The 72,089-nt window shown below is 37.9% G+C and overlaps 1 pseudogene; it reads left to right on the top strand.

The window, feature by feature from the left end:
- The first annotated feature begins 15,888 nt into the window (after positions 1–15,888).
- LOC108407804 (kelch-like protein 4) lies at positions 15,889–52,829 on the top strand (annotated as a pseudogene).
- The last annotated feature ends 19,260 nt before the right edge of the window (positions 52,830–72,089 follow it).

The raw sequence follows: 72,089 nt of genomic DNA, 5'->3' as shown, positions 1-72,089 counted from the left end.
ATATGGAGATGAACTCCTCCACCCCTGAGGAAAGATGCAAATTCACTAAAGCCATACTTCTTTCCACCTCTGAATGCCTATTGATATGTAGATATACTAAAGCCAGGAGAGATATTCTGGAAATGTTTCAATTTTACCCACAATATTATTTTGTCTTTATTTGACGATATGTAAAGTTTAATTTTGTATTTCCCAATATATATATCATTTTTACAGTCTCTAATTTTCATTTGAGGCATAAATGAGAATGTATGTTTTTCTTTCTAATCTTTAGATATACATCTAGGTCTCGGACTTGATCCTGATATTGACTTAAAATACAGGGTAGCATGCTTACAGTAAGATGAGCAGAACCTCATCTTAGTTTTTTTTAATACAAGATTAAGGATATACCAAGTAAGCTTGAGAAAGGGGGATGCTAATGAGTCATTTTACACATAACAAATAGACTTCTGTGATACCAAAAAGGAAAAAAAAATGCATGCATTCCTGGGTGATTTACAAACATATTGGAAACAAGTATAGCTCTCTTCACATTTGAAACACTTCAATTGTAAAGGAGTGCAGAGAGCATTAAGAGTCAGGAAAAAGAACTAATAAAACTTAGCTAAACCTTAACAGCAGACCATTCGGAATAGTAAGAGATTCAATGTCTAAACTTAGAGAGAGGCCAGATCAAAGGAAGAGAGAGCGAGAGGCCAGCCAAGGGCTATTTGAATCCTAGTTTACTAAATCCCCATGGTTTACAACCCTGATATCCACCCTGGCAGGGCCCTTGCTTATTTTTATACTGCTTCTCACTTTAGGTCCCTGTATCTTAAACAGGCTAATAGCCTTTGTTAGGGAAAGAGTGAGTGCTGTTCAGGTGCTAATGCTGAGACCGCAGTATCATTCACTCACACAGCAGGCAGAAACAAACATTCCATGATTGGAATGGTCAAAGGAAAGTGGGGAAATGTAGAATCTAAGCATTAGTAAGATTAGTAAATTAGCATAAGCATAGCCATCTTAGAAACCTAGAAACCATTTTCTGAGAGTGTGAGTCAGAGAAAAAAAAAAAACCCTGGGCCTGGGTAAGGCCTTGAAAAACAAGTTAATCATGAGCCCTGGGTGGTGGGCAGCTGTGACCCTTGGTCAGCTAACCTTGGTCAGTTAATCTTACATACCAAGCTTATCGTGCAGAACCTCCCTAACCATTGAGGAGTAGTCTTACCCTGCCCTTGCTTAACCCCAGGATATATGTCTTGCAAGAATAATGTATAGTTATAGAAAATTACTATGAGTTAAGTGCTTTGAAAATGCTATATAAACCCTTGGCTCTGAGTGCTCGGGGTCCTTGTTGAGACTCGCTGCGTCGGGCTGACTTGGACCCCAGCTAGCTGGCTGAATAAAGACTGCTTGAATTTACATCTCTATGCCTGTGTAGTTTGTTCTCTGGAGAAGCCTCGGAAGCCTGGACCCTAACACAATGTGTTTTATTTTAAGCCTTAATAACTTTTCTGCTTATGTTAAAGGAAACACTTGACATCGCAGATTCGGTATATTATGGGAAACGTGGAAAGTGCACCTTAATCATGATAATCTGTCCTGAAGGAATCTTGTAGCGGCATGTACCAATTCTCAAGGAGTGTTACTTTACCCACTGAAAACTGCAAAGCCTTAGCGGTCACTGCCTAATAACGTTTTCACCAGCTTCAAACCAACTTAGCATAATCAATCTTCACATCTTCCTGTCTCATTATTAAGTATTTATTAACCTCTTTTCAGATACTTTTTGCCTAGCATGATGTAACAAAAACAACAAAGCATGAGGTTCCCTTTAGTTAAATAACTTCCCCCAAATAAACACAACAAACAAAAAAGATCACCAAATTCTTTTGATCCTGCTTGTGTTCAAAACACAATTCTGTATTTCTCTTTCTAGTCTTTACTGTATCTCACTAAATCTCACATGCGGTTGCTACTTGTTGCTTTCACTCTTGTTTCCTGTGTAATCTCTATATGCCATTTCAAGCTAGTCAAATAGTGGCACTGAACAAGCTGTGCACTTTTCTGCTGCCAGGCCTCTGACTCAGAATTGCCATTCTTTTACCCAGGCAAGACCTTCATAAGGGGCCTCTCTGCAGCCAGATGCTAACTACTTTCACTCTCCCTGTTTCTTTGTCAAGTCACTGTGAGCTATAATGTAGAACCGACCTTGAAACTAACACACTATGAGCAGCTTCTTCCTATTGACTCAGTTCCTGACCTCAGATTTCCCTTTTCTCGGTTTTCATTGCACATATGAAGTTTGGTAAATGGCCTGTGCTTTTCCTAGTGTTTAACCTCCGTTCATAGTCTACTTTTCACTTGGCTCTTCCTGTGTTCCTTCTAACATCTGAGGGAAACCTAGCTGGGGCAAGTAAAAGCAGCTAAAACATTTATAAGCTTTTTTTCACCTTGTTCTCTGTTCCTTAAATGCCTTTCTCACTCTTTTCTACTCATCCAGCTCATGTCTATACTTCAAGGTTAATAAGCTCACCTATATTCGTTCTGTATCCTTCTAAGGCTACCTTGGTTTTTGTTTTTTGCCCCTGTTGCTTTCACTGTGACTATGACAGTGATGTTCACAGTGGTCGTGGAGCTGCTTCTGATGGTGGTGATTATGACATCTAATCTTTAATTAGTATTTCCTATTGCATTCTAAAAAACCTATCTGGAGTTGGCACTATTTTACAGATGGAAGGAGTTCAGCAGTAGGGCAGTTTAAGTGCCTTTTAAGAAGTTTAAGTGTTTTGAATGAAATTAAGCATTGATCTGAGCAAAAAAGCTTAAGTTATTAATGACTACACCATGCTGACACCTCTCAAATTTTATTTTTACAATACAATTAATGTGATATGTAATGAGAGTTTTTTGACATCTCATAATTATTTTCATTTATTATTTAATACATACAGTTTCTTTCAGCAAATTTTTATAAGGTCATGCAAAAAATTATCTGACCTTAACATAGTTGATTTTTTTTCCTCTGGGCTTTCACAATTGTTGATTTTTATTTATAATCTCTTTTTCAGTACAATTTACAACTTCAACCCTATTTGCAGACTGCAAAAAAAGAGGCAAAGCTGTGAAACTATTTTGCATGCAACAGATCTATGAGGGTGGAGGAAAGTGGGAAATTGAAAACAGAGTAGGACAAAGTAACAGAAGGTTTTAGCTGAAGTTCTTTCAGTTTTTTTTTTAACATATTTGATTTTATGTTTAGCTTGCATTAGTTTGCTTGGACTGCCACAAGAAAATACCACAGACTTGATGACTTAAACATAAATTTATTTTCTAAGAATTCTGGAAGCTAGAAACCCAAGATCAAATACATTTTTGAGGCTTAAATGTATAATGTATAGAGTATAAATGTATAATGTATAGAGTCCAAAAAGTGTATTATCCTAAACATTAGTAACAAATATGCCTTCAAAAGTGGCCATAAGCTTAGGATTTAATTGAAACATTACACTCTTGCCTTATCTTACCCATATATAATATTTCCTTTCAAATAACAATTTCAGTCATTTACAGCAGCATAGCTTAAAATATGATAACCTGTGATTTATTAAAATATTTATTTTACACAAAAGGATAGAAACATCATTTCTTAAGAGAAAATTCTCTATCTACTTTAGTTTAGAATGTTGGCTTAATCTATGCCACCCAGAATCAAAATATCTACATGATGGCAAGCCTCTCAATATGTACCATAGTTATGTTAACAAGAGAAAACTTAAGTTTGTGATTTGTTTCTGAGGTTCAGTTCATCCATTTCTATGACACCACATGTAGTAAAGTTCAAGCTGCAGTAGCATTAAAATGTACATAAATTAATACATTCATCAGTCATTTACTGGGTGCCTTCTATTTTCCAGGTAAAGCACATAGATAAATCTTTAATAGCTCTCCAAGAAAGAGTCAGTACAAAAATTTTATTTAAGCAATAAGGTTGTCCCTGGATTTCAGAAAGCAATGTTTCTGTGATGGTCAAGTATCACTAAGTACCAAAAACAAAATAAATTAATTTTTGGGGTGCAGCTTTGTATTCCCTCAGTAAGAACATCATCCTTTCTATAATGAGTTTTGAAAACTTATGTAATACCATTAGAAGGCTGAGTTTCCATTTAACCTCCATGGTTCACTTGAAAAATAGAATGAATTTTTGACAAAAAAAAATTGAAGAGGGTTATGAAGCTGTTGAAGAACAGAAATGCCTAAATATTAAGTTATACACTCTCTGCTAGCATTACATTGCTCTGTACTTTTACAACATTTGAACTATGGTAAAAGGCACACTCTCTAATATAATTGCATGCAGATTTTCAGCTGTGAACTAGGAAGCTTCTCTGAGGTGCCCCAAGAATTTTTTACAGAATATATATGTTTTAAGAGGTGAGGCTGAGATCCTCACCCCCCTGTTTTGAGAGAAATCTTCTGCATCCGTGAATGTTTTATTGCCCTTGTCTAGCTTGGATTAACACATAGTCTATAGGCACACAACTGATCATCTACATTTGCTCTTTTACAACACTAAACTATGTTTTCTACCTTTATCTTGCATCTACCTACCACTTCAGCATTTTATTTTAAAAAAATAATAATAGTAAAGGGAGAAATGTGGGATCCACATATAAATCAAGTATAAGAATCAAGCAAATATTCATATTTGACCTAATTGTTTATAGTTCATAATGCGTGATCAAAACCGAAAGTTTCTGTGATGACTGCCCTTGTACTGTTCACCATGTAAGAACTTAGTCACTATGTAAGAATTTGTTCACCATTTAAGAACTTGTTCGTTGTGCTTCAGAAGATTGGAGACTGTTGAAAATTAGGCTTGGGGTGGATTAATGATTGTGCATTGAGCATTGACTCCCCTATACAGAATTTTATTGTTGTTAACAACCATTTGATCAATAAATAAGAGAGGTGCCCTCTCAAAAAAAAAGAATATGTGTGTTTTAATTTTTTAAATTTATATTGACAAGTAGCCTTCTAAATAGGCTGACAAAATCAACACTCACACCAATTTCTTGAAGAAAAAGCCTTCCATTCTTTCTCAAAATAAAATAGTTGCAAAATAGTTTTACAGCAAATGGAATCTCAAAGATTTATTTTTTCCAATGTTTACTTTAAAAACTGCTACTCAGAAAAAAACAGGAGCCTCAAATATTTTACAATTAAATAAAATCAGAAAAGAGCAGCTTCTGTTATGTCAGCACGATGGTTGAATAAGGAGCTCCAGACACTTGTTCCACACTGGAAACATCAAGTAAATAATTATAGACTGATTAAAATAGCTTTATGGGAGCTCTGGAAACAAGGCAACGATATGCAGCAAACAAATGCCCAATCAAGAAAAACTCACTTTCAAATCAGTAGGAATTTTCATGGCCTTGATGCTTGCTCTGTACCCCCACCCTTCCCAGGGTGGCATGGCATAGTTTTAAGAATGCAACTTTTTTTTTTGATTTCCCCCTCAGGATACAAGGACAAGAATTCAACTTGTTTGAAATATTCTGGCCTGTCTCTAGGCTACCTAAGAAACTGATTTCAGAATTGCCTAATTCAGAACTCAGATGAGAATGGCAGCATAGTTTGGATCTGATGTTGGTAAACACAGAAGGGAGTGGCAGACACCATAGCACATGAAAACTGCAGGGGGACTGGAGCCCTACAGACACCTGGGGTTAACAGATTATGAAGAAAGGAATAAATAGAATATTTAATGCCTCAAGAAGCAGGGGTGAGACTTAGATAAATTAAGACATGTATAAGCAGCCATGTTCATGACAGATGGGGGTAAAAAACACACGTGCAAGCCCACAAAAATTGCATACCCAGAAAAGGCCTGAGAAGTCCTTAAACCTTCATGTTGGGCTGATTAGTGAAAGACATCTCTCACACAAAGCCATTATGCAAAGATTAGGAAAGGTACCTGTTTTCCAAATCCCAATTTTAACAAGACATCACCAGGCAGACAAAGAAATGTGGAAACAGGGCTCATTAAGAAGGAGCAAAATAAACATCCAGAAATTGACTCTAAAGAACCACAGGTTTCAGACTTTTTAGATGAAGAACTTAAACAACTGTCTTAAATAATCCTCAAAGAGCTGAAGGAAAACATAGCAAAAGAACTAAAGGAAATCAGGGAAACAATATAAAAACAAAATAAGAATATCAACAGAGGTAGAAATTATAAAAAGGCCAAACAAAATTCTGGAGCTGAACAATGTAATTCTGAATTGAAAAGTTCACTAGAAGGCTTCAACAACAGACTTGAACCAGCAAAATAAAGAATCTGTGAACAGATTATATAAAATTATCAAATCTGGGAAATACAAAGAAAAAGTAATAAAAAATGATGAATATATCCTTAGAGGTTTATGGGGCATCATCAAGCAGAACAATATATGTATCACTGAAATCCCAGAAGGAGAAGAGAGAGTACAAGGATCAGAGAGCTTCTCTGAAGAAATAATGGAAAAGAAGTACCCAAAGTTGAGGAAAGATATAGATTTAAAATACAAGTAGCTAAATGACTCCAAGTAAGATAAACCCAGAGACTCAGATAAGACACATTGTAATGAAACCATCAAAAGTAGAAGACAGCACCTTGACAGCAGCAAAAAAGAAGTAACTCATCAATACAAGGAATCATCAATCAGTGGTTCCCTCAGCAGAAACTTTGCAGGGCAGAAAGCACTGGGATGATAACATATTTTTTCTTTCAGAAGTTTAAATATATCAGCTAAAAATTCTGTATCTGGCAAAACTTTCCTTCAAAAGTGGGGGATAAATTAAGATATTTCCAGATAAACAAATACTGAGACACTTTATTACCACTAATTTGTCCAACAAGAAATTTTAAAGGAAGTCCTTCAAGTTGAAATGAAAGGAAGCTGCACAGTATCTCAAAGCCAAACAAAAATACAATGTCCTCAGATAAAGGAAGATGCATGACAAATATAAAAACCAGTATTATTGTAATATTGCTTCATAACTCTACCTTTTATTTTTCTACAGTATTTGAAAGTCAAAACCATAAAACGATTATGAATTTATGGGTATGCAATACATTAAAATGTAATTTGTGCTGTCTATAACAAAAAGGGAGGAGCATAACAGAGTTTTTCTATGTGACTGAAGTTACGTTGGTATCAGATTCCAAGACTGTTATGACTTTACAGTGTTACATGCAATCTCCATGGGAACCACAAAGAAAACACCTATAAAATACCACAAATTGAAATGAGGAAAGAATCAAAACATTTTACTACAAAAAATCAAATAAACAAGAAAGAAAGACAGTGATGGAGTAAACGAGGGACAAAAGTTATAACACATATAGAAAACAAAGAACATAATGGCAATTTTAAGAACTTCACTATTGGTAATTACCTTTAATATAAATAGATTAAGCTTCCCAATCAAAGGACATGGATTGGCAGAACAGATATTTTTAAAGAACATTCAGTAGATTCTTTTATGTTATCTAAAATAAATTTACTTCAGATTAAGAACAGTCAAGGATGCAATATGTATTTCATGTAAATAGCAACCAAAAAAGAGCAGGAGTAGCTACATTATATAAAAAAAAATAGAATGTCAAAAACTATTACAAAAGACAAAGGAGCTTATACTCATAAAAAGGTTATTAATAAGATATAATAATTATAAAGATAGAAGCAACAAACACCAGATCTCCTAAATGTATGAAAAAAACACTGATGGAATTAAAGGGAGAATTAGATGCAGCTACAATGATATTAGATGGAACTGCAATAATATTGATACCCCAATATAAAAAATCCAAAGAACAGTCAGATATAACTTCAATAAGGAAACAGAAGACTTCAGCAATACTATAGATTAATTGACCTAACAGACATAGAGAGAACAATCCACCAAATAATGGAAAAATATAGATTTTTCTCAAGTGCATGTGGGTTGTTCTCAAGATTAGATCATACTTAGACTGTAGAACTTAATACATTAAAGATTTAAATGATGCAAAGTATCTTTTCTGATAGCAATGCATGAAAACATAAATTAATAGAAGGAAAATTAGAAAATCCCTAAATATGTGGAAATTACAATACATGCTTAAACCATCAGTAGGACAAAGATGAAATCGCAGGTGTAATTAGAAAATAACTTGAGTCAATGAAAATGAAGTCTCAGCATACCAAAAACATACAGGATACAGCAAAAGCAGCACTAAGGAGATAATTTGTAGTTATAAATGCTTACATTAAGAAAGAAAATGGATGTCAAATAAAAATATATCTTCATTCCTTATGTAACAAGATTAAATTGAAGATACTTTTGTGTCCTTAACCAAATTAGCCGAAGAACATTCAGAGAATAAAATTATTTCCTGGCAAGAACTTCCCAAAACATATTCTTCCTTTAGAGTATTCCCATTCCAATCCATGGTGGAGTATATGTGAGGATATCTAAGATAATTAGACATTCGATGTTTGATTCAGTGTAATCAAACCATTACCTGAGCAGAGTAAAGATTAGGATAAGTGCGTTAACTGAAACCTGAATGCTTTCTAGTCTGTGGTGCCAAGGGATTGTTCCTTTCCAAAACAGATGGAAACAAGCTCATTTTGTAGCAGACAACTTTAAGGACATTCATATCATGCTACCCTGATGATCCATGTAGTAGAGTAACTTAAAGTCCCAAAGAAGATTCAGAGATGAATCATTTATTTGAACTAAATGAAGAGTAATGTCACCCTTGGACCAATTGTATTAAAAAAAAAAAACAGGCTGGAGGAGCCAAGATGGTGGCGTGAGTAGAGCAGTGGAAATCTCCTCCCAAAACCATATATATTTTTGAAAATACAACAAATACAACTACCCCTAAAAGAGAGACCAGAAGATACAGGACAACAACCAGGCTACATCTATACCTGTGAGAACCCACTGCCTCATGAAGGAGGTAAGATACAAGTCATGGCCTGGTGGAACCCGAGCTCCCCTCACCCCAGTTCTGGGTAGGAGGAGAGGAGTTTGAGTGGGGAGGGAGAGGGAGTCCAGGATTGCTAAATACCCAGCCCAAGCCATCCGCACTGGGAGCACTGACACACAGTGTGTGGTGTGCTGGACACTAGGGAAACAGGAGAGTAAAACCTGTGAGCGGGTCCTCACAGCCGGCACCCCTGGGACAAAACAAAAGTGAGTGTTTTTTGAAAGTCTTAAAGGGACAGGGACTGCACAGCTGGACTGAAGCATCCCGGGACACAAAGCCCAGCAGCTGGGAATCCCGGGTAACTCCGGGTGCCCTAACCACCTGGGAAGCAGTGCAGCTCAGAGGGCACTCATGGTGATAAATAGCCTCCCACACATTCCCCCATCTGACGTGGCTCAGCAATAACAGGGCAGCAGCCTGAGAACGGCCATGCGCACAGCAACTGCAGAGCTTAACTCCACAGTGCCCAGCACAAGCCGCTAAGGGTCGCAGTTCTCCCAGGAGAGGAAAGCTACAAACTAGCAAAAAGGGACATTCTACCAGCTGACACACACAGCAGCTCCCCACAACTACCTCTATTGTTATTAAAAGGCAGAAGAATTTGATCCAGACCAAAATCACAGAGACAACCCCTGAGAAGGAGCTTGGAGAGATAGGCCTAACCAATCTCCCTGTAAAATAATTCAAAATAAAGGTCAGGTCATAACCATGCTGATGGAGCTGCAGAGAAAAATGCAAGAGCCAACAGACAAAGTAGGGAGGGAGACCACAGAAATAAAACAATTTCTGGAAGGATTTAAAAGCAGAATGGATGAGATGCAAGAGGCCATTGATGGATTAGAAACGAGAGAACAGGAAGGCATAGAAGCTGACACAGGGTGAGATAAAAGTACCTCCAGAAATGAAACAATTTTAAGAGAACTGTGTGACTAATCCAAAAGGAACAATATCTGCATTATAGGGATACCAGAAGAAGAAGAAGAGAGAAAAAGGGATAGAAAGTGTATTTGAAGAAATAATTGCTGAAAACTTCCACAACTTGGGGAAGTACAAAGGACTCCCAACAGAAGGGACCCAAGGAGGACAACACCAAGAGACATAATAATTAAAATGGCAAAGATCAAGGACAAGTTTTAAAGGCAGCTAGAGAGAAGAGAAAGGCCACGTACAAAGGAAAACCCATCAGGCTACCAGCAGACTTCTCAACAGAAACCTTACAGGCCAGAAGAGAATGGCATGATATATTTAATGCAATGAAACAGAAGGGCCTTGTACCAAGAATACTATATCCTGCACGATTATCATTTAAATATGAAGGAGGGATTAAACAATACCCACACAAGCAAAAACTGAGGAAATTTTCCTCCCACAAACCACATCTACAGGGTGTTTTAGCAGGGCGGCTCTAGATGGGAGCACTCCTAAGGCTAAATAGATGTCACCAGAGAAAATAAAATCACAGCAAAGAAAGCAGACCAACAAAAAAAATACTATTTAAAGCAAAAAATAAAATCAACTACCCACAAAAGCAGTCAAAGGAAACACAAAAGAGCACAGAATAAAACACCAAACATATAAAGAAAGGAGGAGGAGGAATAAGAAGGGAGAGAAATAAAGAATCATTAGTGTTTATAATAGTGCAATAGGCACGTTAAGTTAGACAGTAAGATAGTAAAGAAGCTAACCTTGAACCTCTGGTAACCACAAATCTAAAGCCTGCAATGACAATAAGTACATATCTTTCAATAATCACCCTAAATGTAAATGGACTGAATGCACCAATCAAAAGACACAGAGTAATAGAATGAATAAAAAAGCAAGATCCATGTATATGCTGCTTACAAGAGACTAGCCTCAAACCCAAAGACATGCACAGACTAAAGTCAAGGATGGTAAAAGATAGATATTTCATGCAAACAACAAGGAGAAAAAAGCAGGTGTTGCTGTACTAGTATCAGACAAAATAGACTTCAAAACCAAGAAAGTAGCAAGAGATAAAAAAGGACATTACATAATGACAAAGGGCTCAGTCCAACAGGAGGGTATAACCATTATAAATATATATATGCACCCAGCACAGGAGCACCAGCATATGTGATACAAATACTAGCAGAATTAAAGGAGGAAATAGAATGCAATGCATTCATTTTAGGAGACTTCAACACACCACACAGTCCAAAGGATAGATCCACCAGACAAAAAATGAGGACACAGAGGCACTGAACAGTACACTAGAACAGATGGATCTAATAGACATCTATAGAACTCTAAATCCAAAAGCAACAGGATACACATTCTTCTCAAGTGCTCATGGAACATTCTCTAGAATAGACCACATACTAGGCCACAAAAAGAGCCTCAGAAAAATAAAAAAGATTGAAATTCTACCAACCAACTTTTCAGACCACAGAAGTATAAAACTAGAAATAAATTGTACAAAGAAAGCAAAAAGACTCACAAACACATGGAGGCTTAATAACATTCTCCTAAATAGTTTATGGATCAGTGACCAAATTAAAATAGAGATCAAGCAATATATGGAAACAAATGACAAAAACAACACAAAGCCCCAATTTCTGTGGGATGCAGCAAAAGCAGTCTTAAGAGGAAAGTATATAGCAATACAGGCAATATTTATAGAAGCAACAACAATCGCAAGTGAATAATCAAACGTCACAATTATCAAAATTGGAAAAAGAACAAATGAGGCCTAAAGTCAGCAGAAGGGGGAATATAATAAACATCAGAGAAGAAATAAATAAAATTGAGAAGAATAAAACAATAGAAAAAATCAATGAAAACAAGAGCTGGTTCTTTGAGAAAATAAACAAAATAGATAAGCCTCTAGCCAGACTTATAAAGAGAAAAAGAGAATCAACAAACATCAACAGAATCAGAAACGAGAAAGGAAAAATCATGACAGACCCCACAGAAATACAAAGAATCATTAGAGAATACTATGAAAACCTATATGCTAACAGGCTGGAAAACCTAGAAGAATTGGACAACTTCCTAGAAAAATACAATCTTCTAAGACTGACCAAGGAAGAAACAGAAAATCTAAACAAACCAATTACCAGCAAAGAAATTGAATCAGTAATCAAAAAGCTACTGAAGACCAAATCCCCCATGCCAGAGGGATTTACCTTGGAATTTTATCAGACATACAAAGAAGATATAATTCCCATTCTTGTTAAAGCTTTCCAAAAAATAGAAGAGGAGGGAATACTTCCAAACTCCTTCTATAAAGCCAATGTCACCCTAATACCAAAACCAGGCAAAGACCACAGAAAAAGAAAGTTACAGACCAATATCCCTGATGAACGTAGATGCAAAAATACTCAACAAAATATTACCAAACCGAATTCAAAAATACATCAGAAGGATCATAAACCATGACCAAGTGGGATTCATCCCAGGGATGCAAGGATGGTACAACGTTCGAAAATCCATCAATATCAGCCACCACATAAATAAAAAGAAGGACAAAAGTCGCATGATCATCTCCATAGATGCTGAAAAAGCATTTGAAAAAATTCAACATACATTCAGGATAAAAACTCTCAAAAAAACAGGCATAGAGGGCAAGTGCCTCAACATAATAAAGGCCATATATGAAAAAACCACAGCCAACATCATACTTAACAGCAAGAAGCTGAAAGCTTTTCTTCTGAGATCAGGTACAAGACAGGGATGCCCCCTCCTCCCATTGTTATTCAACATAGTACTGGAGGTCCTAGCCATGGCAATTAAACAAAACAAAGAAATACAAGGAATCCAGATTGGTAAAGAAGTTAACCTGTCACTATTTGCAGATGACATGATATTGTACATAAAAAACCCTAAAGACTCCACTCCGAAACTGCTAGAGCTAATATCTGAATTCAGCAAAGTTGCACAATACAAAATTAATACACAGAAGTTCGTTGCTTTCCTATACACTAATGACAAATTAACAGAAAGAGAAATTAGGAAAACAATTCCATTCAAAATTGCATCAAAAACAATAAAACACCTAGGAGTAAACCTAACCAAGGAAGTGAAAGATCTATACCCTGAAAACTATAAGACACTCTTAAGAGAAATTAAAGGGGACACTAAAAAATGGAAACTTATCCCATGCTCTTGGCTAGGAAGAATTAATATTGTCAAAATGGCCACCCTGCCCAAAGCAATATACAGATTCAATGCAATCCCTATCAAATTACCAACAGCATTCTTCAACGAACTGGAACAAATAGTTCAAAAATTCATATGGAAATACCAAAGACCCCAAATAGCAAAAGCATTGCTGAGAAGGAAGAATAAAGTGGGGGAATCTCGCTCCCCAACTTCAAGCTCTACTACAAAGCCACAGTCATCCAGACAATTTGGTACTGGCACAAGAACAGAGCCACAGACCAATGGAACAGAAATGAGAGTCCAGACATTAACCCAAACATATATGGTCAATTAATATATGATAAAGGAGCCATGGACATACAATTGGGAAAGGACAGTCTCTTCAACAGATGGTGCTGGCAAAACTGGACAGCTACAGGTAAGGGAATGAAACTGGATCACTGTCTAAACCCATACACACAAGTAAATTCAAAATGAATCAAAGACCTGAATGTAAGTCATGAAACCATAAAACTCTTAAAAAAAAACATAGGCAAAAATCTCTTGGACATAAACATGAGCGACCTCTTCATGAACATATCTCCCCAGGCAAGGGAAACAAAAGCAAAAATCAACAAGTGGAACTATATCAAGCTGAAAAGCTTCTGTACAGCAAAGGATACCATCAATAGCACAAAAAGGTACCGTACAATATGGGAGACTATATTCATAAATGACAGATCTTATAAAGAGTTGACATCCAAAATATGTAAGCAGTACACGCACCTCAACAAACAAAAAGGAAGTATTCCAATAAAAAAAAATGGGCAGAGGAGCTGCACAGACAGTTCTCCAAAGGAGAAATTCAGATGGCTAACAGAAACATGAAAAGATGCTCCACATCACTAGTCATCAGAGAAATGCAAATTAAAACCACAATGAGATATCACCTCACACCGGTAAGGATCGCCCCCATCCAAAAGACAAACAGCAAGAAATGTTGGCAAGGTTGTGGAGAAAGAGGAATCCTCCTACACTACTGGTGGGAATGTAAATTAGTTCAACCATTGTGGAAAGCAGTATGGAGGTTCCTCAAAAAGCTCAAAATAGAGATACCATTTGATCCAGGAATTCCACTTCTAGGAATTTACCCTAAGAATGCAGTAGCCCAGTTTGAAAAAGGAAGATGCACCCCTATGTTTATTGCAGCACTATTTACAATAGCCAAGAAATGGAAGCAACCTAAGTGTCCATCAGTAGATGAATGGATAAAGAAGATGTGGTACATATACACAATGGAATATTATTCAGCCATAAGAAGAAAATAATCCTACTATCTGCAGCAACATGGACGGAGCTAGAGGGTATTATGTTCAGTGAAATATGCCAGGCGGAGAAAGACAATTACCAAATGGTTTCACTCATATATGTGGTATAAGAACAAAGAAAAACTGAAGGAACAAAACAGCAGCAGAATCACAGACCCCAAGAATGGTCTAACAGTTACCAAAGCTAAAGGGACTGGGGAGGATGGCTGGGAAGGGATGGATAAGGGCAGGGAAGAAGAAAGGGGGCTATTACAATTAGCGTGTATAATGTGGGGGGGGGGCATAGGGAGGGATGTGCAACATAGAAGACAAGTAGTGACTCTATAGCATCTTACTACACTGATGGACAGTGACTGTAGTGGGGTTTGTGGGGGTACTTGGTGAAGGGGAGAGCCTAGTAAACATAATGTTCTTCATGTAATTGTAGATTAATGATAACCAAAAAAAGGCAAAAAGCAATGAGAAAAACATAATAAACAAACAAACAAACAAATAAATAAACAAAAATATCACTTGTAAGGGAGGGGGAGAAGGAAGGCCTGCGTAAAGGTTGCCGCTCCATCCCTTCTCTCCTGCGATCCTTGGGAAAACAAAAAAACAAAAAAAACATAGACTGAATTGGGGGTGGGGGAACTTAAAATTAATCTTAACTGGGTGGTTGGAAAATGATGCCTGGAAGCAAGAAATGTAACAAAGTTTCAGTGTGTTCATCCAATCACCAAATTTTTAACTTTCTACTGATTATAAGCCTCTATGTGCTTGTATTAGTATTTAAATTCTGCTGTTCTGTGATGTTGAAAGGTCATATAAACACCTTTCATTATTGTAATTCAACAGTTACTATATTTGCCTAAATAGTCAAAGGGTACAACTTCCAGGTAGAAGATGAGCATGTTTTGGGAATCTAATGTACAGCATGGTAACTATACTTAACAGTACTGTACTGGCCACTTGAAAATTGCTGAGAGTATATCTTAAATGTTCCTACCACACACACAAAGATGGTAACTATATGAAGTAATGGGTGTTTTAACTAACCTTATTATAATCATTTAAAATATATACATTTTTAAGTCACCATATTGTACACCTTAAATTATTCAATGTTGTATGTGAATTATATCCCATTAAAGCTGAGAAAAGATATAAAAGGTGGAAGCTGTATATTTTCTTAATGGGATTGACATGTAGAGTGTAACCAAACTCTCAGGCTTGAGATGCCTCAAGAAACAGTTCTCATACATTATGAGTACTTGAATACCTTTCAAATTTGAAAAATATTTTAAGTCATACCCACAATTTGATGTCTACTGGCATAACTGTGATACCGATATAAAACAAAGAAAGGCTGTTATATTGAAGTTTATGATTGTTCATATGACAGTGACCAGGATCCCTGCTGCTAATCCATACCTCCTTATGGTTCCACTCCACGTATGAATACTAACCATGACATATCACTTTGATGGAAGGTTAGGTAGTAATCACAGTGAAATATTTAAAATTGTAGGGCAAATTTCAATTTTACTTTATTTTTCTTGTAGTTGATGTGTCTAAATTTCATGGGATATTTGCACTCACATATTCTCACTCTCACCCCCTTTTAGATTAGACACACAACACCCTGAAGAAATGGATGTCAGCAGAGCTGAGGAGAAGCTCTGTGCTGTAAACCATGCAGAGAAAACTCTCCATAAAATAGGGAACTACCTGAAAGAGAAACAACTGTGTAATGTGATACTCATTGCTGGAAACATGCAAATCCCAGCCCATCGGTAAGTATCCGTATGCAGACAAAACATTTGTTGAGTATAGCCAAGTATGAATAAACAAAAATCAGTCCATTGATTACAAACTGGAACACTAAGGAAAACAAATGTTTATCTTCCTGTATTGAAAAAGCAGTAGCATATTTGCTTCACTGCCCTGTGTGATACTTAGAAGAGTTAGGGAGAAATTGATGAAGGAAAACAGCACAAACCCTCTAAAAGAAAATCAACTCAGTTTACCTTTCTAATTTCATAACACTTTAATGAACTGTGAAAGATTTATGCTGAAAACAGACTTACCAGTGTTACAAACTTACTGTCTGCGTTTCATGTTTTTCAATGAGATTATGGACTAATTTAAGTTCCTATGAAACATTTCTATTTCCAGGTTGGTTCTCCTTGCAATGTCTGATTATTTTGCTGTGATGTTCACTCATGATATGCATGAAGCCATTCAAGAAGAGGTCAAGGTGGAAGGAATCGATCCTAATGCACTTAATTCCTTAGTTCAGTATGCTTACACAGGTAAGTGCTTGGTATGTATTAGCTGATTCAGTCCTCAAAATAACCCTGCATTATATAACCCACAGTCCTATTATTCCTACTGTACCTGTGAGAAAACTGAATGATAGACCAGTTTGGTAACTATCCTAAGGGAGTAAGGGGAAGAATCAGGATTTAAACTCTGTAGAATAAAAGAGAAAGAGGTAAATAATACCCAATAAAAACTTTTAACTGTGAGAGAATAGAGCTATTTTAACACACTGATATAAGAATATGTCTCTCTCATGGTGTGGGTACATTCTCATTTGTAAAAATTAGAAGGGAAGTGGAATATACCAATTCTACATTAGATTTTTAGTCAGTCTCTTCCTTGGAAATAATGATATGATATTTACCCAAACTATAAAACAAAGGTACCCAAGATGAGTTGGGGGCCAAGAAGTATTTCTTTATTCATTCACTCATGCCATTTTACTGAGGAATATTTGACAAATAAAATTGTACATACTTAAAAGTATAAAATGTAATGATTTGATATGCATATACATTGTGGAACCTTTACCAAAATTTTGAAAATTAATACATGGCAAATAGTTAACTCTTTTCCATGGTGAGAATGATTAAGCTATACTCTCAAACAACTTTCAAGTATACAATAACCAGTACCATGTTGTTATATGTAGACATCACACTGTACATTATTTTATATATATACATATATATATTTTTTTATTGAGGTATTATTGATACACACTCTTAGGAAAGTTTCACATAAAAAAACAATGTTGTTACTTTATTCAACCGTGTTATCATGTCCCCCCCATATCCCTTTGGAGTCACTGCGCAACAGTATAGTAAGATGCCATAGAGTCACTATTTGCCTTCTCAGTGCTACACTGCTACACTGTCTTCCCCCTGATCCCTCTCACACCACATGTGCCACACATTATGCCCATCAATCCCTTCTCCCTCCTGCCCCACCCATCCTTCCCCACCCCTCTCCTTTGGTAACAGCCAGTCCCTTCCTGGAGTCTGTGAGTCTGTCGCTGTTTTGTTCCTTTGGTTTTTCTTCATTTTTATACTCCCCAAATGAGGAAAATCATTTGGTATTTGTCTTTCTCCACTTAGCTTATTTCACTGAGCATAATATCCTCCAGCTCCATCCATGTTGTTGCAAATGGTAAGATTTGTTTCTTTCTCATGGCTGCATAGTATTCCATTGCGTATATTACCACCACTTCTTTATACATTCATCTACTGTTGGACACTTAGGTTACTTCCATATCTTGGCTATTGTAAATAGTGCAGCGATAAACATAGGGGCGCATATGTCATTTTGAATCTGAGAAATTACATTCTTTGGATAAATTCCTAGGAGTGAAATTCCCAGGTCAAATGATATCTCCATTTTTAGGTATTTGAGGAGCTTCCATATTGCTTTACACAATGGATGAACTGGCTTACATTCCCACCAGCAGTGCCGGATGGTGTCCCTTTCTCCACATCCTTGCCAGCATTTGTTGTTCTTAGTCTTTTTAATACTGGCCATCCTAACTGGTGTGAGGTGATATCTCATTGTGATTTTTATTTGCATTTTCCTCATAATTAGTGATATGGAGCATCTTTCCATGTCACGATGTACATTAGATCCTCAGAACTTATTATCCTTGTAACTGAGTTTGTACCCTTGACCTATATTTTTTGTTTCCCCTCCCAGCCTCTGGCAACTACCAATCTACTTGTTTCTATAAAATCAGCACTTTTTTCTTAAATTCCACATACAAGTGATATCCTACATTATTTATCTAAATCTTTCTGGCTTATTTTACTTAGCATAATGCTCTCCAGGTTCATTCATGTAGCCACAAATGCCAGGAATTCTATCTTTCTCATGACCGAATAATATTCTATGGTGTGTGTGCACATATACACATATACATATACACACATATACACACCACAGTTTCTTTATCCATTCATCTGTCAAAGGACATTTAGCTTCCATATCTTGGCTATAGTGAGTAACGTGGGAATAAACACAGAGTAGAAATATCTCTTGAAGATCCTGATTTCATTTCCTTTGTATATATACCCAGGAGTGGGATTGCTAGATCATGTGTTAGTTCTATTTTTTAAAATTTATTCAGGAACTTCCATACTGTGTCCTATAATGGTTGTGCCACTTTACATTCTCACCAACTGTACAAGGGTTCCCTTTTCTCCAAAGCTTCACTAACATTGGTTATCTCTTGTCTTTTTGATAATAGCCATCATAACAGGTATGAGAGGATATCTCATGGGTTTGATTTGCATTTCCCTGATGATTAGTGATGCCCTGCACCTTTTCATGTACCTACTGGATCATTTGCATGTCTTCTTTGGAAAATGTCCATTCAGGTCCTTTGTCCATTTTTTATTCAAAGATTTTCTTTTCTGTTATTGAGTTGTATTAGTCCTTAATACATTTTGAATATTAACCGGTTATCAGATATATACTTTGGAAAATTTTCTCTCATTCTATAGGTCATCTTTTCAATTTATTTTTATTTCCTGTGGTGTTAAAAAGCTCTTTAGTTTAATGTTGTCTCACTTGTTTATTTTAGTTTTGGATGTCTGTATTTTGGTGGTTTATTCAAGAAATCATTCCAAGATTAAGGAGCTTTTTTTTTTTTTTGCTGTTTACTTATAGGAGTTTTATTGTTTCATTCATTAAGCAATAAATATTCTTAATAACCAGGCCAAGTTTCAATGTCCTTAGCAGGTGGATCTTTAGATCTGAATCTAAGAATAGTTCATACTTCTCTGGGTCTCATGAGATATGGGCAGGGCTCTCCTTTCAAAATCCAGGACAAGAACGACACAGAAAAGTGTGCTGATGGACAGGATTTGCTTACAACATATTTTAGAGGTTGAACCAAATACAGATCAACTCGCAGTATGCATTACTCTTTTTTTATGGTTAGGTAACCATACAGAATCTATATGAAGGTATTTTAAGAGACAAACTTACAAAGGAAGAGTTTACAATTTATATAATCCAAATGAAATATCATACTTTGTAACTTTCTTATATTGCTTGGCCAAAACAAACAGGAATAAGACTTACCAAAATAACATAACATTTGCAATAATTCATCAAAATGCTTGTTCCAAAAATAATACAGCATATCAATACACAGGAAATACCTTAAATAGTTATTTAATATGTAAATAAATATGTGTTTATTGCAGTATATCAGTATACAGGAAATAGCTTAAATAGCTCTCATCTTCTTTTTGAAAGTTCTTTACAGATAGTCTTTACATATATTATTAAGCAGAACCTGCTTCTCATACCTTCAAATGTAACCATATAAGCAATTGTTTATTTGTAGACTCTGGGCAACGTTTTCTTTCTTTTGAGAAAGTCCAGGTGTCAATTATGGGCAAAATATTTAGGAAACATCATCCTTATCAGATAATAAGTGGAGACTTTAAAAAACAGACATATAACCTCAATGATCTTATTTACCAAGATGTTTTTCCACACAAATGACAGCTACCTCTTTGGCCAATTGTATGATCCTTATATAATATTATATAATGCTCCTTGAGTCATGATATAGACATGTGATTAAATAAGGTATAGTGCAGGTTTAAGATGGTAAAGAAATAACAATTTGCTCTTTGTAATGATAGTATTCACTGTTCATTTGTTACAGTTGTTTTTGATAATCTAGACTGGTTCCCTTCATCCAGCTTATTAATGTTTATACAGATTCCCTTGCACATGGTGGCTTAAAAAGATATTTCCTGAGTGGTTGTTGTACATTACAAAAGACAGCACTGCTAATGAGAGAATTGAAAAATTTCTAGTTAGCATATTTGTGCCTTATTTCATGGGACACATAATCATTATTTTTTCAAAACATCTAGGTGTTCTGCAATTGAAAGAAGATACTATTGAAAATTTGCTGGGTGCAGCTTGTTTTCTGCAGCTGACTGAAGTCATTGAAGTCTGCTCCAATTTTCTTATAAAGCAGCTCCATCCTTCAAACTGCTTAGGGATTCTGTCATTTGGAGATGCCCAGGGCTGCACAGAGCTCCTGAGATTGGCACATAAGTACACAATGGTAAAACTAACTGCTTCAAATTAATTTACATTAACACAATACCTAACTTATTGATTTGTTTACTGGTATACATATATGTGTGTATATATGTTTATATATTTGTGTGTGTGTGTACTTGCACATCTATGAATATATATGTGTATGTATATATATATATATATATACATACACATATATATATAAAAGCTTTCCAAAGTAAAGATTATAATGTTGGGATAAAATAAAAAGCAGCATGAACATATAATTTGAAAATGACTTGCACCTAATGGATAGCATATAAAAGTATTTGTATGGCTGAGCTGTACTCAAACAAGTTTCTCATTTTTGAAATTAAAAAGTTTTAGTTAAATGTCAAAGCGTGGAGAAATGGAAATTCTGCCAAAAATTCTACCAAACAAGTACATATTTCAAGTAGAATCCACAGTATTAGGAAAATAAAGTTTCCCTGATGTTTTTATACTATTAGGACTTATATGTATAAAATCACACAAATTATGATTTCTAATGAAAGTTAAATGTACAATAAGGGAAAACAAATATTAATGGGCCAATATTAACTGGAAGAACTTGAGAACTCAACAACATTAGTAAATCAACCAATTCTATTGAATGGACTTCTTATGTCCTAGTGAAAACATGTATTTTGGTTAAAAACAATTTTCAGTTCAAACGTCGAACTAACTTAAGATCTTTATCAATTCTATTAGTAGAATTGTAATAAATGAACATGTTTGTATGTGTTAATTCTTGGAAAGTTGCATGGAACAAGGCTACGTTTATTCAGTCAGATGGCAGTGACATGAAATACAGATTTTTGTAGGGAGGCAAGAAAAAGTAGAAAGAAGATATTAAATGACCAGTAATGCTAACTCCCTAATTCAAAGAAGAAAATGAATGTTTTAACTTCTGAAAGAGGGAACAACACAAGACATGGATCTTTCTGTGAAATCCAGTCAAAAGATAAATATTTCAAGCTAAGAAAATTGCTAGTTATTTAAAATTCAAAAACAAAATGCAAGTATATAAAAGAAAACAATAGAAAATTACACATAAACAGAAATAAATAAAATTAACATTACAGGTTTAGGTTTGAGGTACATTTAAATAAAGAGTATTTTCTAGAGTTTTTATGGGACATTAAAATGCTTAAATTTCTAGTACTTGAGGTCTCAAAAAATTTCTTCTAAACTTTCTTCTTTCTTCTTCCCAGCCCTGGTTATTGTTCAGAATTTGAAGTTTCAAACATATTCCTGAAATGTGGAGAGCCATATTAGAGTGGATTGGAATTTTAAACATGTCTTTTAATTATGTTATGTATATTCCTATATCCTAAATACAGATGCCATATAAACTATAGGAACACCAATTATATAATTCAAAGGTTAATCCTACACAAAAACTGAACATGAAAACGTCTCTGTTAAATTACCTAAATTCTATAACTAAGTATTAACAGTTTTGTGTCTGGTATTTTACTCTTGCGGACAAAATATATTCTGATAAACAGCCTGAATTATTTTTGTTGCTCAAAATGAACTTGTCTTCCTTTTCGTATTATGTGACTGAAACTGAGTGTTAGTGCAGGATGTGCATCAAAACACAGTACTGTGAGGGGCAGAGCCAGGATGGCAGCGTGAGTAGAGCAGAGGAACTCTCCTCCCAAAACCACATAGAATTATGAAAATATAACAAAGACAACTTCCTAAAATAGAGACCAGAGGACACAGGACAACATCCACACCACATCCACACCCGTGAGAACCCAGTGCCTCATGAAGGGGTAAGATACAAACCCCGGCCTGGCAGGACCTGACCGCCCCTACCCCCAGATCCCGGCGGGTGGAAAGAAACCGGAGCCGTTTTTTACTTTTTTTTTGGCGAGTGCTTTTTGGATGCCTTAAAGGGACCCCAATACTAGGGAAACAGGGCAGCAAGACCGGTGAGCGGGTGCCTGAAAGCAGTGCATGAGGACAAAAAATATAGCGCATTTTTCCCTTTTTTTTTTGGTGAGTGTTTTTTGGAAGCCTTGGGGGGACAGGGAACCGAATACTAGGGAAACAGGCCAGCAAGACTAGTGAGCAGGTGCCCGAGAACGGCACCTGAGGACAAACAATATCACCCATTTCTCCCTTTTTTTTTTTGGCGAGTGTTTTTGGAAGCCTTAAAGGGACAGGAACCCCAATACTAAGGAAACAAGGCAGCAAGACCGGCACCTGAGGACAAAGAAAACCGCGTGTTTTTTCCTTTTTTTTCCCCTCTTTCCTTGTTGCTGTTGTTGTTTTGGTTTGGAGAGTGCTTTTGGGGAGTGTTAAAGGGGCAGGACAGGACACTTAGCCCAGAGGCAGGGAATCTGGGGATCTCTGGGCACTCAAACCCCCTGGGCAACAGGGAGCACAGAGGCCCCTTACAGAGATAAATAGCCTCCCAGCTGCTCCCCCTCCAACGGGGTTCCACCATTTTGGAGAAGCAGCCACAGACAGGACACACCAACACAACAGCTGAGATAAACTCCAAACCAACCGGGCAGGTAGCTGAAGCCCTGTCTGTGCAGAGCTCCCAAGCATAAGCCACTAGAGGTCGCTATTCTCCCAGAAGAGGAAGGCCACAAACCAACAAGAAGGAAAGGTCTTCCAGCTGTCACTCATACCAGCTCTTCAAACTATCTCTATCACCATGAAAAGGCAAAACTACAGGCAGACAAAGATCACACAGACAACACCTGAGAAGGAGACAGACCTAACCAGTCCTCCAAAAAAAGAATACATAATAAAAATCATGAACATGCTGACAGAGATGCAGAGACAAATGCAAGAGAAATGGGATGAGATGCAGAGAAAAATGCAAGAGCAATGGGATGAAGTCCGGAGTGAGATCACAGATGTCAGGAAGGAGATCACAGAAGTGAAACAAACCCTGGAAGGATTTATAAGAAGAATGGATAAGATGCAAGAGGCCATTGAAGGACTACAACCAGAGAACAGGAACGTATAAAAGCTGACATAGAGAGAGATAAAAGGATCTCCAGGAACAAAACAACACTAAGAGAACTATGTGACCAATCCAAATGGAATAATATTTGTATTATAGGGGTACCAGAAGAAGAAGAAAGAGGAAAAGGAATAGAAGTCTTTTTGAAGAAACAATTGTTGAAAACTTCCCCAAGCTGGGGGAGGAAATAATCGAACAGACCACGGAAATATACAGAACCCCCAACAGAAAAGATCCAAGGAGGATAACAACAAGACACATAATAATTAAAGTGGCAAGGATCAAGGACAAGGAAAGAGTTTTAAAGGCAGCTAGAGAGAAAAAGGTCACCTATAAAGGAAAACCCATCAGGCTAATATCAGACTTCTCAACAGAAACCCTACAGGCCAGAAGAGAATGGCATGATATACTTAATGCAATGAAACAGAAGGGGCTTGAACCAAAGATACTGTATCCAGCACGACTATAATTTAAATATGATGACGGGATTAAACAATTCCCAGACATGCAAAAGCTGAGGGAATTTGCTTCCCATAAACCACCTCTACAGGGCACCTTACAGGGACTGCTCTAGATGGGAGCACTCCTAAAAAGAGCACAGAACAAAACACACAACATATGAAGAATGGAGGAGGAGGAATAAGAAGGGAGAGAAGAAAAGAATCTCCAGACAGTGTATATAACAGCTCAATATGTGAACTAAGTTAGGAAGTAAGATACTAAAGAAGCTAACCTTGAACCTATGGTAACCACGAATCTAAAGCCTGCAATGGCAATAAGTACATATCTCTCAATAGTCACCCTAAGTGTAAATGGACTTAATGCACCAATCAAAAGACACAGAGTAATAGAATGGATAAAAAAGCAAGACCCATCTATATGCTGCTTACAAGAAACTCACCTCAAGCCCAAAGACATGCACAGACTAAAAGTCAAGGGATGGAAAAACATATTTCAGGCAAACAACAGTGAGAAGAAAGCAGGGGTTGCAGTACTAGTATCAGACAAAATAGACATCAAAACAAAGAAAGTAACAAGAGATAAAGAAGGACAATACATAATGATAAAGGGCTCAGTCCAAAAAGAGGATATAACCATTCTAAATATATATGCACCCAAACACAGGAGCACCAGCATATGTGAAACAAATACTAACACAACTAAAGAGGGAAATAGACTGCAATGCATTCATTTTAGGAGACTTCAACACACCACTCACCCCAAAGGATAGATCCACTGGGCAGAAAATAAGTAAGGACACAGAGGCACTGAACAACACACTAGAACAGATGGACCTAATAGACATCTATACAACCATATATCCAAAAGCAACAGGATATACATTCTTCTCAAGTGCACATGGAACATCCTCCAGAATAGACCACATACTAGTTCACAAAAAGAGCCTCAGTAAATTCCAAAATATTGAAATTCTACCAACCAATTTTTTAGACCACAAAGGTATAAAACTAGAAATGAATTCTACAAAGAAAACAAAAAGTGTCACAAACACATGGAGGCTTAACAACATGCTTCCAAATAATCAATGGATCAATGAACAAATCAAAATAGAGGACAAGGAATATATAGAAACAAATGACAACAACAACACAAAGCCTCAAATTCTGTGGGATGCAGCGAAAGCAGTCTTCAGAGGACAGTATATAGTGATCCAGGCATACTTGAAGAAGGAAGAAAAATCCCAAATGAATAGTCTAACATCACAACTATCAAAACTGGAAAAAGAAGAACAAATGAGGCCTAAAGTCAGCATAAGGAGGGACATAATAAAGATCAGAGAAGAAATAAATAAAATTGAGAAGAATAAAACAAAGGAAAAATCAATGAAACCAAGAGCTGGTACTTTGAGAAAATAAACAAAATAGATAAGCCTCTACCCAAACTTATTAAGAGAAAAAGACAATCAACACAAATCAACAGAATCAGAAAGGAGAATGGAAAAATCACGATAGACTCCACAGAAATTCAAAGAGTTATTAAAGCCTACTATGAAAACCTATATGCCAACAAGCTGGAAAACCTAGAAGAAATGGACAACTTTCTGGAAAAATACAACTTCCTAAGACTGACCAAGGAAGAAACACAAAAGTTAAACAAACCAATTATCAGCAAAGAAATTGAAACGGTAATCAAAAAACTACCGAAGAACAAAACCCCAGGGCCAGACAGATTTACCTTGGAATTTTATCAGACACATAGAGAAGACATAATACCCATTCTCCTTAAAGTGTTCCAAAAAATAGAAGAGGAGGGAATACTCCCAAACTCATTCTATGAAGCCAACGTCACACTAATACCAAAACCAGGCAAAGAACCCACCAAAAAAGAAAATTACAGACCAATATCCCTGATGAATGTAGATGCAAAAATACTCAATAAAATATTAGCAAACAGAATTCAACAGTATATCAAAAGGATCATACACCATGACCAAGTGGCATTCATCCCAGGGATGCAAGGATGGTACAACATTCGAAAATCCATCAACATCATCCACCACATCAACAAAAAGAAAGACAAAAACCACATGATCATCTCCATAGATGCTGAAAAAGCATTTGACAAAATTCAACATCCATTCATGATAAAAACTCTCAGCAAAATGAAAATAGAGGGCAAGTACCTCAGCATAATAAAGGCCATATGTGATAAACCCACAGCCAACATTAAACTGAACAGCGAGAAGCTGAAAGCATTTCCTCTGAAATCGGGAACCAGACAGGGATGCCCAGTCTCCCCACTGTTATTTAACATAGTACTGGAGGTCCTAGCCATGGCAATCAGACAAAACAAAAAAATACAAGGAATCCAGATTGGTAAAGAAGAAGTTAAACTGTCACTATTTGCAGATGATATGATACTGTACATAAAAAACCCTAAAGACTCCGCTCCAAAACTACTAGAACTGATATTGGAATACAGCAAAGTTGCAGGATACAAAATTAACACACAGAAATCTATAGCTTTCCTATACACTAACAATGAACCAATAGAAAGAGAAATCAGGAAAACAATTCCATTCACAATTTCATCAAAAAGAATAAAATACCTAGGAATAAACCTAACCAATAAAGTGAAAGACTTATACTCTGAAAACTACAAGTCACTCTTAAGAGAAATTAAAGGGTACACTAACAAATGGAAACTCATTCCCTGCTCATGGCTAGGAAGAATTAATATCGTCAAAATGGCCATCCTGCCTAAAGCAATATACAGATTAGATGCAATCCCTATCAAATTACCAGCAACATTCTTCAATGAATTAGAACAAATAATTCAAAAATTCATATGGAAACACCAAAGACCCAAATAGCCAAAGCAATCCTGAGAAAGAAGAATAAAGTAGGGGGGATTCACTCCCCAACTTCAAGCTCTACTACAAAGCCATAGCAATCAAGACAATTTGGTATTGGCACAAGAACAGAGCCACAGACCAGTGGAACAGATTAGAGACTCCAGAAATTAACCCAAACATATATGGTCAATTAATATTTGATAAAGGAGCCATGGACATACAATGGCAAAATGACAGTCTCTTCAACAGATGGTGCTGGCAAAACTGGACAGCTACATGTAGGAGAATGAAACTGGGCCATTGTCTAACCCCATATACAAAGGTAAACTCAAAATGGATCAAAGACCTGAATGTAAGTCATGAAACCATTAAACTCTTGGGAAAAAACATAGGCAAAAACCTCTTAGACATAAACATGTATGACCTCTTCTTGAACATATCTCCCCGGGCAAGGAAAACAACAGCAAAAATGAGCAAGTGAGACTACATTAAGCTGAAAAGTTTCTGTACAGTGAAAGACACCATCAATAGAACAAAAAGGAACCCTACAGTATGGGAGAATATATTTGAAAATGACAGTTCCGATAAAGGCTTGATGTCCAGAATATATAAAGAGCTCACACGGCTCAACAAACAAAAACCAAATAACCCAATTAAAAAATGGGCAGAGAAAATGAACAGACAGTTCTCTAAAAAAGAAATACAGATGGCCAACAGACAGATGAAAAAATGCTCCACATGTCTAATTATCAGAGAAATGCAAATTAAAACTACAATGAGGTATCACATCACACCAGTAAGGATAGCTGCCATCTAAAAGACAAAGAACAACAAATGTTGGCGAGGCTGTGGAGAAAGGGGAACCCTCCTACACTGCTGGTGGGAATGTAAATTAATTCAACCATTGTGGAAAGCAGTATGGAGGTTCATCAAAATGCTCAAAACAGACCTACCATTTGACCCAGGAATTCCACTCCTAGGAATTTACCCTAAGAACGCAGCAATCAAGTTTGAGAAAGACAGATGTGCCCCTATGTTTATCGCAGCACTATTTACAATAGCCAAGAATTGGAAGCAACCTAAATGTCCATCAGTAGATGAATGGATAAAGAAGATGTGGTACATATACACAATGGAATACTACTCAGCCATAAGAAGTGGAAAAAGCCAACCATTTGCAGCAACATGGATGGAGCTGGAGAGCATTATGCTCAGTGAAATAAGCCAAGAGGAGAAAGAGAAATACCAAATGATTTCACTCATCTGAGGAGTATAATAACAAAGGAAAAACTGAAGGAACAAAACAGCAGCTTAATTACAGAACCCAAAAATGGACTAACAGGTACCAAAGGGAAAGGAACTGGGAGGATGGGTGGGCAGGAGGGGAAAAGGGGGGGAGAGGAAGGTGGGTATTAAGATTAGCATGCATAGTGGGGGGAGGGAGAAAGGGGAGGGAGGACTGTACAACAGAGAGAGGACAAGTAGTGATTCTACATTTTGCTATGCTGATGGATAGTGACCGTAATGTGGTTTTTAGGGGGGACCTGATATAGGGGAGAGCATAGTAAACATAGTATTCTTCATGTAAGTGTAGATTAAAGATTAAAAAAAAAAAGCAGTTCCTGTGTGCTGACCTCCAATGAGTTCTACACAGTGGTATAGAGGGCATGTCAAAGTGTGGGCAAAGGGTCTGTTTGTTTCTATGCAGAAGATCAAGGCCTAGCTTGGCTTCCCAGAAAATGAACTAAGATACGATATTAGGAGGAGCTTCTGGCATCAGCACTCTCTGGAGGACTCGTGCCGGGGGATGATCATCAAAAAGCCTCCACAGGGATCCGGGCGATGGTGCAGTTGTGGCTGCGTACACCCCACCATTTCCTGGACTTGCCATTGGAATGAGGAGGGGGATGTCTAGGCTGGCATGTGCATACAGTGAGACAATGAATTTGACTGGATCTGTACTGTTGGAACTCAACCAGGAGTTGGGAGGGGTGCAAGTTGTAGCGCTCCAAAATCTTACGACGATAGACTATCTACGGTTAAAAGAACATATGGGATGTGAACAGATCCCAGAAATGGGTTGCTTTAATTTGTCTGACTTCTCTCAGACTGTTCAAGTACAGTTGGACAATATCCATCATATCATAGACTAATTTTCACAAATGCATAGGGTGCCTAAATGGTTTTCTTGGCTTCACTGGAGATGGATGGTAATTATAGATTTGCTTTGTTTATGTCACCGTATTCCTATTATGTTAATATGTGTGCACAAGTTAGTTAGTAGTTTAAAACCTATACATACTTAAGGTACTCTACAAGAAGATATGTCAAAGAAATAATCAATCCTTCCATGTTTTCTTCCATATGCTACCTCTATAGCTTTTCTTCTTCCTTCTTAATTACAACCCTTAAATAGAATTCGTGCCTCATATTGAACTTACCGAGTATCATAATTCCTCCAGGTGGTAAAGATACCTTGAGACAAGTGCTGGGCATAGAAGCCACAGGGCATAAATCTGCAAAGTAAAAAGCTAACCTTTTCAAACAATATGGCTTCTCTCTCACTTACCAACTTTACATTTCCCTGTATGGCCCCGGAAGATGACTGGTTAGCCAGAGATGGGTAAGATTCCTGAAGGGAGGAACAACCTAAGACAGGCACAGTCGCAGGGGGGCCATCAGGTGAGAAATTGGGGATCAACAGTGGTGAAACTGAGAACCTCACCCCCTCCCCCTGTGTTGAGAGAAAGCTTCTGCATCCGTGGATGTTTTATTGCCCTTGTCTTGCTCGGATTAGCACATAGTCTACAGGCACACACCTGATCAACTACAATTGCTCTCTTACAACACTAAACTATGTTTTCTACCTTTATCTTGCATCTACCTACCACTTCAGCATTTTATTAAAAATAAAAAAATAATAATAATAAAGGGAGAAATGTGGGATCCACAAATAAATCAAGTATAAAAATCAAACGAATATTCATATTTGACCTGATTGTTTATAGTTCATAATGCGTGATCAAAACCGAAAGTTTCTGTGATGAATGCCCTTGTACTGTTCACCATGTAAGAACTTATTCACTATGTAAGAATTCGTTCACCATGTAAGAACTTGTTCGTTATGCTTCAGAAGATTGGAGACTGAAGAGAACTAGGCTTGAGATGGATTAATGACTGTGCATTGAGCATTGACCCCCCCCATACAGAGTTTTATTGTTGTTAACAACCATTTGATCAATAAATATGAGAGATGCCCTCTCAAAAAAAAAAAAAAAAAGACAGTACTGTGGTCTCCTTAAATACTCCTTCTTCAGTTATTTTAGTAAAATAGTTAAAGTTTTTCCTGTAATAATGCTTTTGTAATATGCTCTTGATGGTATAATATGCAAATAAGTTTAATGTCTTAGAATAATGTTAAACTCCAAGAATTATTTACAGTCCCTTGATTTGTAAGGTGAGTAAACATATTGCCCTCCCTAATGTGAGAGATCTTCATCTAGAAACACCCTCAGAGACACACTCAAAATAATACTTCGACAGGTGTCTGGCCACTCCACAGCTTAAGGTGCGACAGAAAATTAAGCATCATAATCATAAAACCAGTACCCGGCATCAGTGAAACCTTGAGCAAGTGTGCTATATTCATTTAATAAGTTTTACAACAGTGTCTAAGTGTGGACAAAAAAATGAATATGAAACCAAGGAACAAATGAAGACTCTTAGGAAGGTGCATGGAGGAGAGCGTTTCTATCAAAAAATGTAATTTCTGGTTATATCTTAATATGACCCTCATGTAAAGCATTTTAATCATTTCTTAGCTTTCTCTAATGCATGGCAACATCTGACAGACTGTACTACGGTCCATACTGGCCACCTCCCTTCCTTTCTCCTTCTCTCCCTACCTCCTGCCATCGCATGTATTTTCTCTTTTCCTTTTCTTTCATTAGAGAGTGGACAGGAAGGAAAAGGAAGTATGGAGGCTTCTGTAGTATTATTAGCACTATACTATTCAGAGTGTACATATAGTACCAGTAATGGACAAGCACAAATTTTGGAGTGCTTTATCTTTTTCTTAACCCTTTCACAAAAATTATGTCACTTATGAAAAGCAGTTTCAGTATCAGACAAAATGAATTAGACCTGAAGCCTTAGGTCTGAATCCATACTTGCCATTTGTTGCACGAGAGATCAAACAGTTCACGTAGCCTGTTTTCTCCTCAGAAAAATTCCACCTTCCTCAAGATCCCATTGCTGACGACAGTGTTCATGACAGAAACCAGTAAAGTGTGAAATACTGTACAAATGTGATGTACTACTAGTTGTAGGAACATTTCTAGTTCTACTCTTTTGCTATAGGTGAGAGGGTTTTCCTCTGGGGACATCTGCTACAGTAAGATCATCAGGTCTTTCTCAGTCATTCGCTTCAGTCTCAAAAGGGCTCTAGGTTTAAACAAGCAAGTTAACTCAGGTTTTATGGTATCAGAGCGTCCTGATGCGTATATCAAACTTGATGTACTTTTCTATTAGGCTAACTCAGTTGCACAGTCACTAAACTCAGAGTGGAGCTGAGGGAGTGTTTTGATTTATGCAGATACTCCAGTTATTCAGACGCTGTCTTTAGCTTCTTCCAGAATATCTATTTAGTGGGCAACACAAATTGCCAACTAGACAGGTTTATCTCCACTTCAGAAGTATAGTTCATTGCATTGAAAAGGAGACCCTTACTGAGGAAAACACTGGAAATGATAATCATGTTGTCCCAGAAAATGTATGGCCTTATAAATCAGAAAAAAATAGGGTTGTGTTTTGAGAGGTAAAAAGTGAAACACAGTTGCCTGAAATTTTGACTTTACAAAATGCAAGATAATACCATGACAGAAGGAAGAATGGAGATATAATATATAAAAATGGAGAGAGTCCCACTGTCCCCCAAAAATAATTCCACAGGAGTCCCTTTTAGATTATCCTGAATCTGGAGATTCTTGTCCATTATAAAAGAAATTTTTGCCTTGGTTAACAGGAGATCATATTTAGCCATAAGAGAAAAGAGTTTTTCATCAATTTCTTCCTCTCATCTCAGAGGAATTCAGCATGTTCTCCCCTCAAATGCACAGCCAGAGCTACCCCTCCCAGCCCTTCAACATAGTACCCACCTTGAAATTTTTCAGCCTTTCTCTTACAGATTTTGACTACAGAACAACTCAACATCAGTTCTGGAGTCATAAGCTGTTGTCATCCACAACAGCTGGGAAAGAAAATCAACTCGGCTACTCCCTGCGTGGCCTGTGAAACAGTTAAGGTCTTTCCTTGTATAGTGTAAATATCACTAGTGGAAGCATTTGGCTCTTCAGCCTCACAAGCACCCCCCCCGCCCATGCGTCCTGTCCCAGGCAGTATAAATGCATATGTCTGTCTCTCCAGCCTTTTCTGAAATTTAACAAGGTGAAATGTTTTGATATTTTCATTCTGTTTAAGAAGGTTCTAAAGTACGAGGTTTCAGTAGAAGACCTTTCTTTTCTAGGAACACTTCATCGAGGTAATAAAGAATGAAGAATTCCCCCTGCTTCCAGCTAATGGGATTTCCAAACTTCTAGGCAGTGATGACGTTAATGTGCCTGATGAAGAAACCATTTTCAATGCTGTCATGCAGTGGGTGGGTTACGATGTGCAGGCGAGGAAGCAAGACCTGCCAGTGCTGCTCTCTTACATCAGACTGCCCTTACTTCCACCACAGGTAGGGACATCTACCCAGGCAGAGCAAACTCTCCTTCTCAACAACCACTACCCATTAATCCATTCCCTAGCTGCCTAGTTTTATTTTATTCAGAGGATTTCTGATAATTGGAGTGTACAGGATTTTTGAAGGACATATGCAGCCTTCAATTAGCAATATTTATGATGATGGCAGAGAAAACAAGGAATTTTTTTGAAACCTTGCCAGTAATCCCTGAACGTCAGCTTACACATTAGTTTCTGTTACCTCTCTCACCAAAGGGCGCTTGTAACAACCAGGGAAAATGACTACATTAACTCTGTCTTTTTCTGCCACCTTCTAGGCAAGGCGATGATAATTGGTACAGCAGCATGTCAGAGGAGACTCTAGGGAGGAGTTAGATTCTGGATAATCACTACTGAAATGGGTAATTAGCTGCTATGATTGAAAGCATACTATAATAGTCGGATGCACTAGGCCATCATTATAATAGCATCTTCATCATGCCTGCTGAAGGATTATCCTAAAAACGATTCTAAAAACAGACACCCTTGCATAAGATTCAGGATTGACCCATCTAATATTGAATTTTAGTATGTGATTTTTAGGGAGGGCAGAATACAGTCCACTACATAATTCTACCATTAGTGAAAACCACACTTTTTTCTCTGCAGCTAATTGATCAATAGTAGATATCCTTTATGTACCATATATATGACTATATTTCACAGTTCATATAGAGCTTCTAGTTAAAGTCCTGAAACATCATCCACATTGGGAGGAGGGACCTAGTGGATCAGTGGGGTCATAGACACTAAAAAATTCATTGATTTTGAAGAAATTTACTAATTAAATGTTAATATTGAAAAACAGAATGCTAATTTGCTGATGATTTCTCTACGTTTTTTTTTTTACTTCTTGCTGTAATTTAAATTCCATGGAACTCTAGTAAGTTTGAGAATATATCCATATTTAATGAAAAACATTGACCGCTCTCCTTGGTTAGGCAAATTATTCAAAGGGCAAGGCAATAGTCACACCAAAAAGAGAAACATTAAAATAGACATGTAATCTTAGAACCAAGGTTCAACATCTATGGGAGTGTATATTGATTTTATGTGCATTAATCTCATAAGAGGGTCTATACAATGTAATAGATTTTCTAAGGCAGTGCTACTCAAAATGTCCCTGGACCAGCTGCATGCCATTTTCTGGAAGCTTGTCAGAAACTCAGTTTCTGATCTCCCCCTACATGCATACTGAAACAATTTCTGGGGACAGCGAGAAGGAATTTATGTTTTAACAAGTTCTCCAGATGATTCTTAGGTATCTAAGCACTTGAGATGCACTGGTGTAAAGGATCTGAGCCATTGGACTCTGCACTGCTCTAAGTCAATATGACATTCTTTCAGCAAAGTACTTAGTTTGGATTTCTCTTACTTAATTAGAAGATGGGTACATTTCCAGCCCATACAACCTGGGGTACCTTGGCCTCCCACTGCTGAGCAGGCCTTAGAGCCTGCAATGTGGACTCCTGTGGACTTTTGTTGATGATGGCAGTGGAGGGTAATGGCATACAGAATACAGACTTCCCAAAACAATTTTGAAAGTGAGCTCAAGCAAATATTCTAGAAATAATATATGTGAAGAAAATGGTACTAAACCTCTAAAGAATATTTTTGGAGGAAAAACAATTTCTCAGCCCAATTTTCAAACCTATTTCAGCAGTGTGTTCATTAGGAAATGCCTTGGGTCTCACCAGCCAAGTAAAAATAGTTATCCATCCCACATTATAGGTAAGGTGAAATCAGAGGTGAGATTAACCAGTTCAGAACAGGAACTTTCCGGGAAGTTTTAGGGAGTGAAATAAACACCTTCATTAGAACAATCTGATACTCTTCTCAAGGTCCTGTGATACTATGGACCCCAAACTCCAAGGACTGAATCTAAATGATGCTTGATAAATTCTGAAACAAACTTAATTTCTTAGCTCATCTCAGGAAAAATACTATACCTAATGTTTATCCCATTCAGTTAGGGTCTTATTGTCTGTCAGGCAGTAATGGTTTGGCCAGAGAGGACTGGCCATCTTCTCTTGCTGATGTGTTGCCTTCTTGCTAACACATGCACTTCAGTGATGTACACATGAACATGCATACAGATAAAAAGCACCTGCTTTCAGAATACCTTACAGAAGTGATTTGATGATAAAGATGTGACACCCTGCAGGCAATGCTGGTTTATTTTCACTGGGCATGTTTGTATTCCCTCCTCTAAATCCAGCATAAAGGTGGCTGCTTGTCCAGCTACATGCAGTAGACTGGGAGGTAGATGCTTGCTTTGTGTACATACACACTGTCCTTTGCTTTGACTGCTTTAAGAAACACATTTCATGAGTGTTTTTTCACCTTCACCCCTTGAGAGTGAATGTGTATGTATTCCAAAGATGGATAATATGTCAAATCTGCAGAGATCTTTAGCTACTACATTGAGGCCTTTAGTCACTTCAAATCTTCAGTGAACACAAAGTATGTCAGTAAGCAACTCAAAATATTAAATGACAGCATTTCTACATTTGAATTAGCTCGAGTTTTCTCCACAGTTCTCTAAATGAATCTGTTCTTTCTAATGGTGGGCTCCTCATTTCATACACCATGAATTATTACTTTCAGTTACTGGTGGATCTTGAAGAGAGCCCCATGTTTACTGCTGATCTAAAGTGCCAAAATCTCCTGATAGAAGATATGAAGTATCATCTCTTACCTGAGAGAAGACACATGCTGCAAAGCCCTAGGACCAAGCCTAGAAAATCGACTGTGAGGGTGCTTCATGCTGTGGGAGGCACGGATGGTATGAGAGGTAGCAGGAATAAGCTAACTAATTGAAAGTATCATTTTAAAGAGAGGATATATTCTCAACACCCTCAGAATTAGGATGGTATTAAAGCCATATTTAAATATTGGCATCTACAGCTAATTTTAGGCTTCTTTATGTAATTTTGTGACTTTTTTCCTTATCTTATGGGATATAACCCTTTTATTAGTGTTGGCTAAACTCAGAACAGGTACTTTTGTGGCAGCAATTTTTAAATACGAGCATTTCCCCTGCTGTATAATATTTGTTCAAAGAAAACTTATTAAAGGTTTATCATAAATGGAAGGGACAAGATCCTCCAAATTTGCTTTTTGTCGGAAATAGAAGAATGGCCTCTAACTCCTTGATGTCAGTTTCCTGTTAGGTACTCAAAGGCCAGGTACAAAGAATCTTGAAGTAAGGATAATAATATCAACAGTTAAAACCTGGAATAAAGTAATGATTTTACAAAAGAATTTTATCTAAGGGAATAAGGAAATGTTTCTGAAGCCGTCATCTTTACTTTGAACTCTTCTTAGAACCTATTTGTCTGTAGTTCTGCCCTTTTTACAGGTAAGTCAGTAGACCCATGTTTGCCAAAAGAGTGGGTTGAGGATTTTATAATTAAGAGTTGACTGTGTAGGAAATAAAATCCAACTATTTGAAACTCGCCAAATCATATGTAGAAATTTCATTAGAGACACCTTGTAGAAAATGATGCACACATGAAAGTTCTGTACTACTAGAAACTGATTCTCTTTTGATATGTCTAGTTGTAATTTCAATATGGAAATTACAGGAAGTAATGCCAATTAATCACAAATCTATAAATCAAGAGCTTGCAACTGTAATTATTTCCAAAGTAGAAGAGTAACCTCACAAAACTAGTATTTTTCAGAAAACAACAAATAAAATGAAATCTTTTAATTAATTTCAGGTCTGACAACTTCTTATTTTATTGCATTTTATTGAATAGAATGAATAATAACAGCATGTTGAAAGGTGTCTTGTTTGAAATTTAAATTAAAGAGGTACTAAATACAAAATGCAAGTACAGTCATTCTGTTTCTTGTTAAAAAAGAACCTAACTTGCAACATGAGAAGTGGAAAATGTTGTATTTGTTTGTTTCATTTTGTGTTTGTTTTCTTTTTTATTGTCACATGATAATAAGTATTTACAACTCATCAGTTTCTGAAAATGAGTCAAATGTGACCGTACAGCTCCTTAACTCTATTACCACAGTTCTATATGGGAGGAAGTAAGGCCATGATTTTGAGACTTTTTGCATATCGACAGCATGGAGACATAAAAGCCCTGTGGGAAGTTGCAGACAACAAAAATAGTAAAGCTACTACTCTTTTTGAATATCTGATCCTTACAATAAGGCTACAAGATAGATTTATTATCTAATTTTTCAGATGAAGAAACTATAAGGTTCTTCAGTTTAGATAGCCAACCCTAGGACAAACACCTAGAAAGACTAGAAATGGACTTCTCACTCAAATCCTATGTTCCTTTTTGCTATATTGCGACTATTTTAGAAGAGAGAAAAACACCAAAAAAAACTGATTTCCCTCTTTGAGGATTTTAGGATCTGCTGAAGAACCAACACATGCACTTAGGAACAAAAAAGGAAAAAGGAAAAGGACCTAAGTATAGCAAAAATATTACCGAGGTAGCATTTATTTATATAAATCAATATTACATTTTAGAATGTACCAATTTTCTCTCCTTCATAAAACCTTAAAAAAGAATTTCTGCAGATGTGCCTGCAACACTAAGGTGTGTTGTTTCAGTTACCTTTCTTTTTAAGATACTTTTTGAACTTTCACCTTTTGATATCTAGGGAAAGTAGCACTTCCTCAGTCTTTAATTTCCTCTCTGACTCATGCAAGTAACTTGGAATTAGTGTCTAAATATAGACATCATGCAAGTGGCTGGGGCTAACTATGACCCCTACCATTTAAAGTAATCATCAGAAAACTGTAAGCATCATCACGGAGTCAAAATTTGTAAATGGTCAAATGGTAAACTTTGGGCTTTTGTACTTACCACGTAATCAGTAGCTTTTCATTTATTTAAAAAAAATGAACTCTCAGAGATGGTTTGGCAAGGGACCAATTACTCATTTTTACATCATTTAAAAAGTACAGAAAATCACTAAATCAGATACAGTCAGAACTACAGGAACTATCATGTTACCAACAATACTACAAAGTTTGGTTGGTTTTGTTCCTTCTTGAATAGGTCATTAGTGAGGGATGAGTAGGGGCTTAGAAATGAATTGAGAAACAGTTTTTGCAGTGTTTTAGGGCAGAAGGTCACTTTACACAGAAAAATTTTCAAGTGGGTATTAAGGAGAGAAATAAGTAAAACAATCCAGTTTAACTTTCCCCATAAAATATAGAGCTGCCATAGCAAGCCAGCTAGATGATTTACATTTTGATTAGTTGGAGCAATAGTGGAGGTGGAAAAATCGGCTGAAAAGCATCTTCAGAATTCAACATGAAAAATTACCAGTCATATATGTTCATGGATACAAATAAAAGATGTGGGGAATATTTATCTTCCATATTTTATCTAAAGTCTGGGAAAAATTAACTTGGCATGAAACACCTCCACATCCTTTCAAGGTGTAAATCTCCCGTATACGTTTGATTAATACAGCTTTGTATAATTTCCTAATTACTTCACCATTAATATCTGTATAATCTTAATAGTTAGTGTAGCTTAGCCTTCATTTCTTAATCTAAATTGGCTGTTTGGTAAATTCCACTAATTAAAAGACTTCAAAATAAAAACTTAAAATAAGAAGGATCGAGTTGGAAGACAGATTTGGGAAGATAAGAATGTGGAAGTGAAAAGACATAAAAACAGAGAAAATTGGTTTACAGAGTGAAAGCAGAGGTGAGTTTGTTTGTAGATAGTCCAGTTTTCATGGTTATCACCCAGAGATATTTAATTTAGAAAAGATACTGTGCTAGGTGATGGTATTTGATCTCTCAGCAGTAACTCTAGTCAATATAGCAATTGCTGATCTGTCAATCAGCCTTTAGCCAAATCCACATTATCAGTGAAAGATGCAGAGATTGAAGAGAAAGGGTTAATGAGTGCCTATATAGTCACAAGATTTTATTGTGAAAATACAATGTGTTCAAACATAAATACTTCCAGTGTACTATTCACCAGAAATGATTAAAAAGAAAAGAAAAGAAATGTTGCCACTAATCCATTATACACACAAAAACTTTCAGAGGCAACCATAAATGTAAAATATACCCTGCTTAAATACTGACTTGATCTGACCTCCTATCGTAGCATTATAATTGGCCAGTGGAGATGCTTCAAATGTTAAGTATATTTTCATAATTACTAATAGATTATATTTTCTCCACAAATCTCCCAGTAGAAAAACAACTGAAAACTGCTTTTGTTTATTCTTATGGTTGGCTTTGTGCGATTGGGATGAAATTCCCTAAACCTATCACAAGCTCTCTTAGGTACACTTTACATTTGAATAACAATTCTTCCATTTTCCACCTTGGTTATTAGCCAGAAACTTCCCTGTTGTACAAAATCAACTTTTATTAAAATTTAGCAGCCATTGTGAATGACTGGTAAAAAGTACTGCCTACAAAAGTGACAACTTATCATGAAGTAATGACAATTTACTATGGTGGTGGTGACAATATACTATGGTAGTAAACTTGGTATTTCAGTAATTGAATTAAAAATGAACTATTCGAGTCCCAGGCAAGATGGCAGCATGAGTAGGGCAGCAGAAATCTCCTTTCAAAACCATATATATTTTTGAGAACAAGAAATACGACTATTCCTAAAACAGAGACCAGACGATACAGTACAACAGCCAGGCTACATATACACCTGCGAGAACCCAGTGCCTCACAAAGGGGGTAAGATACAAGCCACGGCACAGTGGGATCTGAGTGCATCCCTCTACCCCAGCTCTCTTGTGGGAGAAGAGGTGTTGGAGCAGGGAGGAAGTGGGAGCCCAGGACTGCTGAATACCCAGACCTAGTCATCCACACCAGCAGTGCAGACACAGTGCATGGTGTGCTGGATACTAGGGAAACAGAACAGTAAAATCTGTGAGTGGATCCCTGCAGCCGGTGCCCCTTGGACAAAACAAAAGCAAGTGCTTTTTGAAAGTCTTAAAGCAAAAGGAGCCTCACAACTGGATGGAAGTGTCCTGGCACACTAAGCCTGCAGCTGGGAAGCCCAGGTAACTCCAGGAACCCTAACTCCCTGGGCAGCACTGCAGCTCTGAGGCTCCTCATGGTGATAAACAGCCTCCCATACATTCCCCCACTGGCACGGCCCTGCCATAGTGGAGCTGCAGCCTGAGGCTGTCCACACCCCCAGCAGCCATGCTGAGCTGCCCCCACAGCCACCCGGGCCAGACTTAGAAGCACTCAGCTGTCCCCCACAAGCTGCTAGGGGTCACCGTTCTAGAAGAAGAAGGTGACCGTCAAGCAGGAATGGACTTTGTTCTCCCAGCTGACACACACACCAACTGCACATGACGACCTCTATCACCATGAAAAGGCAGAAGAATTTGATCCAGACCAAAAGCACAGAGAAATCCTCCCCTGAGAGGGAACCTGGGGAGATAGATATAACCAATCTTCCTGAAAAAGAATTCAAAATTAAGGTCATAAACATGCAGATGGAGCTGCAGAGAAAAATGCAAGAGCTGACAGATAAAGTTGAGAAGGAGAATACAGAAATAAAACAGTCTCTGGAAGGACTTAAAAGCAGAATGGACGAGATGCAAGAGGCCTTTAATTGAATAAAAATCAGAGAACAAGAATGCAGAGAAGCTGATACAGAGAGAAATAAAAGGATCTCCAGGAATGAAAGAATATTAAGAGAACTGTGTGACCAATCTGAACGGAACAATAACCACATTATAGGGCTACCAGAAGAAGAAGAGAAAGAAAAAGGGATAGAAAGTGTATTTGAAAAAATAATTGCTGAAAACTTCCCCAAACTGGGGGAGGAAATAGTCAATCATATGACAGAAGCCCACAGAAATCCCAACCGAGGGGACCCAAGGAGTACAACACCAAGACACATAATAATTAAAGTGGCAAAGATCAAGGACAAGGACAGAATATTAAAGGCAGCCAGAGAGAGAAAAAAGGTCACCTACAAAGGAAAACCCATCAGGCTATCATTAGTCTTCTCATCAGAAACCTTTCAGGCCAGAAGAGAATGGCATGATATATTTAATGCAATGAAATAGAAGGGCCTTGAACCAAGAATACTGCATCCAGCACAATTATCATTTAAATATGAAGGAGGGATTAAACAATTCCCAGAGAGACAAAAGTAGAGGGGATTTGCCTCACACAAACCACCTCTACAGGGTATTTTAGCAGGACAGCTCTAGATGGGAGCACTCCTAAGTCTAAATAGATGTCACCAGAGAAAATAAAATCACAGCAAAGAAAGCAGACCAACCAAATACTAATTAAAGCAAAAAATAAAATCAACTACCCACAAAAGCAGTCAAAGGAAACATAAAATAGTACAGAATAAAACACTTAACATACAAAGAATGGAGGAGGAGGAATAAGAAGGGAGAGAAATAAAGAATCATCAGACAGTGTTTATAATAGTTCAATAAGTGAGTTAAGTTAGACAGTAAGATAGTATAGAAGCTAATATTGAACCTTTGGTAGACACAAATTTAACCATGCAATGGTAATAAGTACACATCTTTCAGTAATTACCCTAAATGTAAGTGGACTGAATGCACCAATCAAAAGACACAGAGGAATAGAATGGACAAAAAAGGAAGACCCATCCATATGCTGTTTACTAGAGACTCACCTCAAACCCAAAGACATGCACAGACTAAAAGTCAAGGGATGGAAAAAGACATTTCATGCAAACAGCAAGGAGAAAAAAGCAGGTGTTGCATTACTAGTATCAGAGAAAATAGACTTCAAAACAAAGAAAGTAACAAGAGATAAAGAAGGGCATTACATAATGATAAAGGACTCAGTCCAACAAGAGGATATATCCATTATAAATATATATGCACCCAATACAGGAGCAACAACATACATGAAACAAATACTAACAGAATTAAAGGAGGAAATAGAATGCAATGAATTCATTCTAGGAGACTTCAACACATCACTTCCCCCAACGGACAGATCCACCACACAGAAAATAAGGACACAGAGGCACTGAACAACACACTAGAACAGATGGACCTAATAGACATCTATACAATTCTACACCCCAAAGCAACAGGATACACATTCTTCTCAAGTGCAATTGGAACATTTTCGAGAATAGATCACATACTAGGCCACAAAAAGAGCCTCAATAAATTGAAAATGATTGAAATTCTACCAACCAACTTCTCAGACTACAAAGATATAAAACTAGAAGTAAATTGTACAAAGAAAGCAAAAAGGCTCACAAACACATGAAGGCTTAACAACATGCTCCTAAATAATCAATGGATCAATGACCAAATTAAAGTAGAGATCCAGCAATATATGGAAACAAATGATAACATCACAAAGCACCAACTTCTGTGGGACACAGTGAAAGCAGTCTTAAGAGGAAAGTATATAGCAATCCAGGCATATTTAAAGAAGGAAGAACAATCCCAAATGAATAGTCTAAAATCACAATTATCAAAATTATAAAAAGAAGAACAAATGAGGCCTAAAGTCAGCAGAAGGAGGGACATAGTAAAGATCAGAGAAGAAATAAATAAAATTGAGAAGAATAAAACAATAGAAAAAAATCAATGAAACCAAGAACTGGTTCTTTGAGAAAATAAACAAAGTAGATAAGCCTCTAGTTAGACTTATTAAGAGAAAAAGAGAATCAAAAAACATAAACAGAATCTGAAACTAGAAAGGGAAAATCATGATGGACCCCACAGAAATAGAATTAATCATTAGAGAATATTATGAAAACCTATATGCTAACAAACTGGAAAACCTAGAAGAAATGGACAACTTTCTAGAAAAATACAACCTTCCAAGACTGATGAAGGAAGAAACAGAAAATCTAAACAGACCAATTATCAGCATCGAAGTTGAACCGGTAATCAAAAAACTACCCAAGAGCAAAACCCCCAGGCCAGATGGATTTACCTCGGAATTTTATCAGACTTACAGAGAAGACATAATGCCCATACTCCTTGAAGTTTTCCAAAAAATAGACAGGACTGAATACTCCCAAACTCATTCTATGAAGCCAGCATCATCATAATAACTAAACCAGGCAAAGACCCCACCAAAAAAGGAAATTACAGACCCATATCCCTGATGAACGTAGATGCAAAAATATTCAACAAAATATTAGCAAACCGAATTCAAGAATACATCAAGAGGATCATACACCGTGACCAAGTGGGATTCATTTCAGGGATGTAAGGATGGTTACAACATTCAAAAATCCATCAACATCATCCACCACATTAACAAAAAGGACAAAAACCACATGATCATTTCCATAGATGCTGAAAAAGATTTGACAAAATTCAACATCCATTCATGATAAAAACTCTCAACAAAATGGGTATAGAGGGCAACTACCTCAACATAATAAAGGCCATATATGATAAACCCACAGTGAACATCATACTTAACAGCAAGAAGCTGAAAGCTTTTCTTCTGAGATCGGGAACAAGGCAGGGATGCCCACTCTCCCCACTGTTATTCCACATAGTACTGGAGGTCCTAGCCATGGCAATTAGACAAAACAAAGAAATACAAGGAATCCAGACTGGTAAAGAAGAAGTCAAACTGTCACTATTTGTAGATGATATGATATTGTACATAAAAAACAATAAAGTCTCTCCTCCAAAACTACTAGAACTGATATCAGAATTCAGCAAAGTTGCAGGATGCAAAATTAACACACAGAAATCTGTGGCTTTCCTATACACTGACAATGAACTAATAGAAAGAGAAACCAGGAAAACAATTCCTTTCACAATTGCATCAAAAAGAATAAAATACCCAGGAGTAAGCCTAAACAAGGAAGTGAAAGACCTATACCCTGAAAAATGCAGGACATTCTTAAGAGAAATAAAAGAGGACACTAACAAATAGAAACTCCTCCCATGCTCTTGGCTAGGAAGAATTAATATTGTCAAAATGGTCATCCTGGCCAAAGCAATACACAGACTGAATGCAATTCCTACCAAATTTCCAACAGCATTATTCAACTAACTGTAACAAATTGTTCAAAAATTTGTATGGAACCACCTAAGACCCCGAATAGCCAAAGCAATCCTGAGAAGGAAGAGTAAAGTCTGGGGGATCTCTCTCCCCAACTTCAAGCTCTATTACAAAGGCACAGTAATCAAGACAGTTTGGTACTGGCACAAGAAAAGAGCCACAGATCAGTGGAACAGAATTGAGACTCCAAACATATATGGCCAATTAATATACGATAAAGGAGCCATGGACATACAGTGGGGAAATGACACCCTCTTCAACAGTTGGTGTTGGCAAAACTGGACAGCTATGTGTAAGAGAATGAAACTGGATCATTGTCTAACCCCATACACAAAAGTAAATTTGAAATGGATCAAAACCTGAGTGTAAGTCATGAAACCATAAAACTCTTAGAAAAAACATAGGCAAAAATCACTTGGACATAAACATGAGTGACCTCTTCATGAACATATCTCCCTGGGCAAGGGACACAATAGCAAAAATGAACAAGTGTGACTACATCAAGCTGAAAACTTCTGTACAACAAAGGACACCATCAGTAGAACAAAAAGCATCCTACAGTATGGGAAAATATATTCATAAATGACAGACCTGTTAAAGGGTTGACATCCAAAATATATACAGTGCTCGTGCAGCTCAAAAAAGAAAAAGCAATTTATCCAATTAAAAAATGGGCAGAGGAGCTGAATAGACAGTTCTCTAAAGAAGAAATTCAGATGGCCAACAGGCATATGAAAAGATGCTCCACATCGCTAATCATCAGAGAAATGCAAATAAAACCACAATGAGATATCACCTCACACCAGTAAGGATCGCCATCTTTGAAAAGACAAACAACAACAAATGTTGGCGAGGTTGTGGAGAAAGGGGAACCCTCCTACACTGCTGGTGGGAATGTAAACTAGTTCAACCATTGTGGAAAGCAGTGTGGAGGTTCCTCAGAATGCTCAAAATAGAAATGCCATTTGACCCAGGAATTCCACTTCTATGAATTTAACCTAAGAATGCAACACTCCAGTTTGAAAAAGACAGATGCACCCCTATGTTTATTGCTGCACTATTTACAATAGCCAAGATATGGAAGCAACCTAAATGTCCATCAGTAGATGAATGGATAAAGAAGATGTGGTACATATACACAATGGAATATTTCACAGCCATAAGAAAAAAACAGATCCTACCATTCACAACAACATGGATGGAGCTAGAGGGTATTATGCTCAGTGAAATAAGCCAAATGGAGAAGGACAAGTATCAAATGATTTCACTCATATGTGGAGTATAAGAACAAAGAAAAACTGAAGGAACAAAACACAGAATCACAGCAGAATCACAGAACCCAAGAATGGACTAACAGTTACCAAAGGGAAAGGAACTGGGTACAATGGGTGGGAAGGGAGGGATAAGGGCAGGGAAAAAGAAAGAGGGTGGCACGGGGAGGGCTGTGCAACACAGAGAAGACAAGTAGTGATTTTACAGCATCTTGCTACGCAGATAGACAGTTACTGTGAAGGGGTATATGGGGGGGGACATAGTGAAGGGGGGAACCTAGTAAACATAATGTTCTTTCTGTAATTGTAGATTAATTATACCAAATTTTAAAAAATGGGCAGGGATGCTGAACAGACAGTTCTCCAGAGAAGAAATTCAGAGGGCCAACAGACACATGAAAAGATGTTCCACATCGCTAGTCATCAGAGAAATGCAAATTAAAACCACAATGACATATCATCTCACACCAGTAAGCATTGCCACCATCCAAAAGACAATCAACAACAAATGTTGGTGAGGTTGTGGAGAAAGGGGAACCCTCCTATACTGCTGGTGGGAATGTAAATTAGTTCAACCACTGTGGAAATCAGTATTGAGGTTCCTCAAAAAGCTCAAAATAGACATACCATTCGACCCAGGAATTCCACTCCTAGGAATTTACCCTAAGAATGCAGCAGCCTAGTTTGAAAAAGACAGATGCATCCCTATGTTTATCGCAGCACTATTTTCAATAGCCAAGAAATGGAAGCAACCTAAGTGTCCATCAGTAGATGAATGGATAAAGAAGATGTGGTACATATACACATGGAATATTATTCAGCCATAAAAAGAAAACAAATCCTACCATTTGCAACAACATGGATGGGGCTACAGGGTATTACGCTCAGTGAAATAAGCCAGGCAGAGAAAGACAATTACCAAATGATTTCACTCATATGTGGATTATAAGAACAAAGAAAACAACTGAAGGAACAAAACAGCAGCAGAATCAGAGAACCCGGGAATGGACTAACAGTTACCGAAGGAAAAGGGACTGGAGAGGGTGGGTGTGAAGGGAGGTACAAGGAGGGGGAAAAAGAAAGGGGGATTATGATTAGCATGTGTAATGTGAGGGGAAGCACGGGGAGGGCTGTGCAACACAGAGAAGACAAGTAGTGATTCTACAGCATTTTACTATGCTGAAGGACAGTGACTGAAATGGGGTTTGTGGGGGGGACTTGGTGAAGGGGGTAGCCTAGTAAACACAATGTTACTCAGGTAACTGTAGATTAATGATACAAAAAAAGAAAAAAATATGAACTCTTAACTCATAAAGGGGTTGTGGATAAAATTAGAGTTCCTGTGGCCAGGATTCTCATCTGGCTGTGGTTGACTAGCTCACTGGACACCTGTAGGCAATACATTGCTGTTGACTCTATATAAAGAGCTCTGCCCAGTACTTTTGGCACACCACAGTGGCAAGGCTGCAAGGCCGCAGGAGAGCAGAACAGAGGCTGGAGTGGTGGCAGCACTGAGGACAGAGGCCCGGAGGATGGCTGTGTGGGATGACTGTACAGAGTGGTCCAGAGGACGTCTGTGCAGGATGATTGTGCACAGAGGCACAGAGGATGGCTGTGTGGACAGAGGGGCCCAGAGGCAGAGACCAGCTTGCTGCATGCAGACTCACTCTGACTAAACAGGATTTTAGTGACTGACCTGCCACCTGGAAATAAATTTGGGTATAACCCTTTCACCCCAAGAACGTTTTGCTGTCAATTTCTTTGGTCACATTGAATCCATAGCAGACTTGCCTGGGGCTTAAACCCATTGGCAAGACAATTGGTGTAGTCGTCAGGATTCATTGTTGACCACGGAAAAAGACAGACTGCCCTTATGGGAGGGGTGCTTCAGCGCGCTGCTCCTGTGAATGGGAAGACAGTGGATTGTCCCCCAGTGGTATGTGGTCTGAGGTGGCTTGCCTCCTAGAGGACTGGACCTCACCCCAGGACTGGTGGCAAATGGAGGTGACACCTGAGGCTGTAGGTGTGGCCCTAGGTATAATAAGTAGATCCTTTGAGAAGCAGAGTGCCCAAGAGGCAGCAGGGACTGTGGGTTGGCTGCTTCTCACAGTATTAAAAAGGTCTACAGAGGAGACCCAAGAAATGGCAACATGAGAACGCAAGATGCAAACTTCTGTGGATTCCCTGAGGAAGGAGATGGCATTGATGAGGGAGGAGGCAGCACGAGAGTGTTGGCAGCAAGTTGCCATTGGAGATGAAATGGCAGCACTCCAAGGTGTTCTGAAGGAGGAAGAAGCCATCAAGGAAAAAGACGAGCTCCTGAGGGAAGCACAGGCAGAGGTGGCTCCAGAACGTCAGATGCGAAGCATTCAGCTGAAGGTAAGAGACCTTCTGAAGACTGAGCTGGAATTTTTGCGAGGCAGTGCAGCAGAGGAGGCACTTGGGGAAGTAGAGAGAAAGATGCCATCAGCCCCAGAAATGGAGGAGCTGGGGAAGGATGAAGGGGTGGTGCTGGAGGCACTGGTCCCTCCTATATTGAAAGCACACCCAGTGGTTGTAAAGAAAATAAAGACCCAGCAGCTGAAAGTTCCCCAAGGAGAGGAGCAGCCCCCTCCCCAGGTCGTGGAGCACTTATGCTCTGCCCCTATACTCAGGCTGAGCCAGTGGGTGTGGGACTTAGGCGTGGATGGAATTGTTCTGTCGGGATAATAGATGGGAAAGCTGTCATCCCTGAAAGTGCAGCCTGCCTTGAGGCAGTGATTACAAAATGCGAGGTGACAAGTACAGTAGCTGAAGCAATGAGAACCCAGAAAGAAGTAAAACCTGTTACTCACAAGAGGAATTTGAGGGGCCTCGTGAGGGTTACAAGGATCCAGATGTGGGTTGATTTGATACGGACAGGAGTAGATGGAAGGAAATTAGATGGAAAGCCAAATGGGATCTTACTGGAGCTATGGCAACAGCTGAAACCAGAGCAGCAGTTCCAGCCATTAAGACCAAAGAGGCAGAGGTCAGAGACAGAGCCATGAGTCCAGCCTGTGTGTGTGTGTCTGCAAGACTTTTTGCTGGAGAGGCTGGAGAACAATATTCAAGCTCCCTTGCACAGGGACCATTGCAGAGGACTAAGGGCACAGAGATTGAGAGGAGAGAATCCTGGAGGGGTGGAGTGTGGATAAAATGAGAGTTCCTGTGGCCTGGATTCTCACTTGGCTGTGGTTGACTAGCTCACTGTACACCTGTGGGCAATACATGGCTGTTGATTCTATAAAAAGAGCTCTGCCCAGTGCTCTGGGCATGACACGGTGGCAGGGCTGCAAGGCTGCAGGAGAGCAGAGCAGAGGCTGGAGTGGTGGCAGTGCCGAGGATAGAGGCCCGGAGGACAGCTGTGCGGGACGACTGTGCAGAGAGGCCCAGAGGACAGCTGTGTGGGACCACTGTGCAGAGAGGCCCAGAGGTTGGCTGTGTGAGACAACTGTGCAGAAGGGCTCAGAGGATGGCTGTGCAGACAGAAGGGCCCAGAGGCAGAGACCAGCTTTCTGCATGCAGACTCGCTCTGAGTAAACGGGATTTTAGTGACAGACCTGCCACCTGGAAATAAAGTTGGGTATAATCTTTTCACCCGAAGAATATTTTGCCATCAATATCTTTGGTCACATTGAATCCATAGCAGACTTGCCCAGGGCTGTTTCCCATTGACAACACAGGAGGTAATAACTCAATGTCATTTTTTAATATCAATAATAATAATTTTATTCTTAATTATAATCCTCTGTGTCAGCATCATGAAACTTTCTATGAATCAACACCAAGACCCATTTAAAAGGAATTATCATTCCTGCTCTTTAGGTCATTTGCATTTTAGATTAGCATACACACACCCCAAACTGAATTTTCAAAGGGCACAAATTAATATATTGAATGGTATAATAAAATGTATAACATATTGAATGAATAGGTAATTAAAACCATGGTGGATGTGCAAATTAGTCAGTGATAGATTCCAAGATAATTTTTTGTGTTTGCCACCTGTGTTAGTACTACCAGTATCATAGTGTAGCCAAAGAAGCCATTATGAGCATGTAAGCCATCTATATAGTAAATAAACTATTTCACTCTGACTGTTGCATTTGGATCCAGGAGTGGTAAAATATTCCCCTTGCCTTGCCTGCTAAGTTGGAGAATCATCTGGTCTACTTACTTTACTTTGAGTTGCAATCACTGATTTTATGCTACAAATAATAGGTACATAAATAAAATGTGAATGGTGCCAATTCACATTTTTATCCATGTGTTTTTTAACTTTGTCCAATATCCCTTTAATAGGTACCCGTGCAATTGAAAAATATGACCTCAGGACCAACAGCTGGCTACATAGTAGCACCATGAGTAGCCTTAGGTTTCAGTTTGGAGTTGCAGTTATTGATAGTAAGCTCTATGTCCTAGGAGGAAGGTATGGTTCAAAAACCTTAAATACTGTGGAATGTTTTGATCCAGCTAGCAAAATCTGGACTGTGATGCCTCCCATGTCAACACCGAGGCATGGCTTAGGTAAGAGCTTAGTGTTACGTAGTTTATAAAGAATGTACAGTTGTTAGTAGAGCTTTTTAAAAAGTAGTTTCTAAAGAATGTATAGTTAGTAGGGATTTTTAAAAAATGAATTCACCTGCAAATTATTGGGATTTAGCCAAACCCTTAGTCAAAATGTCTCCAACATGCTGAAAAGATAAGCAATTGGTAAAAGCCTGTCAAACTCTTCTCTTGTTTCAGATGTCGTGCTTGTCAAACCTTTCTCCCTTCTACTGGTATTTTAACTAGGCCTGCTTTAAGAAAGATAAAATCTTTTGGAAGAAATACATTGTTGAGGAATATAAAACTCCACAAGGATTTTTTTTCTAAGCTCTGTTTCGAGGAAAGGGCACGTGATGATGGAGAGATATTGCTTTCCTAGATGCATGAATCATGACCCTTCCCAGAACATCAAATTGGTATTTCAGCAAAAGCCTTAGGATGCAGATCCAAGCAGGGATATTTAGGAAATTCAGAGCAGTTCTAGGTTATACTTAAGCCAGAAGTTGCCAAGAAGTTGAAGAAAGATGTAGTAAAAACGTCTGAATAGTGAGGAACTTTGATTCTCCTGAATATTGGCAGAGTACATCTTTCTGCATGCTAGACTCCTTTGTTTAAAAAGAAGAATACTTACCTTAGTTAGGCAATTAAGAACTGACTTATACACAGCTAAATAGTGGAGACAAGGTCTGGTATTGTTTACCCCAAATTATCTAATACATAGTCTATGCCAAATGATAGACTATATAATTATGCAGCTCAGTTGTGTCAGTGTGATTCCTGGACATAGCTTAGAAAACATAACTTGTGGAGAAATCAGAGCAAGTTTAAAAAATCTCATTGATATCACTTGAGAGGTAAGAGAGGTGATGAGGGTATACCACTGAGAGACTGACTGAGATGGTGAAGAAGGTGGGGGAGAAAACCAATTATGTGAATTCCCAGAGCAGACAAGCAGCAGTTAGAATGGGGTTATTCATAGTATCTAATGAAACAAACTTCTGACTTCACCTCAAAAAGCTCTGTCTATTTAGTTATCCCATGGGAATCTCTTTATTTTAATCCCTATAATAAAGAGCAGGGTTTTAAAAGACCTATCACAGATAGCCTACAATTCTAAAATTTATCTAATATTCTGTATCATATTTCATCTACCCCTTACATTCAAAACATGGCATTGAAATTATGCCCGAAAAAAACAGCTTCCCTTTTCTATGATATCTCTATTACAGTGGGTCTCACTACCTCCTTTGATTTCAGTGTTACAATAGTGATACCCTTTCATGATACAGTAACTACAGCCTGAAAGTATCCTAGGACAAATAGACCATATTTAGTTTCATATTAAGATAAGTAAATTACTCATGTGTACACAAAACCATTTAAGAAACAAAAACTAATTTTTAGCCCATCAGTTGTTTGCAGAATGATACTGTATCCCTTATCTGTGCTGTACCATAGTGAGCCCTCATGCTATTTTTATCCTTTAGGTGTAGTCACACTTGAAGGACCAATGTATGCTGTTGGTGGTCATGATGGGTCGAATTATCTAAGAACTGTAGAAAGATGGGACCCTGAGGGACATCAGTGGACTTACGTGGCCAGTATGTCAACTCCTAGAAGTACAGCTGGTATTGTTGCATTAAATGGCAAGTGAGTAAAACCAAACCTGCATGCGCTTTGCTCCCAGGTCATGTGATACAGCACTTCCTTGATGTGCTCCATCAGTGAGTAAGCATTCCCAGTGACCAGGACATCCTATTTATCAGTCATAAAAGACCTGTGTTGGAACACTCCCTTCAGTATAACAAAAAGCACTTGTCCAAAATGAGCATTTAAATTAAATATTCTGTAGTCCCTTGCCACTCAAGTGGCATCCTGGGACCAGCAGCATTACCATTACCTGAGATCTATTTAGATACGCTGGTTTGATATTTGCTCTGGGTGATGGTTACGTGAATATATACACGTGTCAAAATTCATCAAGCTATACACGAAGACTTGTGCATTTCATTGTATGTCCCTGTATAAAAATTCATGAAAAAATAAGAAATGCTGAATCCTAGCCCCACCCTAAATACAACTTCTGAAACAGAAACAGTATTTTACCAATATCCTCAAGTGACTTGTGTACGCAGTAAACTTGAAAAGCACTTTTGTAGGCAAACCAGTTTCAATTTTGCCCTCAAGAAGCTACCACTTTTTACATTATGACTTATTTTTTAGTATCAAAACTTTGGTCTCTGTAATACGGAAGTCTTTTTGTTCTTTACTGCTCACTCTCTCCTCAGAGTCCAGGATTCCCAACTCTAGAATTCCGTCTAGTACCGTCTTTCTGAATCTTTCCCTCTTGTGATCACTTGCCTATAAGAGAAAGCTAGTATATTAAAGTCCTTTGGTGTTAGAGATTGTGAAGAACCTGAATGGTTACTTCTTCCAAGTAATTATGTGCTTTCTGACAAGGCACCTTTGGAGACAATGACTAGCATATAGGAAGCACTTGAATGATAAGAATTTCGGACACCACGATATATCAGTGGCAGGATATATCCATTTCCCATGGAATCCTTTAATCTACCACATCAAAGTAACTTTCACAAAAATTATAAAGGAGAGAGGCTTGGATTAAGTTCGACCTTAGCATGTGCCTTCAAATAAGTATCCATTCACACAGTCAGTTCATCTGTTACAAAATACTACCAGAGAAGAATATATATTCAGAAAGTTTAAATGCTTTGTGCAAGGTTCTTTCACTTTCATTCTATGCACAAATTGGAAATATAATCTCTCTCCCTCTCTGTATGTGTATATACATACACACACTTGTGTCATTTTTCTAGGCTATATGCTATTGGTGGATGTGATGGATGTTCCTGCCTCAAATCAGTGGAATACTTTAACCCACACACTAACAAATGGAGTCTGTGTGCTTCAATGTCTAAAAGACGTGGACTTGTGGGAGCTGCAACATAAAATGGATTCTTATATGTTGTTGGGGGCCATGATTTCTCTACTTCTAGCCAATGCACCAACATTTCTAACCATGTGGAACTGTAAAATGTTTCTATTTACCTATACATGTATTTATTTGTTGTTTTTCTTTTTGTCAGAAGTAGGAAAGATTTTCAGGCTACCAGAAAGATTTTTACACTTCCAAAAAAGTGTTAATCCTTTCAGGGGACTAAACCTTTGTAAAATTGCACACTTACTCCTAGGCTCAAAATATTTCGAAGAAATCCTCCTTAAGCCTTTCAGATCCATCATTAAGAAATATATTAAAAGAATATACTGCTTTGTTTGATAGTCAACTTTTAAAATAATAAGAAAGAAGGGATGTAATAATAAACACATTTTACACCCAGCTGTATCACTCAAACCATTCACCAGCTCAATCAAGAATAACTTTATTGTTTCAAAAATCAAATTGATCTTCAAAAGATGAAGACTTACCACCACAAAATATACAGAAAGTATTCCCAAAGAGAGGTATTATGTTCTGAACTATGACTGTATTGTGTTAAGTATTTCATTTTCCAAGGGTAACTTTTTTGAATGGGAAACACTTATTTGTGTGACATGTTTAAAATAAATCAATCCTATGACTTTGCAGTTATACCATTCATACTCCTTTTCAAGATAGAAAAAATATGCAAACATAATAGTTAAATAATATTAACTAAGAACAAATAAAAAATTTACAGTCAGTAAGGTTATCAAAATTCAAAAGACAGACATCATTGAGGGACAGTGTCCTCAAGGGAAATTCACACGAGTTGAAATTTGTAATTTGTATGTATACAAACAAATTGAGGGAATTTCAGGTAGAGGAAAAAGCACAGTCAAAACTGTGGAAATAAAGGAGAAATCTTTGTATATAAGAGCAGAGATTTTAGGTTGAAATGTCTTTTGGAACTTCAAGTAGGACAAACCTAGAAAGACCCACACTGAGCAGTGTAATCAAACTGTTGAACATCAAAAACAAAGAGACTGTCTTGAAAACAGCACGAGAAAAACAATTTGTGACTTAGAAGAAGGGGTTGGTGCAGTATGAAGAAAACCAACTGATAGAGCCTGGAGAAAAGCCAGTTCTTAAGAACACTAAGAAATTTTTCTTCTCAAATAATGAATTGCACCATTCAAGGGAAGTCTAAGTTCACATCTCAGGAATACTGTTTACAAAATATGTGAATTTGATCCTGTTACTTTATATCTCTAAACATTAGTTTCTTCATGTGAAAAAATGGGAATAATTATAGTTTCAACCTCCTTAGGTACAAGATAATCAATGTTACTGTACTTAGTACATTTTCTGGCACCCATTAAGTACTCAGTAGAAGTTAGCTCATGGTACTGTTTTTATTTGTATTATTTTTGTAAACAGTATTATTCTTACTACTGTCATTATCCCCTTATTAGCATTTTCCTTTCCAAAACCTTGAGAAAATGGCTAGTGCTAAAGTATAATTTTCAGAAAGTTATGACTTTCACACAAATATAATATTTACACGTGTCAAGGATTTTATGTGATTAATTAATGAAGCAAGCCCGTAAGATGCTAAAACCAGTTCAAAGAGTCTTTGAAGAAAAGGTACATAGAAAATTTAGGAATTCTGAAAAAATTCATTAATAAATGCTAAAGTAGGTAATATTCTATAGGGAATGAAATGTAATCTTTGAGCGTCATCATTTCTACATGGTGGAGTTTAATTCTGTGTCAGGCAAAATTCATTTGTATTGTTACGTACAAGAATCACAAGGAAACAAGTTTTCTACAAGTTAACCTCTAAATCTACAGAGTTGTAAAACAGCTTTGTCCATAGAAATTCAATCAAAGGTGCATATTCTATGAAATCAGATAATCCTTATTTCCGTGACTTAGACAATCTTTCTTTTTTTTTTCTTTTTTAAATTAAGGTATCATTGATACACAATCTTCTGAAGGTTTCACATGAGCAACATTGAGGTTTCAATCTTCACCTATATTTTCAAGTCCCACGCACATCCCATTGCAATCACTGTTAGACAATTTTTCTAAGACTGTTTTTTTTTTGTAAGGCCATCTCTCCTATTTATTGATCAAATGGTTGTTAACCACAATAAAATTCTGTATAGGGGACTCAATGCTCAATGTATAATCATTAATCCACCCCAAGGATAATTTTCATCAGTCTCCAATCTTCTGAAGCATACCGAACAAGTTCTTACATGGAGAACAAATTCTTACATAGTGAATAAGTTACATGGTGAACAGTACAAGGGCAGTCATCACAGAAACTTTCGGTTTTGATCATGCATTATGAACTATAAACAGTCAGTTCAAATATGAATATTTGCTTGATTTTTATACTTGACTTATATGTGGATACCACATTTCTCTCTTTATTATTATTATTTTTAATAAAATGCTGAAGTGGTAGGTAGATGCGAGATAAAGGTAGAAAACATAGTTTAGTGTTGTAAGAGAGCAGATGTAGTTGATCAGGTGTGTGCCTGTAGACTATGTGTTAATCCAAGCTAGATAAGGGCAATAAAACATCCATGGATGCAGCAGATTTCTCTCAGAACAGAGGGGGAGAGGTTCTAAGCCTCACCTCTGTTGATCCCCAATTTCTCACCTGATGGCACCCCTGCGACTGTGCCTCTCTTAGGTTGTTCCTCCCTTGAGGAATCTTACCCGTCTCTGGCTAACCAGTCATCTTCCAGGGCCATACAGGGAAATGTAAAGTTGGTAAGTGAGAGAGAAGCCTTATTGTTTGAAAAGGTTAGTTTTTTACTTCTTTGCATATTTATGCCCTGTGGCTTCTATGCCCAGCATTTGTATTCAGGTATCTTTACCACTTGGAAGAATTGTGATACACGGTAAATTCGATATGAGGCACGAATTCTATTTAGGAGTTGTAATTAGGAAGGAAGAAGAAAAGCTATAGAAGTAGCAGGCGGAAAAAAACATGGGAAGATTATTTCTTTGACATACCTTCTTGTAGAGTAACTTCAGCATGTATAGGTTTTAAACTACTAATTAAATTGTGCACACACATTAACATAATAGGAGTACAGTTACATAACCAAAGCATACCTATAATTACCAGCCATCTTGAGTGAAACCAAGAAAACCAGTTAGGCACCTTAGGCATTTGTGAAAACTTATCTATGATATGGTGGATATTGTCCAACTGAACTTGAACAGTCTGAGAGAAATCAGACAAATTAAGACAGCCCATTCCTGGGGACTGTTCACATCCCATACATTCTTTTAACAGTAAATAGTCTGTAGTTGTAAGATTTTGGAGCACTACAATTTTCACTTCTCCTAATTCTTGGTTGAGTTCCAACAGTATAGATCCAGTCAAATTTGTTGTTTTACTGTATGCACAGGCCAGCTTAGATATCTCCTTCTTCATTCCCATGGCAAGTCCACGAACCGGTGGGATGAGTGCATCTACACCTGTAGCAGTGCGTGGATCTTTGTTGAGGTTTTTTGATGATCATCTTCTGGCATGAGTCTTCCAGAGAGTGCTGATGTTGGAAGTTGTTTTTCATATCATATCTTAGTTCATTTTCAGGGTAGCCAAATTAGACGTTGATCCTCTGTATAACCACAAACAAACCCTTTGCCTATACTTTTATATGCCCTTTATACCATTGTGTAGAACTCATTGGAGGTCACCACACAGGAACTGCTTTTTTTTTTGTTATCATTAATCTACACTTACATGATGAATATTATGTTTACTAGGCTCTCTCCTACACCAGGTGCCCCCTATAAACCCCTTTACATTCACTGTCCATCAGTATAGCAAAGCGTTGTAGAATCACTACTTGTCTTCTCTGTGTTGTACAGCCCTCTCCTAACTCCCACCCCCCCATGCGTGGTAATCTTAATACATCCCTTCTTCTTCCCCCCCCTTATCCCTCCCTACCCACCTATCCTACCCAGTCCCTTTCCCTTTGGTACCTGTTAGTCCATTCTTGAGTTCTGTGATTCTGCTGCTGTTTTGTTCTTTTAGTTTTTCCTTTGTTCTTATACTCCACAGATGAGTGAAATCATTTGGTATTTCTCTTTCTCTGCTTGGCTTATTTCAATGAGCATAATACTCTCCAGCTCCATCCATGTTGCTGCAAATGGTAGGATTTTTCATCTTCTTATGGCAGAGTAGTATTCCATTGTGTATATGTACCACATCTTCTTTATCCATTCATCTACTGATGGACATTTAGGTTGCTTCCAATTCTTGGCTATTGTAAATAGCACTGCGATAAACATAGGGGTGCATCTGTCTTTCTCAAACTTGATTGCTGCGTTCTTAGGGTAAATTCCTAGGAGTGGAATTCCTGGGTCAAATGGTAGGTCTGTTTTGAGCATTTTGATGAACCTCCATACTGCTTTCCACAATGGTTGAACTAATTTACATTCCCACCAGCAGTGTAGGAGGGTTCCCCTTTCTCCACAGCCTCGTCAACATTTGTTGTTGTTAGTCTTTTGGATGGCAGCTATCCTTACTGGTGTGAGGTGGTACCTCATTGTAGTTTTAATTTACATTTCTCTGATAATTAGCGATGTGGAGCATCTTTTCAGGTGTCTGTTGGCCATCTGTATTTCTTTTTTAGAGAACTGTCTGTTCAGTTCCTCTGCACATTTTTTAATTGGGTTATTTGTTTTTTGTTTGTTGAGTTGTGTGAGCGCTTCATATATTCTGGACGTCAAGCTTTTATTGTATCTGTCATTTTCAAATATATTCTCCCATACTGTAGGGTTCCTTTTTGTTCTATTGATGGTGTCTTTTGCTGTACAGAAGCTTTTCAGCTTAATATAGTCCCACTTGTTCATTTTTGCTGTTGTTTTCCTTGCCTGGGGAGATATGTTCAAGAAGAGGTCACTCATGTTTATGTCTAAGAGGTTTTTGCCTATGTTTTTTTCTAAGAGTTTTATGGTTTCATGACTTACGTTGAAGTCTTTGATCCATTTTGACTTTACTTTTGTGTATGGGGTTAGACAATGGTCCAGTTTCATACTCCTACATCTATCTGTCCAGTTTAGACAGCACCATCTGTTGAAGAGACTGTCATTTTGCCATTGTATGTCCATGGCTCCTTTATCAAATATTAATTGACCATATATGTTTGTGTTAATTTCTGGAGTCTCTAATCTGTACCACTGTTCTATGGTTCTGTTCATGTGCCAGTACCAAATTGTCTTGAATACTATGGCTTTGTAGTAGAGCTTGAATTTGGGGAGTGAGATCCCCTCTACTTTATTCTTTTTCAGGATTGCTTTGGCTATTCGGGGTCTTTGGTGTTTCCATATGAATTTTTGAATTATTTGCTCCAGTTCATTGAAGAATGTTGCTGGTAATTTGAGAGGGATTGCATCAAATCTGTATATTGCTTTGGGCAGGATGACCATTTTGACGATATTAATTCTTCCTAGCCATGAGCATGGGATGAGTTTCCATTTGTTAGTGTCCCCTTTAATTTCTCTTAAGAGTGAGTTGTAGTTTTCAGGGTATAGGTCTTTCACTTCTTTGGTTAGGTTTATTCCTAGGTATTTTATTATTTTTGATGCAATGGTGAATGGAATTGTTTTCCTGATTTCTCTTCCTATTGGTTCATTGGTAGTGCATAGGAAAGCTACAGATTTCTGTGTGTTAATTTTGTATCCTGCAACTTTGCTGTATTCCGATATCAGTTCTAGTAGTTTTGGAGTGGAGTCTTTAGGGTTTTTTATGTACAATATCATATCATCTGCAAATAGTGACAGTTTAACTTCTTCTTTCCCAATCTCAATTCCTTGTATTTCTTTGTTTTGTCTGATTGCCATGGCTAGGACCTCCAGTACTATGTTAAATAACAGTGGGGAGACTGGGCATCCCTGTCTGGTTCCCGATTTCAGAGGAAATGCTTTCAGCTTCTCGCTGTTCAGTTTAATGTTGGCTGTGGGTTTATCACATATGGCCTTTATTATGCTGAGGTACTTGCCCTCTATTTTCATTTTGCTGAGAGTTTTTATCATGAATGGATGTTGAATTTTGTCAAATGCTTTTTCAGCATCTATGGAGATGATCATGTGGTTTTTGTCTTTCTTTTTGTTGATGTGGTGGATGATGTTGATGGATTTTCGAATGTTGTACCATCCTTGCATCCCTGGAATGAATGCCACTTGGTCATGGTGTATGATCCTTTTGATATACTGTTGAATTCTGTTTGCTAATATTTTAATGAGTATTTTTGCATCTACATTCATCAGGGATATTGGTCTGTAATTTTCTTTTTTGGTGTGGTCTTTGCTTGGTTTTGGTATTAGGGTGATGTTGGCTTCATTGAGTGAGTTTGGGAGTATTCCCTCCTCTTCTATTTTCTGGAACACTTTAAGGAGAATGGGTATTATGACTTCTCTATGTGTCTGATAAAATTCTGAGGTATATCCATCGGCCCCGGGGTTTTGTTCTTGGGTCGTTTTTTGATTACCATTTCAATTTCTTTGCTTGTAATTGGTTCATTTAACTTTTGTGTTTCTTCCTTGGTCAGTTTTGGGATTTTGTATTTTTCTAGGAAGTTGTCCATTTCTTCTAGGTTTTCCAGCTTGTTGGCATATAGACTTTCATAGTAGGCTTTATTAATTCTTTGTATTTCTGTGGAGTCTATCACGAGTTTTCCATTCTCCTTTCTGATTCTGTTGATTTGTGTTGATTCTCTTTTTCTCTTAATAAGTTTGGCTAGAGGCTTATCTATTTTGTTTATTTTCTCAAAGAACCAGCTCTTGGTTTCATTAATTTTTGCTATTGTTTTATTCTTCTCAATTTTGTTTATTTCTTCTCTAATCTTTACTATGACTCTCCTTCTGCTGTCTTTAGGCCTCATTTGTTCTTCTTTTTCTAGTTTCGATAATTGTGATGTTAGACTATTCATTTGGGATTGATCTTCCTTCTTCAAGTGTGCCTGGATCGCTATATACTTTCCTCTTAAGACTGCTTTCGCTACGTCCCACAGAATTTGGGGCTTTGCGTTCTTGTTGTCATTTGTTTCTATATATTCCTTGATCTCTATTTTGATTTGTTCATTGATCCATTGATTATTTGGAAGCATGTTGTTAAGCCTCCATGTGTTTGTGAGCCTTTTTGTTTTCTTTGTTGTATTTATTTCTAGTTTTATACCTTTGTGGTCTGAAAAATTGGTTGGTAGAATTTCAATATTTTGGAATTTACTGAGGCTCTTTTTGTGAACTAGTATGTGGTCTATTCTGGAGGATGTTCCATGTGCACTTGAGAAGAATGTATATCCTGTTGCTTTTGGATATATGGTTGTATAGATGTCTATTAGGTCCATCTGTTCTAGTGTGTTGTTCAGTGCCTCTGTGTCCTTACTTATTTTCTGCCCAGTGGATCTATCCTTTGGGGTGAGTGGTGTGTTGAAGTCTCCTAAAATGAATGCATTGCAGTCTATTTCCCTCTTTAGTTCTGTTAGTATTTGTTTCACATATGCTGGTGCTCCTGTGTTGGGCGCATATATATTTAGAATGGTTATATCCTCTTGTTGGACTGAGCCCTTTATCATTATGTAGTGTCCTTCTTTATCTCTTGTTACTTTCTTTGTTTTGATGTCTATTTTGTCTGATACTAGTACTGCAACCCCTGCTTTCTTCTCACTGTTGTTTGCCTGAAATATGTTTTTCCATCCCTTGACTTTTAGTCTGTGCATGTCTTTGGGCTTGAGGTGAGTTTCTTGTAAGCAGCATATAGATGGATCTTGCTTTTTTATCCATTCTATTACTCTGTGTCTTTTGATTGGTGCATTAAGTCCATTTACATTTAGGGTGACTATTGAGAGATATGTACTTATTGCCATTGCAGGCTTTAGATTCATGGTTACCAAAGGTTCAAGGTTAGCCTCTTTAGTATCTTACTGCCTATCTTAGCTCGCTTATTGAGCTGTTATATACACTGTCTGGAGATTCTTTTCTTCTCTCCCTTCTTATTCCTCCTCCTCCATTCTTCATATGTTGTGTGTTTTGTTCTGTGCTCTTTTTAGGAGTGTTCCCATCTGGAGCAGTCCCTGTTAGATGCCCTCTAGAGGTGGTTTGTGAGAGGCAAATTCCCTCAGCTTTTGCATGTCTGGGAATTGTTTAATCCCGCCATCATATTTTAATGATAGTCATTCTGAATACAGTATCCTTGGTTCAAGGCCCTTCTGTTTCATTGCATTAAATATATCATGCCATTCTCTTCTGGCCTTTAGGGTTTCTGTCCAGAAGTCTGGTGTTAGCCTGATGGGTTTTCCTTTATAGGTGACCTTTTTCTCTCTAGATGCCTTTAAAACTCTTTCCTTGTCCTTGATCCTTGCCATTTTAATTATTATATGTCTTGGTGTTGTCCTCCTTAGATGCTTTCTGTTGGGGGTTCTGTGTATTCCCGTGGTCTGTTCGATTATTTTCTCCCCTAGTTTGAGGAAGTTTTCAGCAATTATTTCTTCAAAGAGACTTTCTCTCCCTTTTCCTCTCTCTTCTTCTTCTGGTACCCCTATAATATGGATATTGTTCCTTTTGGATTGGTCACATAGTTTTCTTAGTATTGTTTCATTTCTGGAGATCCTTTTATCTCTCTTTATGTCAGCTTCTATACGTCCCTGTTCTCTGGTTTCTATTCCTTCAATGGCCTCTTGCATCTTATCCATTCTTCTTGTAAATCCTTCCAGGGTTTGTTTGACTTCTGTGATCTCCTTCCTGACATTTGTGATGTACCTCCAGACTTCATCCCATTGCTCTTGCATTTTTCTCTGCATCTCATCCCATTGCTCCTGCATTTTTCTCTTCATCTCTGTCAGCATATTTATGATTTTTATTTTGAATTCATTTTCAGGAAGACTGGTTAGGTCTGTCTCCTTCTCAGGTGTTGTTTCTGTGATCTTTGTCAGCCTGTAGTTTTGCCTTTTCATGGTGATAGAGATGGTTTGCAGAGCTGGTACGAGTGACAGCTGGAAGAGCTTTCCTTCTTGTTGGTTTGTGGCCTTTCTCTCCCCCTTCACAAGGCCCTGGGTTCTCGCAGTTGTGGATGTGGTCTGGATGTTTCCCTGTGTCCTCTGGTCTCTATCTTAGGAAGAGTTGTCTTTGTTATATTTTCCTACGTACATGTGGTTTTGGGAGGAGATTTCTGCTGCTCTACTCACGCCGCCATCTTGGCTCCCTCTTCTCTAAGACTGTTTTTTACTAAAAAATGGTTGGCCTACCGAGTACCTTGGGAGTCTCATCCAATTATTTAAGATAATCATTTAAATTAAATGTTTCTAAATCTGTCACATAAACTTAGGTTGTTTGGCTCAGGGATTACTATTTCCATAATGTTGATGAGAAAGTTGAGGCAAAGAAGTCTAGCAAATTATCCCTATTTATTCTTTTAAGTTGGAAGAAAATGTCCAGGACTGATTCCCTTTGTTGAAGACTCCATTTCATTTCCACTAGAATACAGATATTTTTATCCAAAGTAAGGAGAGACAGAAAGGCAAAAAAGAAACAAAAGGGAGAGGCATAATGGTATTTTAATTGGAAAGTGATATAGTGGCTATTTATTTTTAAATAACTGCTTCTGTGTGTCTTTACAAATGGTAACCATATTGCCAGTCCTTTCCCCAAAAGATTCAACATTCCCCAAACACTTTTGTTAACCAAACACTGTTCAGATAATATTAACAGCCAGAATTTTTTAGCATTATTATGCACATGTATAAAAGTATTGGGTTTGGGTGTCAGTCTTTAAGGATATCCTGTGGGCCCTGGTTCACCATTCATATATGTGTGTACTGTGTTAGCTGAGTGGGGCATCAATTAATAGCAATTGTGCTGAAGATTCAGCTTACTAAAGTATGCAGCTATGAGATTTTCTGTTTCTGGGTTTTAATGTAATGTCAGAACTCCAGGTGATATGCTTTGTGACACTCAGAAATATGTACTGGATATTAAGGTTATGTTAATTATTGCTGATTTTCAGATATTATTAAAAATATTACTGGATATGTGCAGCCAAGTTCAAATGGAGGGCTAGGATCAGATACTTTATAATATGATTGAAGAGATTTAAAAAAAACAGAAGTAAGTGAGGTGTTAGAATTATAAAGAAATTAGTAGAAGGTAACACATGAAAATCTTCATAAAATAAATCTTTTTCATTGGTGTTTTCGAATAGACCAGTATAAAATCAGAGAGCATTTCCATGCATGAGTTTTCTTTCAGTCACTCCTTCTAGATTTTAGTATTGCATATTTTTTTAATAAGCTTCAAATTTTGAGAAAAAATTCCTGGAGAAGATTTTAATTAATATTAGTTACCAAACTGTCTTTAATTTGCTTACAGAAGAAGCTGGGGGACAATGACTTAACTTCAGATAAAAATAAACAGAAAATAATCCTAGGCTCCTGTGAAGATAAATAGAAACTCCCAGAGGGGAAAAACATAAGATAAGATGATAATCATTCTAACTACAAATAGTACGAAAAAAGGGATACTACATTATATACAGCAAAAAGACCATTATATTCAGATTTACTTAAAATGTGAGCTCTTATATGAACAGGATCGTGTATAACTTTGGTAAGTAGTCACCCTATCTGAAATTAGTGAGGTAACAACTTTTCCATATTGGGAAGATGTTGAACCCAACTAGGCCATAATTGGGTGTAGCTTGTGTCAATCAAATTTTATTGACCAACGAGCACAGCCTAGTACCAGAAACGAGCTGAAGGGGTTAACATTTTGGGGAAATAGTCCAGCAGTGTTTCTGAAACTGTAAACTCACATCCCCTTTGTGTCTCACGCTGGAGACTTTACCTGAAGAAATAAGTTATCTCTATGGAAGAGACTTGACTAAGCTATTTATTTCCATGTAGTTGAAGTGCCTTTGAAATCTATCAATAGGGAAATGAGGCAATAATATGGTATAGTGGCAATGGAATATGACCAAGCTACTGAAAAGGATAAGGTAGATTTATGTGTACATACTTGAGAGAATGTCCTCAATGTTTTGTTAAGAAGTGAATAAACCCAGTGTTAGTAACATATATAGTATGATCACACATTTGCATAAAACAAAATCAAGTATCTACATGTATATGCTTGTATAAGGAAAAGAAAAGGTATGAAAGCAAAGGTGTCAAGTTATTGACAATAGTTATCTTGGGGGATGGATGATAGAATGAAAGGGAATCTGTGGAATTGACTTTAGGCATTTCGGGCTTTTTAGGACTTGAGAGTCAGCTCTGTGAGAGCAGGACCTGATATATCTTATTCACTGCTGTATATCCAATGCCCAGAAATAAATATTTGTAGGTGAAGAAGGAAACAAAGTTTAAATTGTCATAAGGGTATACAGAACCTCTGTAATACAAATTGTATCTTAGTGTTTTATGACATTTAGTACCATAAAACATATATTACTATTGTATTCATAGCTCTGGCAATAACTTTGACCTGTTTATGACTTCTGAGCTTGTTTCTACATCTCTCAAATGTCCCGTCTTACCTTCTTCAGAGGTGTAAGATACTACCTGATAGGCATAGTCCTGTATACCAATAATCTGATAAATGAGCAACAATCACAGCAAGAAGATTCTGATTTTAATTTCATTCTTAATTAAAATTGAAACAGAGCAAGTGGGTCAATGACCCTTGTTTTCTTTTCCCATTTTAACAACCACCTATAGCTTATGCATTCTGTGGTAATACTTCCTACCCATGGAAGGGCTTAGGCCTTTGCATTTGGGGCATTAGAGTTACCAAATGTTTTCATATCTATTTTCTGATTTGCACCTTATACAAATTCTGTCATTTACTCCACTTTATAAAAGGGAAAACTGAAATTCTGAAAAGTAACTTTCACATTACATTTTTCAAAGAAATGGTCATTTAGTCTAAGTCATCAAATTGGTATATTATGAACAAGTGTTCATAATATTCACTCATTATCTTTTTAATGTCCACAGAATCTTTATTGATGGTCCTTCTTTCATTTCTTACATTAGTCTTCTATCTTTTATTTTATTTATCCTGGCTAAAGTTTTATCAGTTTTACTGGTCTTCTCAAGAACAGGCTTTTGTTTTTATTGAATTTCTTTATTGAATTCCCATTTCGAATTCATTGATGTCTTCCTTAATTTTTATTAATTTTTCCTTTTGCACTGCTTATTTTTTATTTAACATATACTTCTTCTAGTTTCCTGAAGTGGAAACTTAGGTTATTGATTTTAGATCTTTCACTTTTTCTAATACATACATTTAATGCTGGAGATTGTGTCTAAGCACTGCTTTCACTGCATTCCACAAAATTTTGGTAAGTTATGTTTTCATTTGATTTAGTTAAAAATATTTTTAAACTCCTCCTGAGACTTCTTCTTCGACCCACATGTTATTTAGAATGGTGTTGTTTAATCTTAATATATTTTAGGACTTTCAAGCTACCTTTCTTTTATTGATTTCTATTTTAATTCCACTGTGGTTTGAGGGGATACATTGTATGATTTCTCTTCTCTTCAATTTGTTCGGGTGTATTTTATGGCTCAGATTGTGATCCACTTTGGTGACATTCTGTGAGCTTGTGAACAATATGTATCTGCTGTTGCTAGTTGAAAGTCTATACATGTTAATTAGATCCAGTTGATTGATGGAATTGTTCAAATGTCTTTACTGATTTTCTGCTAACTGGAGCTGTCAATCATTAATATGGGAGGTTTCAAGGCTTAAGCTATAATAGTGGATTCATCTGTTTTCATTGCAGTTCTGTCAGGTTTTGCCTCATGAATTTTGGTGATCTGTTGTTAGACACATAGGCATTAAGGTTTGTTATAGCCTATCAGTGATTTGACTCCCTGATAATTATGCAATGCCCCTCTTTAGCCCTGATAATTTTCCTTGTTCTGAAGTCTGCTGTCTGAAATTAATATAAGCAACTTTCTTTTGATTAGTGTTAGCATATCTGTTCCCTTTACTTTTAAGCCATATGTTTTTATATTTAAAATGGGTTTCTTATAAACAAAATAGAGTTGGGTCTTGTTTTTTGCTCCATTCTGACAGTCTCTATCTATCTTTTGATGTTTTAAGACCACTGACATTTAAAGTGATTACTGAGGGTTGGATTAATATCCACCATTTTTTATTGTTTTCTATTCATTGTTCTTTTGTTCTTTTTTTTTGGTTTTCAACACCTTTCCTGTCTTCTTTGCTTTTGTTGAGTACTTTACATCATTCCATTGTATATGCACTCAGCATGCCAGTTATCTTTCCTTCTTTTCTTTTTTACGTTTTTTAGTTACACCTCAAGGCTGCCCTTGAGTTTGCAATATACATTGACAGCTAATCAAAGCCCTTTTTCATATACAGTACACTTCTTGGTTAGTGCAAGTACTTTATAGAAAGTATTCTTAATTCCTCCCACCAGTCCTTTATGCCATTTCTGTCATTCATTTTGCATATCCATAAACCATAATTACTAAATCGTTTCTTGCTGTGCTTATTTTGAGCAAACTGCTATCTGTTAGACCAATTAAGTACAAGGAATATAAATATTTTATTTCACTTTATTATTTTCTAATGCTCTTCATTTCCTTATATTTGACTTTCTAACCTCCACTATTTTCCTTCTTCATGAATAATTTATTTTAACATTATTTGGAAGGCAGGTCCACTGGTGACAAATTTTCTCTTTTGTTTTTGTCTGAAAAAGTCTATTTCCCTTTTATTTTGAAGAAAAATTTTTGTGGATACAAAATTCTAGGTTCGTGGAGTCTTTTCATTTTTTCCCAACATTTTAAATGATACTTCCCACTTTTTTCTTGATTGCACAGTTTCTGAAGATAACTCCATTGTAATTCTTATCCTTGCTTCTCTGTAAGTAAGGCTTTCCCCCAACCCTGACTTCCTTAAGTATTGTCCCTTTGTCTTTTATTTTCTCCAGTTCGAATATAATATGCCTGGATGTTAACATTTTTGGTTATTTATCCTGCTTAGTGTTTTGTGAACTTACAGGATCTGTGGCTTCATATATATTTTTAATTTTGGAAACTTCAAGTATTATTGCTTCCAGTGTTTCTGTCTGCTGGCCCTCCTTTCCTCTTCCCTTCTCTGTTTCCCTTTTCCTTCCTCCTTTCCCCCCTTCCTTCCTTTCGTGCATTCATCTATTTCAGGCATTCCCACTATGCCCACTTTAAAACTTTTTCAATTGCCTTTTGAGATTCTGTTCTGTCTTCTTCATTCTTCTCTTCTCTTTGCATTTCGGTTTTGAAGTTTTATTTATTTATTTATTTATTCATTTATTCATTCATTTATTTATTTATATTTATTTTTTGCTATCATTAATCTACAATTACATGAAGAACACTATATTTACCAGGCTCCCCACCTCACCAAGTACCCCCTACACATCCCACTACATTCCCTGTCCATCAGCATAGCAAGATGCTGTATAATCACCACCTGTCTTCTCTGTGTTGTACAGCCCTCTCTGTAGCCCCCGGCAACACTATACATGCTAATCATAATGACCCCTCTCTTTTTCCACGCCCTTATCCCTCCCTTCCCACCCATCATTCCCAGTCCCTTTCCCTTTGGTAACCGTTAGTCCATTCTTGGGTTCTGTGATTCTGCTGCTGTTTTGTTCTTTCAGTTTTTCTTTGTTCTTATACTCCACATATGAGTGAAATCATTTGGTACTTGTCTTTCTCCACCTGGCTTATTTCACTGAGCATAATACCCTCTAGCTCCATCCATGTTGTTGCAAATGGTAGGATTTGTTTTCTTCCTATGGCTGAATAATATTCCATTGCATATATGTACCACATCTTCTTTATCCATTCATCTACTGATGGACGCTTAGGTTGCTTCCATTTCTTGGCTATTGTAAATAGTGCTGCGATAAACATAGGGGTGCATCTGTCTTTTTCAAACTGGGCTGCTGCATTCTTCAGGTAAATTCCTAGAACGGGAATTCCTGGGTCAAATGGTATTTCTATTTTGAGCATTTTGAGGAACCTCCATACTGCTTTCTACAATGGTTGAACTAATCTACATTCCCACCAGCAGTGTAGGAGGGTTCCCCTTTCTCCTCAACCTCGCCAACATTTGTTGTTGTCTGTCTTTTGGATGGTAGCCATCCTTACTGGTGTGAGGTGATATCTCATTGTGGTTTTAATTTGCATTTCTCTGATGACAAGCGATATGGAGCATCTTCTCATGTGTCTGTTGGCCATCTGAATTTCTTCTTTAGAGAACTGTCTATTCAGCTCCTCTGCCAATTTTTTAATTGGATTATTTGCTTTTTTTGTTGAGGTGTGTGAACTCTTTATATACTTTATTGGATCTGTCATTTATGAATATATTCTCCCGTACTGTAGGATACCTTTTCGTTCTATTGATGGTGTCCTTTGCTGTACAGAAGCTTTTCAGCTTGATAGAGTCCCACTTGTTCATTTTTGCTTTTGTTTCCCTTGCCCGGGGAGATATTTTCAAGAAGAGGTCACTCATGTTTATGTCTAAGAGATTTTTGCCTATGTTTTTTTCTAAGAGTTTTATGGTTTCATGACTTATGTTCAAGTCTTTGATCCATTTTGAATTTACTTTTGTATATGGGGTTAGACAGTGATCCAGTTTCATTCTCTTACATGTAGCTGTCCAGTTTTGCCAGCACCATCTGTTGAAGAGACTGTCATTTCCCCATTTGGAAGTTTTTATTTAAGTTTATTCAAGCTCACGGATTCTATCCTTGGCTGTGGTCTCGTCTGTTGATCAGTCATCAGAGGCATTCTTCATATCTGTTACAGTGTTTTTGATTTCTGGCATTTCCTCTTGATTATTTCTTAGAGCTTCTAACATTCTTACATTACCTCTCTGTTTCTTGACTTTTGTCCACCTTTTCCATTAGAGCACTTAGCATATTATTCATGGTTGTTTTAAAACCCTGGTATGATAAATCTCGTCAATATTAGAATATGGTTTTCATGTTTGCTATGTCTCTTCAAACTGTGATTTTTTTTTTGTCTTTTACTATATCTTGTAATTTTTTGTTGAAAGCTGGGTATGGTGTACTAGGTAAAAATAACTTGGGTAAATAGCCGTTTAGTATGAGGTTTTTTGTTTATCTGGCTTGAAGTTAGAGTCTTTGCACTGTTTGCTGTTAGAGACTAAAACTTCCACGGATGTTCTTGTTTTTGTTTCTCTTATTGTTGAGTTTCTCAAACAATTTCTTTTCAAATAATGTCTGAAACATGCAGTTCTTTCAACTGTATTCTTATGTTATTATACAGGAACTTTACCGATGTGGTAAGATATGGGGAAAGGAGGAGGAAAATGGAGGAAGCATTTTATTATCCTACGAGTAGGTATCAGTTTTTTTGTGAACTTGAGCCCCTGAGCTGTGACCTTCATAGGTGCTTCTTAGTCACCAATGCCCCCCTTAGGTGAGATGGGAAGGCTAGAGGGGACTGGAATTGAGTATCTCCCTTCTCCCATACTAAAGGCTGGAATGCAGTGGAGTTAAGTATTTCCCTCATTTGGATTGGTTTGGCTGTGTAAAACCCCAGCAGATTAGGTGTTTATAAAATAGTTTCCCTTGAGGACAGGCTTTGTCAAGAAGAGAATGCTCTGGGTGTGTTTTAACAGTGGTACACTTTCCCTCTCTCTTGAAGCAGGAGAGGATTTTTCTCTGATCTTCACTTTGAGAACTTGGTACGACCCCTAGAGGTAAACTAACATATGTGTGGGATCCTCTACAGGTTTTAACTCAGACTTGTCCATGCTAAGCCCCCAACACTGTCTCAGTTACAGCTTATATTTTCCTGCCTTGGTACTAGTTCTTGTGGATGTTTGTGCTCCTCAGGTTCTGCTCCTGTGAGTTGTGATTCTCTGTATTGACCTCTCTGGCATTCCAGTTTTGGAGGTCATGATTTGCCCTGTGACATCAATTCCATGATGGATCTTGAAGGGCCCCCACCCATAAGATGGCAAACTCAGCCCTCGCTCCCCCTAATCCCAGCACCTAGCCAATAGCCACCAGCCCCGTAGAAGTGACACCTCAATCAGCTCATACTCCTTCCTATATAACCCAGCACCTTTCCCTAATAAAGTGGAATTCTCCGGTGAATTGCTGCTGTGTGTCGCTCCTTTCCTTTCATTGGTGCTGAAACCCAGGAGACGGGACAGCCTAACTGGGCCCCGTCTTCCCCCGACACCAGCAGCAGCTTGCACTCGTCCTCTTTTTCCAGCGCTGGCTCCTCACACTCACCACTCCTCTTTGGCCTTTGGGTAAGTTTTCCCCCAGAGCGGGCTGCTCTTCCCGGAGCTATCACAGCGCCATTGACTGTGATCGTCCGGCAAGGCCCTGATGCACAGGGACGAGGAGAGAACTCTCCCTGCCTTAGGCCTTCACAGCTGAGGCGGGCCCTCAGGCCCCTCCTCCAACAGCCATAAATCCCCGCCTCAGGCCTTCACGGCTGCGGCAGGCCCTCAGGCCCCTCCTCCAACAGCCATAAACGAGGTGACTCCTTTGCAGATGAGAACACTCCCTTTTTCCCCACCTCCTCCTTCTGTTCCATCCGCCGAAATCTGTTCTGTCTGCTGAAAATTCCTAGTGCTAGGTACCTCGTGACTCCAGCACTCTGCCTTCTTAGGGAAGTTTGGGTGATGACCCACACTTCCTAAGAAATTTCGACTCGTATATGAGTTTCCACAGACCACCAAGGATCATCGGGGACGCCCTTTGTCTCCTTGCGGTCTGCTTCCAGTCCGAGGATCTCTGTTCATCTTCCCCTGTTTGTCTCCTTCTCTGTCCTTTAGCCATGGGATCCTCCTCATCCCTCCCTGAAAGTTCACCTCTTGAATGCCTGCTTAAGCATCTGGCTACCCTCTCCCTGATGATTGATATAAAACCAAAACTTCTCCGTAAATATTGCTCCCAAGATTGGCCGACATACCCCCTAGACAATAACAACCAATGGCCCGCAGGGGGAACTCTTGATCCTAACATCACTCGCGATCTCTTTAACTACTGCCAGTGCCTGAAAAAATGGAAGGAGATTCCCTATATAGAAGCTTTGTGCCTCCTCCTCCTGCCTCCCTCGCCGCCGCCGCCTCCTCCTCACCCCCCCCTAAGTTTTCCAAGCCTGCAAGCCGCCTCCACCCCCACAGAAGCCTCCCATTCACTCCCTTCCCCTTCTTCTCCTACAACAGCCCTTCTCCCTTCCTCCCCCACCATCTCCTCCCCCATCTCACCTCCTCCGCCTTCGTCCCCCTCACCTGCCCCTCCCCCACAGATTGAGCCTGAGCCTTTCAGCCCCCCTTTAACTAGATCCCGGGGGCCTCCTCCATCTTTGCCCTCATCACCTGTTTCTCCCCCACAGACTGAGCCAGAACCCTTCAGTCCCCCTCAGACTCGGTCCCGAAGGCCTCCCAAAATTATCACCCCCCTCGGGAGGTAGCAAAATCCAAATGCATTGTGCGTGTACACGTCCCTTTCTCCTTAGGAGATTTAGCCCAACTTGAGAAACGCCTATGTTCCTTTTCCACTGATCCCACGACATATATCAGGGAGTTTCCATTGACCCTCTAGTCATACAGCCTCACACATCATGACATTTTCATGCTCCTGGGCAATACCCTCCTTCCTGAAGAGCATAGATGAGTTTGGGACTTTGCCCAAACGCACGCTACCGAAACCCACAGGACTGACCCCACATACCCCCCTGGCCCCACCGCTGTCCCCGAACAAGACCCACACTGGGATTATAACACCGCCGTGCATCTCCGCTCTCGACATATTTTCGTCTCCTGCCTAATAGCAGGTCTGAAGAAGGCAGCTCATAAAGTAGTCAATTTTCAAAAGCTCCAAGACATAATTCAAAGGAGGGAGGAAAGTCCCTCCGAGTTCTTAGACAGACTCACTCAAGCCCTATTACAGTATACCAGCCTGGACCCAGAAACGCCTGACGGAACACATGCCCTTATGACATACTTCCTAGCTCAAAGCTACCCCGACATTAAAGCTAAACTCAAAAAGTTAGAACAGGGCCCCGCTACCCCACAGACTGAGATCCTAACAGTGGCCTTTAAAGTCTTCCATAACCTGGAGGAGGAGAAAGAATGCCGTAAACAAAAGGCTGATCAGGCCAATTTCCAAATGTTGGCCCAGCTGATAAAACCACAACCTGGGCCCCCTTCTACAAACAAGCCCCCCCCAAGAGCTTGTTTCAAGTGCGGACAAGAACGACATTGGTCAAGGGTGTGCCCCTCCCCCAGATCTCCTACCACCCCATGCCCCAGATGCCACAAAAAGGACCACTGGGGGTCTGATT

Source organism: Manis javanica, chromosome X (assembly GCF_040802235.1).
Source record: "Manis javanica isolate MJ-LG chromosome X, MJ_LKY, whole genome shotgun sequence".
NCBI classification, from domain to species: domain Eukaryota; kingdom Metazoa; phylum Chordata; class Mammalia; order Pholidota; family Manidae; genus Manis; species Manis javanica.
The sequence above is the reverse complement of the archived record's forward strand: the minus strand, read 5'-3'. Positions and strand labels throughout refer to the sequence as shown.